General features: G+C 44.7%; 2 long non-coding RNA genes across 3 annotated transcripts; one reads left to right on the top strand and one right to left on the bottom strand.

The window, feature by feature from the left end:
• Positions 1-21582: 21582 nt before the first annotated feature.
• On the top strand, positions 21583-25531 carry LOC311605398. Its single transcript, XR_014781926.1, has 3 exons — positions 21583-21618; positions 22641-22748; positions 25443-25531. It is a non-coding gene; the product is annotated as an uncharacterized lncRNA (long non-coding RNA).
• A 9529-nt stretch (positions 25532-35060) lies between these two features.
• LOC311605397 lies at positions 35061-63624 on the bottom strand. 2 transcript variants are annotated; one of them, XR_014781924.1, is made up of 3 exons: positions 60578-63624; positions 36054-36413; positions 35061-35792 (listed from the first exon to the last, which is right to left on the bottom strand). It is a non-coding gene; the product is annotated as an uncharacterized lncRNA (long non-coding RNA). The 2 variants fall into 2 exon arrangements; XR_014781925.1 differs by lacking the exon at positions 60578-63624 and adding an exon at positions 48904-49166.
• Between the last annotated feature and the right edge of the window lie 8465 nt (positions 63625-72089).

Below are 72089 nucleotides of genomic sequence, written 5' to 3'. Positions count from 1 at the left end.
CAGGAACCTGACCATACAGCTGATGATGTTACCTAAGCAATGGCGATTGACTTGCTGGGTTCCCAGGTCCGCTAAGCATGTCCTTCAGCACAGAGGTGCTACCTCTGCCAGCCTTATATACCCCTCAAAGGACCAGCCCAATGCCGGCTTACCCATGTGAGCATGCCCACCACAAAAGTCAGTCCTGATTCACTTTTCATTCCACATTTGACTGCCAGAGGTGGGGGTGGGGGACAGGCAAGTCCATCCTTTAGACAGTAGAGACAGACATGTGGGTGGATAATTCTGCCCAAAGATAGCCTCTGGGAAGATGGTGGTATGGTACACTGTTTACCATAGAGTACCTTTTTTCCCCAGACCTTACCGAGACACACTACTTTGGCAAGAAACATCATTTGAGGGCCTACTATGTGCTAAAGTGCTAAACACTAGTGATGAAGAAAAGCTAACCATTTAACATACAGTCAGTCTGCTGTCCTCATCTAAAGGTTCTAAAGCAACAGATTCAACAAATACTGTGTCAAAAATAATTGAGATCTGGCTTAGTGAGTAAAGGCAATTGCTGCTAAGCCTGACAGCCTGAGTTTGAGTCTGGAAACCCACATGGTAGAAAAAAAGAGAAGCAGCTCCAAAAGTCTGTCCTCAGACATCTATACATGCACACACACACACACACACACACACACACACACCACAAAGAGAGAGAGAGAGAGAGAGAGAGAGAGAGAGAGAGGCATGGGAATTAAAAATTAGAAGACTAAGAATTGGGAAAAGTGCGCCCTTACCAAGCATGTTCACACGTTTTCTCTTCCAGGTATTCCCTAAGCAGTACAGCGTAATCATTATTTCCATGGCATTTACTTTGTGTCAGGTATTGCAAATGATCCAGAGCTTATTTACAGTGTACAGAAGGATGTGTATAATAGGTTCTGGGCAAACACTGCATCGTTTTAAATAAGTACCTGCAGATTTGGGTACCCACAGCAGAGAAGAGGGTCTCCTGGAGTCTGTGCCCTGTGGCTGCCCAGCCCTAGTCAGGGTTCTAAACAAAGTCCACAGTGCTCTACACCTCTGCTGACCTCAGAGGGTGACCCTGAAGAATACTGAGGAGGCCCCTAGCCCCTCCGCCCATCTATACAATCCTGTTTCAACTTGTCCCTGACGTAGCACTTGCCTGCTGCCCCTTGCTCCTTTCTTATTGGTGCGTGCTCGGCTACACAGCTTGCTCTGTTACTGACCAGCTCTAGTGCTCCTAAACTGCCTTCCTCTACAGCACCCAGCAAACCTCACGTTCCAGGAGCCCACACTCAGCATGCTCAGTCTCCTCTCCAGCCTGCAAGAAGAAACCACTGGGAAAAATGAACTCAGGCTGTCTTACTGTCAATGGCCATGCATGACAGCTTGAAAGATATTTCAAGAACTCAAGGAAAAGTCAAAAGATTGACAAGGAAATGGAGGAGAAAAAAAAAAAAGAATTGGTTTCCTAATCAGTGCTGCTCAGTCCTTTTTCGGAGCATAACAAGCAGAAAAGGAGAATCTTTGTGGGGCCTATTTGATGCTCATGGCCAGAGAGGACTGGCCCAGGGACTGGAACCAGCCTATAGTGGGTCTTTGTTGCAGTAGGCTAACCTCGCTGTGTCCTTCCCACCTTGCCATACACTGTACTAGAACAGGGCTTTCCAGGTGTCCTTGAGAATTCAACTCCTTATAATTACTCACATCTTTTCAACTTTTTTTTTCCTAGACAGGGTCTCTCTCTGTAGCCTTGACTGTCCTGGACTCGCTTTGTAGACCAGACTGGCCTCAAACTCACAGCAATCCGCCTGCCTCTGCCTCCCAAGTGCTGGGATTAAAGGCTTTCATAACTTGAAATTTCCTACATGCTTTATCCACTCACACATTTATGTTGATACCTCACAACCAGTCACAAATCAGCTGAAAAGTGACCATTTTTGAACATTGCACAGTGGTACTGTCAGCTAGCAGCTGGTTCTGCGATCATTTGAATTTTCTTTATTGCATTTTGGCCCTATGGCTTTATAAAAATAAGTGTGGCGATGGAAAATAGACGCACGGAAATGAAATTCTCATGAATGTAACAAAAGGAAGAAAAAAAATAGAAGTCGAGGGCCCAATGTGGTTAAACACTTACTGGCTCTAAGCCAGATAATAATAATAATAATAATAATAATAATAATAATAATAATAATAATAATAATAATAATGCTAAGGAACTTTAATGAAATGTTGTGAATAGGTCTGGAAAGGCCTAAAGGCAGAGGAAAGTTACAGATTTGGTCATCTTTCTCAGCCTGTGGGGATGGAGACCTTTCCTCTAGTATTGCTTTTCTCACAGACTTGTGTGAATGGAAATGCTCATGAAGTAGCTGCTTATAAAATTAGTAAACTTGGGGAGGACCTGAGTTCAGTTCCCAATCCCACCACAGGTGGCTCACAACCTCCACTGACACCTGCATGGATGTGGTGCACAGACACACTCACATGCGCACACATAACTAAAAATGAAATGCGTTGCCCACAGATCAGCGCAGGGGAAAACGGTCTTGTGCTAGCCTCCCACTCCTGTTTCCAGAGCTCCCTGTGAGGAAGGGAAGGTTTGCATTACGGATCCCAGCCCCCTCGTGTGTTGGAGGATTCATCTCCTACCTGTGGCATTACTGGGGAGAAGCAGAACCTGAGGGAAGTGTGATCAGCAGGAAGATGCTATGTCACTGCTGGTGCCTGTGACCAGGAGAGGACCACTGGGACCTTCCTTTTCTTTCTTTTCTTGTGCTTCCTTGCTATGAGGGGGAGTATCTTGCTCCATCCCCAACTCCCACACCTACCACCATGATGTGCTGCGTCACCATAAGCCCACACAATCAATGAGGCCAAAAGTTCACCAAAACCTCCAGAGAGCTCAAATCAACCTTTCCGTTTTGAAAAGCTGCTACTTCAGGTGTTTTGAATTTTTTCCCCCCTAATACTAGAACTCAGATTAGGGCAGTCCCCTGTTCCTCCTCGTTTCCTAAGCCACGCTGTCTCACTGCTCTAACTCTACAGAAGAGTCTTGGCCTAGCCCAGCGGGTCTCAGCAAGGGCAGGCCTCCGTCCTCCATACAATAAATCAAATGGCCCAAAATGTCAACGTCAGCAGTTCTGTTGAAGAAAACACTAGTCTTTACAGACTACCTGTAATTCAGGAACTCAACCACTATTTTAAAATTCACCAAATTCAGGCCAAATCTCTCTAATCCCCGTGAACTGTGCATTCCCTGCACCCCCGATTGACACGGGATGAGTGAATACATCCATGTGGTTGGAAGAGCTGAATAATTCAGAAAGAGGCTGAATAATCACTGTCATTTGCCGAGCGCTTCCAGCAATCTGGCCAAGCACAGTTTTCAGAGCTTCTGTGTATATTAGCACATTTTATCCTGATAAGAGCCCTAGGCCAGTCTGGTCCACCATCTCCTTAGTTTACGGACAAGCAGTCTCAGGGTAAGAGAGGTTAAGGGATGCCATCGCAGGTCACAGAAGTCATCCAGACTGGCACTGCACTCTAGAAAGTCTGAGCAAGGGGTAGAAGAAGGGACATTGTAGATTAATGAAAAGCTGACAGAGCAGATGAGGGTCCCAGACGAGATGCAAGAGAAGAGCTAGGGAGAAAGCCAGCTGGGGCAGATCCGGTGGGTCAAAATGACGGTCACCGCTCTTCCCTGCGGATGCTTAATGCTGACTCTGCCACAGAAACTGCAGTTCTGAGTACTGGGCCTACGAGATCAGGGCCCACTGCATGCGGTCCTGCTGTTTAATGCCTTTGCACTGTGGCTCCATCACGGCATATAAACCATAGCTCACACTCCCTATGTTCTGTGAGCCCGGGCCTCGCTTTGTGCAAAAGCTGTAGGCTTGAGAGGGGGACAGAAAACACGGGCTGCATTTAAATCTGCTGCAGCAATGTGCTGACCGGTGAGGCTTGTTTATTCGTCTTTATGTGGGGTGAAGTACCACTGTGCTTGTGTCAGCTGGTTTATGGAGGGGCCCTGGTTTCAAGATCAGGCTTCCGTTTGTCTTCCTTGCTGAGCTGACAGGAGGATGGTCTGGAGCGTACCTCATGCCCCAAGCATCTGTATTAGAGACTCAGCAGTGAAAAGCTGCAGTTCCAAATGGAGTTCCGACTGTGGAAAGCCCTTGTCTGTCAATAGATTAAGTTGCTATTTTTACCCAAAGAGGAAGCTAGCAGGAGGATAAATGAGTTAAGGACAGCAGAAACTGGCCTGCCAAGTTATTTTTGCACACTCACAAAAGGACATGGGGTGGGCTTTTGTTTTCTTGTTAATGGAGCTTGAAGAAGAGAAAAGAAAAATACTTGGAGAGCTATCTCATCTCAAATCTGGGTGGTCAGGGAAAAATTTATCCTTCTCAGTTGCCCCCACTTGATTATGACCCTGAGTTAGAAAGGACGGATGTCTGCCTCTGGTAAAAAGCCCAGGCCCTTTATATACCTTATTTAAAACCACAGCTTCAAGTTTACTCAGACGGAGCAAGTTTTTGGAGAAGGAACTACATTTATTGCTAACACCCAGGCTGGACCATAAGATGGTGACAACAGTAAGTAGTTGACACATACACTACCCTATTAATGCCCACACTTTTCTTAGCACTGATAAGATCTACTTGTTTAAAACCTTACCGAAGAGTAGCATTTATATAGAAACTGACACAAATATTTAAAGACATAATTCTATGAATTCCAGAAACTGGACACACTGAAGAAACCACTGCTGAGAAGAAACACTAGATGTGGGTGGCACAGCAGTGTGGTGTAAGCACTACAGAGTATTTCTTGGCTCTTAGCGGGTTTAACCTGGGGGACTACAGTCCCAGAAACTCACCCTCCACTACCACCACCTGAAGCCAGTGGCTTCTGAGCTCATTGTCTCGTGTCTGAGAAGAAAGGAATGTGGGCAAGGAATGGCAGGATGAGCGTGTATTTATTAAAAGAAAACGAGAAAGAGTTCCTAGGGTGGGGGGGGGCTGAATGGATGACTACAAAGGATGAAGATTGAATACAGCCATGGTACCGTGACAGGGTGTGGTATGTGTGGTGTGTGTGTGTGTGTGTGTGTGTGTGTGTGTGTGTGTGTGTGTGTGTTAGGATGCTAATGGACATTATAGCAGGAATTGGATGAGGATCGAAGATAACCTTTATTGGGAATGGTCACTTTTGAGCCCATGAAAGGCCAAGCCTTGGTTTAATCAGAGTAACTGGTTCATTCAGGAGAGGGGTCACGTATGCTTTTTGACTCTATCACAATCCACCATTGGCCCGGCCCTTACTGTCTGAGGCAGTGGTTCTCAGCCTTTCTACCTGCCACCCTTTAATACAGTTTCTCATGTTGCAGTGACCCTCAAGCGTAAAATTATTTTGTTGCTACTTCCTAACTGTAGTTTTGCTATTGTTATGCATCATAATGTAAAAAGCTGTGGTCTTAGGCAACACCTGTGAAAGGGTTGTTTGACTCCCAGAGGGATCCAGAGCCACAGGTTGAGAATCTAAGAGAGGCTAACACCTGTCTCACAGCCACACCTCCATCCCCTCAGGCCACGTTAGGTAAAACACGCCCCCCTGCCCCCCCACCCCCCACCCCCCCCACCCCCCACCCCCGCCTCAGCTCCTTACAGCACAGATTTGTTTCATTCAGCTTCATTTCATACACATGCTGGTGTACACTATATATACTCCTGTGTCGGGCTGCTGCTCGGTTTTGGCATGTGCGGTCCACCCATATTACCACGCATGGTTGTGTTTTGTATGTTGCAGATTTCTCATCCTCCCAGCTATAGAACTTCCTGGTGCATAAATATGCTGTCATTTGTTTCCCCAGTTTAATGTGAATGGGTTTTATGCTTCACTTAAGGTTAAGGTTTAAGGTTCAGGTCAAAGGTTAAGAACACAGAGAAGCAAGAGACTAAACATCACTTTCCCCAGTACATGACTCCTATGAAGAGTAGATCTGGGATTACAGCTCATGTTGGCCTGACTCAAAAGCCCAGGCATCAGGCACCGTACCGTCTTGTCTCAAAAAAGCAAGGTTTTCAGGAACTTCTCCCTGTTGGGTATAAGATCTTTTGTGTAACTAATTTGGGAGACTTGTGAGAAGGGGACATTTGAACACTGTGACATGGGCCCTCGATTTCCCATTCCTGTGAAATGGTTGCCTTCAGCCATTTCTCTTGGCCTGTGGGTCCATCTGGCACTTTTTCCACTCTCCGTTACTTTGATTGGCCCTTCTGATAGGCCTGCCAGGGTCTCCAGCACTGAGCATCAGAAGCTGGAGATGCACGCACCACCTGAGACCTGGAAGGACACTGAGCACAGGGCACAAATACCCTTAGAGCCTCAGCTGTGGAGACGGTGGGTGTGTCAATGGATTCACAGGTGACAGACTGGGGTGCACGTTCCCAGTTATTTATGCATGCACACACTCGTGTTGTCAGCTCTGCTGTCTTCCGTGCTCACATTTCTCCCATGATGTCATTACCAGATTCTTAGCACACCCATGCCCATGCCCAGTAAGTAGGTAAAGACTGAGGATTTGGAGGGGAAGAATAAGCCAAAGGTGGGGAATCTGAGGGCAGAGCGGCTGAGTCCAGTCTCCAGAGAACAAATCCCAGATGTGTAAACTTGTCAAAGGCAAGGGCCATCTCGGCTACATTTCCTTAAATGTTCCCTGCCAAGGTGAGAAAGCAAGGTCTGGGCATGGGAAGGCTGCTGTGTAAGCGGACGCACTTGAGTGGCTGCAGCCAGGGGAGAATAACAACATGTCCCCACACTTGCACCCTGAAGATGGATGGATGGATGGATGGATGGATGGATGGATGGATGGATGGATTTGCATCTGTGTATGTTATGCTGGATGTTGAGCAGTGGTAGGTATGAGAAAAAATATGTTCAATACAAAAAAAAATAGTCCCCAGTTTTCCCACCCCATTCTCTACTCTGCTTGGCATATCCTAGCTAAGTCATACAGGATTTCTCGCCCTTATTCCAGAGATTCCACAACTGGTGCTGATGCTGACACAGTGCTGTGAGTGTACTAAAAGCCACTGAGTAGTTTGCTTCGAATGGGTAAAGTGTGTAGTGTTTTGGTTTGAGTGTGAAGTGTCCTCTACAGCCTCATGTGTTAAAGTCGTTGGTCCCTGCTGGCGGCGCTGTTTCTGAATCTTTGCCACATGGGCTCTGTGGTGGGATGGGAGGGTTTATTGACTTGGCTCTGTTTCTAGCCTGAGTTCTTGGCCTCCTGAGACACTGAGAAATGAGCCGACAGTTTCACACCCCTGATGTCATAGATCCAGCTCCTTGGGTAGCCAAGACCTTCTTGTTAAAATAGAGTGTCCCCTCTCGAGCCATGAACCCAAATCCTTCCTCCTTTAAGTTGCTTCTTGTCTGGTGTTTGTCACAGTGACAAGAGAGAAAGGAAGCTAAATACAGACATACAGACAGCATTTTATTATCACCCAGGACGGGCATAAAGGAAACAAGAATGCTTCGTTGTTTCGTGCTTAGCACCAGGGCAGAGGTTCTCCTGGCTGTGACTTCTGTCCGGCTAGTCTGCTCATCTGCTGGTGTGCACCCCTAGCCACGTGCAGCCTGAGCTCCAGCACAGACCCTGTTTTATTCTCCCAGCTGCAGCACGTGTCCTGCCTCGGTGTTGCTGTGCATCTGTTCTTTCCCCTTCACCTGCCTGAAGCCCAGATCTGGTCCTATGAAGTTAAGTAGCACTAACATCCTCCCAGTCAACCTTTCCCTTGAACTTGAAAATCCCTACCCTGCCACTTCAGCAAGCTGTTGGCATTCTCTGGGAGGGTGCTGGCAACTTGAGGGTAGGAACCGTGAAGAATCTGATTTCTCTCCAGTCCGAGATTCCAGTGGTGGGAAATGAAGGGAAAAAATTCCTGACAGGGAATACTCTTTCAATTGCTAACATTGTCTAAGATTGCCTTCACTGGGTGACAGTACTGTCAGTGTGCAGGACATTCTGCTGGCCTGCCCTCGGGGACCTAGTAATTGCCATTATCATTTGCCCATCACCACCAGGTGCGACAGATGTGTGTGGGCCAACAAAAGGACAGCCAGCTACCCCAGCCTGCCCCCCCCATCTTTCTCTCTCTGTCCTAGGTGACCCTTTCTCTCCCCCCTCATCCCTCCCCTCCCATGCATCCCCCAGCCCCCCCACCCCCCGCCCACCTAGCTCACTGCCTCTGTCCCTTCTCCAGGTCCTCACACCTCTGCCTTCGTCCAGTAAACCTTCTTAAGCCAGATCTGTGGCAAGCATGAGTGGCATAGCTTGGCACGGGTCCGCCATGGTACCCCCTTGCCGCATCACTATACTTCATAGCAAATTTTTTTAAATGGCTTCATCGTTGCTTTTGCGCTTTCCCCAGCACACCTGTTTCTTGCTTTGCCCTGGGATAACTGCTGCCATGCTTCCCGCATTAGCTTGCCTTCAGTGCAGCGCCTTGCACGTGGTCCGTACTTTGTAAGTGAGCCAGAGTGGCCGGATCCCGGGGCCAGGCAAAAGTTGAGGAGGAAATCCTGCTCCAGGTGAAGGAAACAGCCAGAATGGAGAGCCATTTACTAGATCACGTTAGTGAGAGAGAGAAAAAAAAACTGTGGGCATGCGAAGGAGTCGAGAAGGAGTGGAAGCAGGCAGATTCCAGAAGAAGTTAGTTACGTAAGAGGGTTTGTGATGATGTCTTAGTGAGTCTAGCTGCTGGAACAACTGTCCTTGACTAGATGGATGTGGTGGTTTGGACAGAAATGTCCCCTATAGGTTCATGTATTTGAACACTTGGTCCCCAGATGATGCTGCTATTTGTGTGGCCTTACTGGAGGAAGTATGTCACTGGAGGTGGGGCTTAAGAATGGCAAGACCCAGGCGATCTCCATTTGCTCCCTCTGCTCCATGCTTGCAGGTCAGGATGTGAGCTCCTGGCTTGCTGCTTAGGCCCACCTGTTGCCATTCCTCCCTGCTGTGACTGTAATGGACTCCTTCCTATCACTTCTTCCTCTAAGCTGCTTTGGTGTATTTTCACCCAAGTCTAGGAGTATGCTGCTTGCTGCTCGCTGGATGTCATGAGGATGATGGGTTGTGAAATGACCACTGTGTTATTTTTATCTCTCCATGACAACAACCTGGGGGGTTCTGCATTGTCAAAGTATTAGAGAACAACAGAAATTGTAGTATATATCATATAATTTTTAATAATTAAAATTTGATTTAACCATTAAGTAATTTAATTATTAATTAATAAATAAGAAAATAATCAATTACCAATAATCATCAATTATATAATAATTGTAATTAATATTAATCAATAATGATGATTAATGATTAGTTAACAATAAAATAATAGTAAAATAATAAACAATAATGCATTCATTAATGAATGACAAAATACTACATTATTTAAATTTATATAGTATATATTCTTTTTTTCACTTCCCTTCCCTCCCCTCCCTTTTTGTAGGTGGGGGTTCTCAGCATGTTGTTCAGTCTGGCCTGGAACTTGGTATGTAGCCCAGGCTGGCTTCTAACCTCCCAAAGTGCTGGGATTAAAGATGTGAGCCACCACACCCTCTTTTGATCTCTATTATCAAAGAAGATATTCTTGGTTCCCAATACAGCGGGTAAAGTTGATCTTCTTCATGTGTCCTTGCAGACACCCTTCCCTGTGGAAGTCTCTGCCTGTGGGTCCTAGTTTCCTACAGAGAAGGTTGGCTCATACCCACCAATGCCTTTCTGGTTCTCCAGCTCTGGTCTATTTTGACCTCTCACCATGGGGATTTTGAGACCATCTGTTCCCACCCAGACCTACAGATTAAGAAGGCAAAACTTCCCTTGCTCACTTTTGAAATTTTCCATTTGCTTTTACATCTAAGTTGGGACAAAGCCACTCTCTTGCGTGCCTCAGTTTTCCTATGTATAAAATATAACTCATAAAATTCCCTTATTAGAGAAAATACATCTAAAGGGGATATTTATGTCTTAAAATGTGTGAGTCTCCTTAGGACAGAAATGGTATTCTCTCAATGCCACTTAGAGCAACCTCCTTGGAAAAGTGGCTGGTTCCCATTGAGGACAGTAAGCACAGAGGATGAGCTTAGAAAATCTAGTTAGTCCTGAATACAAGCTAACTTTGCAAGGATGGTTAGGGTGCATAGGCACACCGAGAAGACACAGGGACTGACCAGGTAGGCCGTGCTGTCCAGATGGGATAGTTTACATCAGTAGCTACCAAACAAGTGCAACATGCCTAGTGCTTTGTGCCCCCAAGTTAAATGATTCTTAGAAGAAAAAGAACCCCATTGTTTACTTCCAGAAGAACCTAGGAAACTGTCTCGTTATTTTGAAGACTGGCAAGTGAAGGAATCAAGCATTTACTGGCATTTACTGCATGGATTCTACCTCAGGGAAACTGAATAGTTGGGCAGGAAGGTTTGCCTTTATATGATCATTGTGCCTAATAAATAAACCCTGAGCAATGGCACTAGAGTAGAATGTGCTACAACCCCACATGAGTCAACAGTTCCAGGCCAAAGTTTCTCAGCCTTGCACTTACTGACACTAGGGGTTACACAACTCTTTGTTAGAGGGCATTTAGCAGATTTCTAGACCACTGTCCATGACATTCCTGCAACATCCCTTCATCCATGATGATGAAGACCATAAACACTGCCATGCTCCCTGGGAGGACAAAAATCACCCCAATCCAAACTATTGAGTATCAGTGACTAATGACATATATATATATTTTTAAGTCAACCAATCTCTATAGCAATATATACCATTGCAATCCTTGGAAGAAACAAAACTAAATTGCATCCAAACCTTCCAAGTCGATCTGAACAAAGCTTCTATATTGGTGGCCCTTCTCACCGTGTGACCAGTACTTGTCAAGGAACTGCTAAAGGAGGAAGGATTTGTTGTGGCATAGTCCATGATGGTTAAGGCACAGTAGAGGAGCAGCATGGCTGTGGTAGCAGGACCATAAGGCTGCTTTCTCAGATGCCCACACAATGTCAGGAAGCATGGATCTGGGAATGTGGACACTCATGGGGCGTCCTATTTTTTTCTTTTCTATCCTTTCCAAGCACCCAGCACATGGGGATAGAGCCACCCACATTCATGCTGCGTCTTTCTCCCTCAACATCCTTAAAATCACCCTTATACCCCAATCCAGAGGTGTGCCTCTTAGGCAATTCTGAATCCAGTGAAACATGTGTCTAATGCTGTGACCAGGTGCTCCGCTCACAGCAAGCTTGTCAATACTGGCAGACACCCTTGAGGCTTTTATTTGAACAGAATCCAGCTTATTCCTACCAAGATAGCCTCTCTCCAGGAAAGTCCTGGCCTGGGAAGGGGTTAGATTTGGGTGTTTCAGTCAGGTGAGTCAGAAAGGAAGGAATTCAACAAGACCTACACTGTCACAGAAGCAGTGTGCAGTTCACAGACCGTAGAGAGGAGAGAGCAACATGCTTCACACTGTCTGTGGACCAGAGGGAGACGTCAGCCGCGCACATATTCAACTAGCAAGGAGAGGAAAAGAAAGAGGGCAGAGGGAGAGAAGGAAAGGGGAGCACACACTAACGTGACTATTTACTTGGATCCGAATTTGTATCCAAGCAGAATTCCTAAGAAGAGTCCTAGTTGGTGGGTTCCAGCAGACATGTTCATGCAGGCCTCAGATAGCTACAAACCACAAACTTACTTAAAACATGAGATTGCAATTTTTTTTTCAACTGGGTAGTTCTCAAATATGAACTTTGTAGATAAATATGTTCCACACTCAAAAGGTTGGGCACATCAGGTAGAGAAAGCAGTAATGAGTTCCAGGAAGGCATATGGTACCTCTGATGCAGACACTGCAGCACACCTGCTGCCCACAGTGAGTCCATTGTATCCAGCTGTCCTGGAGGTTAAATCAGGCGAGTACCAAGCTGATCGCTTTGGGGAACCAAGAAAAGGACTGGGAACTGCCAAGGTGAGTGGCATTTCTAGAAAGAGTCTAACATGTGTTCAAAAGGATGCCAGGGTAATGACAAACTGTGTGGATCCACCACAGCATGATCTCCAAAATATAAAGCTTTATTTTATTTATTCTACATGATGTGCACATGTGTCAGTGTGCAGGTGTGTGCAGGTGCATGTGGAACCCATAAGAGGGGGTTGGCTGCTCAGGAGTTACATACAGGCCGTTGTGATGAGAGCAGAAAGCACTCTCAACCTCTGAATCATTCTCCAGCTCCCGTAATATAAAGTTTAAAATGCACATGCGCCCTCTGAGGAAGACCCGCCATTATTAGAAGGTTCATTTCATCTACTCCACTAGCCTTGGGCTGCCTTGAACACGGTGTCCGTGTGCATTCCATTTCCTGCTCTAGAACTGGGTCTGCAAATGGGTACTCAGAGTTAGTGGAGATGAAAAGTAGGGTCAGGCTCCATCCTGGTGTTAATTAGCTATTAATTATTGTGAGTAATGGATTTAACTGATTCATGATTTTCATAAATTTGTTGGCTCTTCAGTTAATGAAGAGCCTCACGCAGTCCCTTTGACCTCTATCATACTGTTGCTGGATTGGCTGGCCTCCTCTGCACATTGCAGAGCTTAGCTATGCAGGGGATGACAGCTGCACAGACTTGGAACTTGCTGTGCCTTGTACAGAAGGCAGAGAGAGTGGGAACCCAGGGGTACAGACAGGAAGCCAGTGAGCAAATGGCTTTCACCATGCAGGAAGGCACCCAGTATCTTGTACCAAGATAGTAGCTTTAAAGAGTTAACTTATGTCCCTCCTCTCCTCCTCTGCATCCCCCTCACCCCCCCATTCTTCCTTGCCAGCTCCTCTCCCTCTCTCTCTCTCTCTCTCTCTCTCTCTCTCTCTCTCTCTCTCTCTTTCTCTCTCTCTCTAAAAGCAGCCAGGCCATCTCATGTTTGTCACCTCAGGGCATGGATGTAGTAGGCTTAAAAGCCAACATCAGGCCTGGTATTTCTTGCTGACTTATCCTTGTTTTAAAGGGCTGTGCCCACAGGAAGAAATGTCAAGTAACAGATTTGCTTCCTAACCCACCTTTACCTTCTCCCTCCTACCTTCAGGGGCAGGCTGACAGGGCTTCAGCAGAGATGACCATGCCCCAAGGTGGCGCTGGCTACACCCAGGTGTCCGTCCCCCTTTGCCTTTACTCCCCTGTGCAGAGATCGATAGTAAAGCAGACGGAAAGAAAATTAAGGGGATAAAGGAAAGGAAGGGATCCACTCTCTCCAAACTAACACTGCTGATCAAGAATTCCAGCACAATTGACATTTGCTACAAAGGCCACTGACCTAATGACACTATTCCTTTTATTCAAAGAATATTAAAACAGCAATGACTCATGCTTAGGCCCTATGGCCTTTTCCCTTTCCAAGAACCTCACAAACAAGACAAAATTTTTGTTTACAGTAAAAACATCTTAGCTTCCTATGCAAGCTTTAGGAGCTGGGGTTTCACCTTATTAGTTGTCATCCTGTCCTCCACTAGGATGGACACCTCAGGGGCACCCTTAGCACCCTTTAAGAGAAGAGCTTCAAAAGCCACCAAAGCGTTAAAAACAACAAAACAAGACCCTCCTTGGAGAAGCCCACACCTCTCTTTGTTTTAGTACTCACACTGAAAAATCTATATTAAAATCTCTTCTAGTAAAATCTAACACTGCTTCATACTGGCACATCCTGGAAGTCCTTTTCTGTGGCAAGCCAAGGATCCAGAGTTACTTTAGTCAAGGTCCCTAAAGGCTACACAGGTGACAGAGTAGAGTCCTGACTTCTTACCCACAGCTGTTGCTGAGTCCCTGAGACTGGAAATTCCCAGCAGTCATCGTGCCCAGGCATCTCAGGAACCTAAGGACCAATGCCTGCCTCTGCAGACACAGGCACAGCTACATAGCACCAAGTACAGAATGGCAGACCTTTAATGACCTTACTGCATGGACCTGTTCCACCTCAGGAAAATAGAGCTTCAGAATTCGGCTAAATAAACATGCAGTCTTTCCAGAGTGGGGCTGTAGGGTCTTCAGAGATGAGACTTATATGGTCTCTACAGCCTCAACCACCTCCATTAAGAGGTAGCTGCACAGGGCCATTGATCTCTCTCTGTCCCCAACACAGCAGGCTCTCCTTTTTAGGGGAGCAGAGGAGAGAAGCCACGGATTCCCCACAGACACTGCAGGACACAGGTAGGTCCTTCTGGTGGGGTGTCTGGGCACTATCATATTGCTTATGCAAATGAAACAAGTGGCTCCCACCTTAGCTTTGTTCATCTTCTGTTGCCCTGATGAACTGCTGGAGACGAGGAACCTATGAGTAATAGAAATCTGTTTGGCCCTTAAGGCTCTGAAGCCGGAGAAGTCCAAGAGCAAGACACTGGCATCTGGTCAACATCTGGTAAGAGTCTGCTTAGGGTGTTGTAACATGACAAAGGATGACACAGTGAGACAGAGCAGAGCCATCGATGTCATTGTGAGAACCTCAAGTTCACGACTCATTGAATCCTAATTATCTACTAGAGGCTCTCCCTCCAAACACTGTTTACATATAAATGTGGGGCCTACATTTATTTTATTTGGTTTTTCAAGACAAGATTTCTCTGTGTTAGCCTTGACTGACCTGGAGTCACTCTGAGGATCAGGCTGGCCATGAACTCACAGCGGTTCACCTGCCTCTGCCTCCCGAGTGCTGGTATTAAAGGCACGTGCCAGTAAATTTCTAACAAAAATGGGCATATTTCCAGGCCATGGCAGGAGGCATCAGGTCTATTGTAACGTTTCTGCTATAAACAAAAGTCCGTGCCTGGTATACAAGATAGGAAGAAATGGATGCTGGGGGTGAGACCTTGTCCTATTACCTCACCCTTAAACAGAATCCAGTTCCTCTGGCCTCTCAAAAATGCATCCAAGCCTGGCTGCCTCTTCACCTGATCACCAAGCTCCGCTGGACTAAGCTACCATCAAGAATCTCTATTGGCTGTGAGCTGAGTGCACAAGTCCCATAGGGAGCTGCTAGGTAGCCAGCCCGACCTGACTGTAGCCATCTTGAGCCATTAAATCTGCCCCTGTGTAGCCCGGGCCAGTTTTCCTCACATGACTCCCCAGCTGTCAACACAAAAAGAGTGTCTGGTCTCCTCAGTGATGCTACGTGGGATAAGCTAGGGACTTGCTGACTTGGATAAAGCCCCTTTGTCCTGACAGCAGATAAGCCTTTCCTTCTGAGTCACAGGAACCAGCTGCTGTTGCTTGCATCCAGACCCACACACTTCTGTCGTAAGTCCCTGCTTCATTACATCCTGTCTGCTTCCCTTCGGTCTCTGGCTCCTTGGAGCTGCTTCTCATGGACTGGGGCCAGGGAAGACGTGGGTCATTTTTTATTAATTGTGCTGCTGGCAAAAGTCCCTGCTTTGCGAAGAGTTAAAAAGTCGTGGGGATATACAAGGCAGCCCCTGGCTCTCGGCTTCCCAGTGCTTACTGCCCCACAGGCTTCGGTGAGCGAGCATCCAATGTGCTTGTTTCCAGATGTGTCACGAGTCCCCTTTGCAGAAGCCAGACTCACAAGGACTCTGACATAAATTACGTCTTAATCACCATTATGAGATGAGTGGGAAGATCTGAGCAGCACTAACCAGAGGGTGGGGGATGGGGAGCAAGGAGGGATTTGGGAGATGGAAAGAAACAGAACCTCCCAGATGACACCACAATGCAACATCTAGCAGAAACAGCCAAGTTCATGGGGAGCTTAGCCTTACGGCACACACACACCTGCCTTCCCTGCCACTGCCTTTAAAATGGCCAAGGAAGCTCGCTTGTGTAATAGGAATCTTGGCAACATGGTATTTTTCCAACAGAAAACACTGTATCAGAGTACAGCTGCCCACTCCCAAGAAGCCCTGCTCCTGAGGCGTGATCAGTGACGGTTGCAGTGCTAAATCCTGTCATGTCCTCCTTTCACGTTAAACCCAACATGTCCCGTGTTGCTAAGAAGAAGATAGCGTCCTTAAACAAGGAGAAGCCTTGCCGAGTGTAAAGCCATCTTGGGCTTTCAGCAAATATCCTTCAAAAGTGTGACTCCTAGAGAAACCTGTAGTAACGCTGTTTGGGAAGTACCAGGTTATGGGAAGAATGCATGCGTTCCAGAATTCTGGCTTCTAGACTTTGATTTTAGACTAGCCAGAGCACTTCCTGCCCTTCTATTGGCTGCCTCAGGTAGGAAAGGAGGATTTAAATTAAAGGAGATTAAAAACCACTCTGTCCCCTATTCTACGTGTTCAAGTGCAGTAAAGCACGTGGGTCTTTCTTTCTGCATGAATTCTCTTAGGAAAAAAAAATATGAATCAAAGATGCTCGTGATAATGACGGTTGAGTGGTTACCATGAGCCCTTGCAAAGCACTTTAATCTGTTGGCTCGTCATCCTCCCAGCAATTCTATTATGGAGTTGATATTAACAGCGCAGATCCACTAATGAATTAACACGAGTCTGGAGAGATAAGTAGCCAACCACTGCAATTCTGCTCAGGTGCTCCAGACAAATCTTCAGTTTAACAAGCCCAGAGCTGAACGTCCGTCTCTCCTCCTCTGCCTCATCCAAATAAACTCTCCCAGTCTTCCACTGTTAAATTGCCAGCAATCCCACACTCCTTACTATCCAGGCTGAACACCTCTCTCTCTCTCTCTCTCTCTCTCTCTCTCTCTCTCTCTCTCTCTCTCTCTCTCTCTCTCTCACACACACACACACACACACACATACACACACACACACACACCCCACACACAACCCCCCATCTCCCACACACACACATACACACACACACACACACACACACATCCAAGTCACCATAAGGCATGTCATCTTTCCTGCCAAATACATCTGGAAGCAACAGCCTCTCCCTACCCACACTGTGGCCACTCTAATCTGCACCTCTGCTACCTACAGTCTGGAAGGTTGTAAGAACCTTCCCGTGGGCTGCCCTGCCCCAAGCCATCTGCCTCACGAGCACAGCATCGCCTCTGGCTAGATAGCAGGAAGGAGACTTTGCCAGCATAACGTATGTCACTCAGAACTTTTCAGTGGCCTCCTGTCTCACTGTGGCTGAAATCCAAAGTCCTTTACCTTAAGGTTCTCCAAGAAACCCTCCACTCTCACCTCCCTGGTCCTCCCACCAGCCTCACCCGCATGGCTCCACCCCCACCTCAGCCATAGTGGCCCCTCATCTTCTTCGAGCACACCACGTGCCTCCCTCTCTCCGCCTCGCCTGGCCTGCTCTTCCGTCACACACGCTGGCCTCCTTCCTCACTCCCTTCTGGGTTCTGTACCTTGTTCTTCTAACCAGGTGAGCAGCACCTGCCCTATGCACCTGTGTGCCCCTGGCTTGCTTTATCTTGGCTTATGCTCCTCTTCAGTGTGTATCTATGTCATCTGGCATATAATATAGGGTATATTTATTTTTATTCTCATTTACTCCTCCCAAAGTTAAGCTTTACAAGGACACACTGGCTTTTGTGTTCACTGCTGCATCCTCGGGGCTAGAAACAGTGTCTGGTGGCATTTTTTTAAAAAATGGTCTCTGTTATCTAAACCTAATTCTTTTCTGAAATTTGTGACTAGTGAGTTTTGGCATAGCAAGAGCCCATGATCTCTCACATTAAAGGGGGTGGGGAAGAAAATGCCTTTTTGTATGTCACCTGTGCTCTTTAATTACCTATAACACAATCCACTGTGGGTTTCTGAATGATACAAGGCATTTAAGCCACCAATTACCTAATTATTTGACTCTTAATGAACTCATCAGTGAGTATGTCTGTGACAGTATAGAGGAAGGCTGAAGGGACTAGGGTCTCCTTCTCTGCCGAGGTGAGTCACATACCATAACACAAGCAAACAATAAAGTGATCCGTTAAAGGCAGATAATGAATGCAATATAACTCTAAAAATAAACTTGTAAAAAGCCACTTACTTACTTGAGAGTTACCTGAGAGAGATGGAAACTGCTATTACTTTACAATTATGGTAGAGAGAAGCCGAGGCGTGCTGGAGGGATGGAGTGAATCCCAGTGCGCGCTTGTTTCCCAGGTGAGCAGTTTTATGCTCATCAGCAGATGCGTTTCAGTCCTTGGCTTTCAAGAGTCTTGGATAGATGGCTGTGCCTCACACTCAGAAGCCATAAATGAGGCAATGGAACTAAACAGCAAACATTCAAAATAGACATCTGCTTTAACCACATGATGACATAATTAATTATCCACACTGGGATAATTTTGACAGGGAGAGAAAAATAAACAAACACCATATAATTTTTAAAGGTGCATTTGTAGATTGACAAATTGTTTTCACTGATGGTAGGTCTATAAAATCACTGAAGCCATAAGTCATTGCCAAAGGTAAAATCGTTTCTCCAAATTCAAAGGGCAACGTCTAGATAGTTATGAAATAGCGTTAAGCAGAATATCATCCTTGGCTTCTAATCACTTATTGAATAGTTGTATGATCATCTCCATATCTGATAACGTGTTGTGGGTATGTTTTATAAAATATAGTTCAATATATGAGTAATTTTCATAAAACCACCTACAATCTTTTTCAGTGTTGTATTTCATAAGTTTGAAGTTACTGACCCTCAATGGACTCTTCTGCCCATATATATTTAATAAAGAGAACTGGAGCTTTCTTGGAATACTGGGAATAGGGCTTCCTCAAAACCCAGTTATTCCACTCCTTGGAATATACCCAGAAGATGCTGTACCACACAACAGGGACATATGCTCAACCATGTTCATAGCAGCCTTATTCATAATAGCCAGCACCTGGAAACAGCCTAAATATCCCTCAGTTGAAGAATGGATAAAGAAATTGTGGTACATTTACACTATGGAATACTACTCAGCTATAAAAATTGAGGAAATCCAGAAATTTAGGGACAAATGGATAGAATTAGAAACTAACTGAGTGAGTTAGACTCACATGGTATATACTCACTTATAATTGGGCACTAGCCCAAAAGGCATGCCTCATGAAAGTCTTCACTTACCAGGAGATTGGGATAGATGTGAGGACATCCTACTGGGACTCTATGTAAAACAAATATAGGAGATGGGGGAATAGAAGGACCCAGAGGATCTTAGAAACCTACAAGAAGAACATCGTAACAGGTGGATCAGGGCCCAGGGGGGTCTGCTCAAACTATTGCACTAACCAAGGACAATACAAGTAGTAAACACCTACTCTGATCTACCCAACAGACAAGACATTCTCTGCAGTTATGGGGAGAGCAAGGACTAACTCTGACATAAACTCTGGTGCCCCATATTTGACAACCTCCCCTTGGTGGCACTCAAAGAAAGAATAGGCAGGCTACCAAGATGAGACTTGGTAGTCTATGACCATATAGTGGGGGAGGAGATCCCCCTTGATCATGGACCTAGGGGAGGACATTAGGGTGAGGGTGGGAGGGAAGGAGGAACAGGAGGATACAAGTGATGGGAGAACAATTGAGTTGTAATCTGAATAAATTAATAAAACAAACAAACAAACAAACAAAACCTCTGAGCATAAATCAAGAAATTTTTAAGATAGATCAGTAGCAATATCAGAGGGATGGTTTCTAACAAGATGAGGAAATCTTTCCTAAAGACCTCAAATGCTACCTGAGATTCTTAGCTTAGAGCTTGGGAGAAGCTCATGGTCTGCTAAGGTAACAGATTCCAAAAGGCTTTTTAGCCATTAATCACAGGATGTTAGTGTTGACATAAGGTTGGGCAAGGAAGAGCTATTTAGTGGGCTAGTGCTAGCCCAAATTAAGGTGCAATTAGGCTATGGACTGGCAACATTCCAACCTTACCACAAAGTCACTGCAGCTCTAGTCAGCCAGTCAGTCTTTGCTGGTACAACTTCTTTCTGGGGATTTCTGCACACAATCTAGAGACAGTTTCTCTGGCAAATGATTTATAAAGCAGAGGTTGGTGTGTAAACTATCTGCTTATGATTGTTAAAACAGTTTTGCCAAATGTAGACGCATAGGCATTCTCCATTTTATTCCATCATGATTTTGAATTCATTTAATAACAGAAGTCAGCAATAGGTCAAGTTATTACAAAGCAATGTTCATCCCACATTTAAATGACATCATTTGTTCCACACTTCTTTTGGTCCCCTATGTAGAAGTTCTTTCTTCTTCTTCTTCTTCTTCTTCTTCTTCTTCTTCTTCTTCTTCTTCTTCTTCCTCCTCCTCCTCCTCCTCCTCCTCCTCCTCCTCCCTTTCCTCCTCCTCCTCCTCCTCCTCTTCTTCTTCCTTTTTTCAGATTAGCTTACAAAGAATCAAGTGTCACTGTGGCTATTCAGAAATATTTGTTTTGTGTTACTTCTCTCTACTTCCTCCCTCCCGAGGCCCAAGTTCTGTTTTCAACAATTATATTTCTCTGAAAGCTTAAAAAGATGAAGTTCTTTGGCTCACAATACACCTAATCCTTGCTTAAAGATTACCAGCTGATTTGAACGAAATGCAAACAATATTTAGAGAACTCATTTATTTGAAAAAAAGAGGGGGGCGGGGAGGAGGTTAAAAGGTCAGTGTACATTGTGGCATGGTGGGGTTGATTTACAGAGTAGCTTCCCAGGGCGGGCCCAGCATTTCTGAAGTCTAAGGGCAGGCAGAAAAGAGAAAAGGCTCATTCTGCCGTGTGTGGCATGTTTTCAGTTCGGCTTCATCTTGATCACAAATATTTTATAGTTTGATTTCTCTGTATAAATAGAAATCTTTATGTCTGTCAACTGTGGCTTCTATTTGGTTGGGAGACTCTCCCAGCTGATTTGGGTGCAATTACAAACTGTGACTACATTGTATCCAGTACCAAGTGCCTTCTGCTCCGTGGGCTGCTTAATTTAGAAATAACACTCCCTCCCACTTTGCTGTGCACCCTCAAAATCTATAGCTGCTGCATCCCTCCTGAGCTTGTCTTGAATTGTTTATCTTCTGTCTTTCTTTGAAAGAATGAACTTCTAAAAAACCTTTACTTTGAGCCCATAACTTGAATGGAAAACAAAAGTCAGATCATTGTTTCAACTAACTGGTTTTGTCATGAAGAAACTGGCCTAAACAAGTATTCTGTAACCATGTGTGTAGTTCTGTGAATGGCGCCATTTGACCATACTAGAAGCACTAGAAAAAAATGTAAGCAAAATAACATGGAAGGATAGTCTTTTTTTTTTTTTAGATGAGAAAGTTATACTTCCCAGCGGGGCATATAAACATATTTGACACATGTTAAAACTAAGTTTTAAATAACTTTTTAAAAGGGATTTTGTCTTCTGAGTTTACATATGGTCGGGATGTTACTACAACCCCCATTCGCACCAAATGACAACAAGTGTGTGGCCAAGACTCATATTCATCGCTTATATTTTTGAGAAATGGTTATTTGGTATTTAAGTTTTTATTAAATATGCATCCTTTATTTTTAGCTGAAAGGGTTTGTGTTTGTTCTAGGGGGAAAAAATCACAAAAGGGATGAGGATGAAGGGATGGTTCTTTTGGTAAGTCACTGGCCATGCATGCAGACTTGAGTTTGCATCTCCATCATATCTATAGGTAGTGGGTGTGGTGGCATGTCTATAAACCCAGAACTTTGAAAGATGAGAGGGTGGAATCCCTAGAGTCCAGTGAGGGATTCTGTCCAAATAAATAAATAAATAAAGTAGAGAATGAGAGATGAAGATACCCAGCGTTGACTTCTAGCCTCCATAAATATGCACACATGAACATGAACACACATACGCACACCCACTCACAAAGCTAAAACAAGGAGGGGGAACATCCATCATTTACATAAATAAATATAGCCACCTTTGTTGTGTGCACCTTGGTTCCAGCTTCCCCTCTCTACCAACCCTGGCGGCTGTTCAAGCCCTGCGTCATGCCCTGTAAATCTCTGTTGTAACACTTACTCCCTTTATTGGTTCTGTTCCTCTAGAGAACTCTGACCTTGGACAATGAAACAGACTATCCTCCAAGCCCTCCAGAAACAACCAATTGGGCAGACATCCTGTCTAAGCTCAGGAAGTCTGAAGGGACACATTGCTACAGCTTTAAGCTCCCCCACTCTATGATGCTTGTTATGGCAACTGTGGGACACCAGTGTGTGGCTCTCTCCTTAGGGGAGCCCTCACAAGTCCTCAAATCTGGTTCTGACTTACATTGTAGACAGCCATATCTCTCTGGCTTGGCAACTTGATTCGTGCAATTTTTTTTTTAATCCTTAGACTCTCCTGGAACTGACCTGACATAGAAGCAATTTTGACATCTTTGTTGGCAACACAAATAACTTTGGTACCCACAAAGTGAGGCTAAGAGGATACAGATAGTTACGGCTGTCCTGGGGACAGTTTAACTTTTGATACATCAGACCTTCTATGTGGGCTGTTGTACCCCTCTCCCAGATCCCACTTTTCCTTGAGAAATGAATGGATGAACAGCTTCATCAGATGTCCATGATTGTATAAAAATGCCTAGCAACGTGTGCTTTCTGATCATCCCCAAATTCCTTTCTCTGCTTTAGACACCCTGATTGTTCCTCCAAAGCATGCCTCACAGAGGCCAGAAACTGAGGGAGAACATTCTGGAGGCCTAAGAAGCATGAAGGGGAATGTGGCATGATGCCCAGCAGGTAACAGTTTAACACTGAACTTGAACCTTAGGCACCATTCCTAAGACACCTGGGACTTATTCCCTCCAGCCAGTTTTCTCTTTGTGTTGTTCAGCCACTGTCTAGTGCTCCCTTCTCTCCATTCCTTAATGATACACGAGCACATTCACTGGCCTTCTGAAATCTCATCATTTGTCCTTGGACATGCTATTTAACCTTTATGTGTAGCAGGTTCCTCACTTGGAAAATAAGTATGATAGTATTAAGCCATAAAGCAGAATGAAGTCTAAAAGAAAAGGAATGAAGCAGCAGCACTTCTTATACTCTCCATAGGCTCCAGAAACATTAAGCTAAAATGAGAGACATCACATGCAGAAGGTCGCATGCCAGACACGTTCATCTAGATGGAGAAATAGGAAGCAGCTTGGAGTGTACCAAAGGAGACAAGGACAGGAAGCAAGAGGGATTTCTTAGTGCGTCAATAGGTTAGATTATGTTCCCCCAGAAAAAGGTAAAAATTGTAGATCCAAACAGCTGAAAGTGGAACCTCTATAGGTAGCCAAAGATGGTCCTCCAATCCAGTGCAACTGGCATCCCTTTAAGAAGCAGGAATTTGGACACAGATGGACATAGGGATGGCAGTATGTTGGAACTATACTGAGTGTCATTGACTTGTCACTTCTAAGTGGCTAAATGGTTAAATGTAATACAGATTTTACCTCAATAAATGTGTGTGTGCTCACCTGCATGTTCATGCATGTGCATACAGGTATGCGTGCACACGCTCACACACACACACACACACACACACACACACACACACACACACACTAACATGTACCATAGTGAGGTGCTGAGAGCTTTCAGTGGTTCACCCCACAAGAACTTAGACACAGACCTTGGAGTGCACAAACCACGTGGTGAGTACTGTAATATTTTCTAGTCTTCCTGCAAACTTTCCACCTTTAGACATCAAATAAAGAACAGGCAACTGTTCCTCAAAGCTGTGTTCCTTTTATGTAGTAACTTATAGCTCTCTCCTGCTAATCTAAGCCATTGAAGATAACTATAGAACATTCCACATCAACTCATCCGTCCAGGAGTTTCCCATGGAGAAGATAAATTCTAGCCCCTTTCCCCACCCCACCCCTGGCCACCCTGTCACCAAGTATTCAAAACATCATAATGGGCCAAATTTGTAAAAACTTCAGTTATTCCCATCTCAGCCTGTAGAAAATCCACCTGCAAGACTGAGCCCACTTTACTACCAGCAACAGACAAGCCATTGTCTTTCTTCCAGTTGCCCAAGTGGAATTCCAATCCCTGACCTGAGGCACCAGGTTCCAACCACAGATCCACTGTCCTCCGTTGAGTTTATGCCATGTGCTGGGACACCCAGGTGGATGGGTGGGCAATGTATTCAAATAACTAGAGACCCAGAAAAACTAAAGAGGGTTTTTTTTTAAACCCACAGAAAAATTACCGACTCGCCTTAAAGGGGTCTTGCTTTCCCTGTTCCACCTCCTGGAAGGACACGATGGAGCATAGAAAGCTTTGCTCCCTAAGAGCCAGCCTTTGAGAGACTCAGCGTTTTGTGAAATAGGAAACTGATCACGGGAGGGAAGGGAACAGGGAAGAATTGTGCAAGGGAGCTAGAGCAATGGAAGGTAAAATTCAAGGAGACACGTTAGTCTGCAATAGTCCATTTGAATCAAGCATGCCATAGATTTGGGGCCACCGTTTTTGATACTATATGCCTCGAATTACGTCTTACAGAACCGCAGCTAATGTGGTACAGCGCATGTCGACATGGTGTGTCTTTGTGAAGGTCCTCTTCTCTGGTTATTAATATTTTATTGTTTGTATGCTGGGCACCACCGGAGAGCATGTGGGGGAAGTGAGCACCGGCTCTCAGCCAGGCAGGCATCTGGCCAGAAGCTCCAAGCGCTGGCTCCAGCCACCCCATCTCACACCAGATACGTATTCATGTCTGAGTTGTTTTCTTCTCCGCCCACATTCCCTCTGGAGTCTCCATGTTACTCCCTATCCATATAGGAACCAGTTAGCCCCACAGTCAAACACTACCTGAGGAGCAATAGAAAATACTGTTTTCCAAGCAATAGCGAAAGTTTGAGAACTATATGGAATATGAGATTCTCACCACATAAGCAGACTGCTGGGAAAAGAGTTCTCCTTACTTTCATCTGTCATCACTATGACAAAAATTGAGGCTGCATTTATAAAGAAATATATGCATGTACATATATGCATATAATATATATATATATATATATATATATATATATATATATATATATATATATATGGTCTAAGCTAAGCCATTCGAGAGAAATCAATGAGTCAAACTAACAATGATGGTAAAAAGTAACAATTAAATTAAGTGTAACCAGCACTCCCAGGGCACACAGGCAAAGCCTTGCACTGAATAGTTTCTCTAATGTATCTGTTTTAATCCTTCCAGCTGCCCAATAGGATAAATGTCATTATCCCCACTTTGCAGATGATGTAACTGAAGTCTCAGGGAACATCGCCAAGCTCATGGGCTGTTAAGCGGAGCCAACAGCTAGCCCACTGATTTAGGTTCATCTGATTCCAAACCCATGCTGCTGATTATAGAGTTGTCTGCCCAAAAGCAGGTTTTCCCATACCTACTAGTCATTTTCCCTCAATGAATTCATATTCTTTTTGTTACAGGAGGTGATTTTGTTACGGTGTCCATTGCTGTCTTCTGCTGTGACCAGTTCTGCTGTGCTGACATGAACAGAGGCCTCTTTGATAAAGGAGGTAGGTAAGTGTACTTCCTGGCTGGGATTTCAAAGAAAAGCCCAAGAGTTATAAACAAGTGAATATAGTTATTGCAAAGACAAATAATAAAAATGGAGAACCTCTGAATGTATTGGAAGGGAAATCTGGGTGCCCTGCAGTCAAGATGTAATTGCTAAAGAAAGGAAAACAGGCTTGAAAGGAGTGGAGAAACCCAGCCCACAACTCTGAAATCTAAAATGAAGGCAGAGACAAGAAAAGGATCCTCTTAGATAATTAAAACTAGGGTCTTCCAAGATATGAAGTTAGACACCTGAAAATTATATATTTTTAATTTCTAATTCTTATACTGGAGTGCCATAGGCTAGAGAGCCTCCCAGGTATTAATGAAAAGACTGCAGCAGGGGGCCCTAAAAATCACTGCAGCATGCTAGCGCTAACAATGTGAGCCCAGAAAACCCAGAGGAAAACTGGCCTAGTAAATTTCCTTGATTGGTTGATTTTTTTAAATTGTTCTCAAACTGACACTGCTTCCCTCCTCTGCCATGTCTGTATGTCTGTGCATGTCAGTCTGTCAACATGTCTGTGCTTGTCTGTGTGTCTCTGTGTATGGCAGGGTGGGGTATGGGGTGATTCTAAGAATATTTTCCGGACAGGAGTCTCTGTCTTTGAAAGGTACCTTATTATTCTTTGATCTGACATCACCCTAAAGTTGAGCTGAAGTCTAATGACTTCCCACACTTAGCAAGACTAGAGCAATTCCGGTACTTAAACCAAAATGGATGTGCAGCCGGAGACAGATGGGCCCACTTGTGCTTTGGGCAGCCTGGTACACCCACTTCTAAACCTGCAAAGAGCCAGGCTGTGAAAGAGCTAGGGTGGAAAAGGCCAGCACTGCCTAAATCCTGCTTCCTGCTTCTGTCTTCTCCTCAGGCAGAACACAGGCTTTCTTCCAAACCTCTCCCCATGTCTAAGCCTGCTCGGCCCCTGCCGGTGGGATATAAATTAATCTCAACTCTTTAGACAGCATTTTGGCTATGTGCATCAAAAATATCAATAATATCCTCTTCTGCAAACCACACAGAAATATAATATGCACAAAAGATTTATAGCTGAAAATGTTAATTACAGAATCATTTAAAACTGGAAGGAAAAACAGAGTGTCCAATTACGGGAGGATGTTTGGGTAAATAATAACCCATCCATTTATATAAGGATATTTTTGTCATTAAAATGATTATGATATGCTAAAAGTAAAAAGGAGCTAAGAATTCATTTACAGTAAAAATTCCACCACAGAAATACCACCCACAGGATGAAAAATGCCAAATATATTTATTTCTACATAGCTAAATTCTGTTTATATGTAGGACAATAAAGGAGACATTTCTTTCTTAGGTATATTTCCCTTTAGCATATCCAACTTTTATATGATGGATGCTAGTGTTCTTCAGGCACATAGAGTCATAGAAGTGTCAGGTGGGAAGACCCAGGTCACATCCCAGATAGTCCACAGCCACAACTGAGGGTCCTTCTCCAATGGCATGGAGGTCATTTTGTTGATGAAAAGAGTCACTATTAGGAAGGCACTGACAAGCAGTAAATGCTTGGTAAACGTTGCCCTTTATTATCAAACATTTATTAAGCATCTATCACATGCAAATATTTAATAACATTTAATACAGACAAAGGCTCCTCATTTTTAAAGAGGGAAAATAGATCTCTAAATAGATACTGACACTTCTAAGAGCTAAGCTCTGCAGCAAGGGGTGAACGCTGTGAGAGCGGGAACGGAAGCCCCCAGGCATGTCGACACACGAATTTTCACATGCACTGTCCACCGTCACTCATATGAGAATCCCTCCAACAGCTTAAGATCCAAATGTCATGTAATGTTTATATCTTTAGAGTGACTTGAGAGAAAGCAAATATCCACCCCAAACTGTCCCCAAAGTCAGAATGTGACAGAAGCCCATCCTCTCAAGGCTGTAGAGTATTTTGATGTCCGCACATGGCTGGAATCTACACCATCCACTTCATCCTCACAGGACACCTGTGGTGAGCTGGTCACAGTTACTCAGTGAGATGGAACAAAGCCAAGACATATGGCCAGATATGTTGAGAGGCAATTTAGAGTCACACCAGAGATGCTTGCTGAAAGGGCCTCCCATCAAAAGTCCTCACGTGATACAGCTTGGACTTTGGATTTTCCTGCAAAGACCCATGCGTGACGGTTTGGTCTGTGCCATGCCAGCCTATGATATAGTTATGAAATGGTGGAACTTTTAAGACATGGGACCTAGTGGAGCTAATTCAACCATTGGGAACATGTAGTTGAAGGAGATATTGGTACTGCAGCCCCTTCCTGTCTCTCCCTTTGGTTGCTAGTGGCAATAAGGTGTTGACTGTTGCCAGTTATGTGCTCCTGACTAGAGGCACTGCCTCACCATAGGCCCAAAGGCAGTAAGGCCAGGCAGCCACGCACTGGAACATTCAAGCCCGTATGCCAGAGCAAACCTTTCTCCCTCGAAATCTTAGTGTCTTGGGGATTTGTTCATGGTAATGGAAAACTATCTGACACATCATGCTTACATTTATTCTATAATCTTCACTACACCTGTCATGACACAGATACATTGTTAGAAAGCTTCTGTAGTGTCACTCCATCCAGTGATATAATCTTATGGGGACCACTGTCATATATGCAGGTCATTTCATGTGACATATGACTACATATGGGGGAGGGAAAGGTTATAGAAGGCAGAGGAAGGAGTAAGAGAAGAAGATTAAGAAGGAGATTTTGAGTCAGCCTAACAGGATGATCTACACAATAAACTTAGGATCAGAAACAATTTCTCTATAATCATCTGTATTTAATAAGTGAATTTCCCACTCGCAGTAGAGGCAAAAAGCTGTTGACACATGAATAATCACACAGACGACTGGGAAAGGACAAAAATGAAACCCAGAAAGAAGCCATTTGAGCAACCTGCTCTCAAGACCTCATACATTTAAACAAGAAGCAAGGAGTAGACACAGACCTTCTTGTTGACCTCAAGGCTCAGTGATCATGTACCTTTCCAAGCTTGCTAACTCTCCTTTACATCTGACAAGCATTGATTAATTTATTAGCCATCCACGAGTCAGGATTCTGATTCTTACTGGGAAACAGCAATGTGGTCTGAAGACAACAACCGTGAACTTGGAGTCAGTTGCCTGGCGTTGAACTTGACTCAGCTATTGGTTAGTTGTAGGACTTACTGAGGAGCTTGAACGTCTCTTAGCATTAGCTGCTCCCTTTAACAACATTGACACACTGATGGCTACCTCTTCAGATTGCTGAGAAATTAAATGCAACACATGATCTCTCTTGAAACACCCAGTAAAATGGTGAGGTTCATAAATATGATAGCCTTCTGAATAAAAGAATGGATTTTTTTTTTGAGATGTCAACTACATCACCTCGGACTAAGCAAGTGCCAAGCATACTGACTACTTGGCAATGATGCCAGTCACCTGGACCATTGCGGAAGTCACTGACTGAGGTGGCTAACTTGTACTGACAGCTTGACTGAACTTGTAATCAGTCACCTAGAAGAGACAACTCTGCACATGTTCAGAAAAAGATCTGGCTGGGAAAGAAAGACCCACCCTGGATGTGGATGGCACCAACCCAGGTATTTTACTGAGTAAAAAGGCACAAAGAGAGAAGTAAGTCTATTGAAAGCCAGTATCGATATATCTTTCTCTGATACCACCTTCGTTGATGTAAGTAGGCAGCCTCCTGCCACCATGCCTTCCCTGTCAGGATGGACCAACTCTCAGACCGTGTAAAATAAGCCCTTCTTCCCTTGAGTTGCAGCGTGCCAGGTTCTTTCTTGCTCACAACGGTGAGAACAACGGATAGACCAGTAGACGTATTTCCCAATGAAATTGGAACCACTATAAAAGGAAGATTTTTCTTTTTATGCATCTCACATGGCTTTCATCCAATTGGGTGGATTAATCTACAGTTTTGAACATCTAGGTTAATAATATACATCGTTGACATAAAAAAAATGGAGAACCGCTGTAGAATTAAACAAATCTCTCCTGGGCCCTACATCTTGGTGTAGAATCTGTGATGCTATGTATGGCTCTTGTCCACGCATTCTTCTGTTGCCAAAAAGGGCCTTCCTCATACAATGACAGCAAAGCAGACGCTTAGCAACTTCCCCAACCATAACTGGACGCAGTGATTGTCATGAGTGATGAAATATGATTAGCAAATTACAGCTCCGATGTTTTATTTTAAGGGCACATAAAGAAAATGAATGGATTGAGCTGTTTTGCATTTTTTCAGTTGAATCATTTAAAAACAAGTGGGTAATGGAGGAGGCAAGAATGACGGCTGGAAGAAAAGGCACAAATAGCGTGCCACTTCACGTCCTACCAGCATAATTCATCCTCGCTTCCCGTCCCAAACTGTTGTATGGTGCTGTTGCTGTACATGGTGAAACAGCTGCCATTTAATTCTGGCATCTTTATTTTAGTGCTGTATAAATTGGCCTGGAATTTTTATTTTATTTTATTTCATATAAAAATGCAAAGAGAAAAAAATTAAATGGGAGTCTCTTCATAGCTTCCCATGGTGTTGTCATTACTAGTGAGGTCACCCACAGCACTTGAGTAAAGGACACAACTCATGTTGTGTGGAGGGGGGGCGTGTTTCCTGTCTTAACGCCACATCTACTTTACAATAAATTGCATTATGGCAAAGCCCAGGGTTTGGGAAATCCTGTTAGGATCTTCACCACTTTCAAATACCTCAGACAGGAAACGGCATTGCTGCCTTTTGTGTCTGTCTTCAAATCCCAGACTTACAACCCTTTACACCTCTCCCACAGAGTTGGCAGCGAAGCAGAAATTCCGTAAGCCCCTTATTCCTCATTGATACCATTATAAAATTAGAGGCGCATTCCTTTGGAAATGAATTTGGCAACTGAAATGCGACTGCTGAAGCACAGTTAAGAATATAGTCTGTTTGTAATTTGAGGACTTGGAAGGCTAAGGCAGAGAGACTGCCGTGAGTTCAAGGCCAACCTGCACCACACAGTGAGTTTCAGGTCAGCCTGAGCTACAGCGAGAGGCCTCGGCTCCAAAAACAATGAGAGAGTCAGGACTGTCAGAGGAAGAGAAGGAAGGAGGTAAGGAGGTTGGGAGGGATGGAAGAAAGGATGAAGGGAGAAAAGAAGGGAGGGACAAGGGGAGGGAGAGAGGGAGGAAAGGGGGGAGCTGTAAGTACAGATTTCAAACAGTACAGTCAAAATGACTGTAAAGAAGAGAGACTTAGGCGTGACTTCAAGCTCTACTGTATACTAAACCCAAGATTTGGGGTAAGTCATTTATCTTTACAGAAGTAAAGTGGATTAAAAAGTATTACTTTATGGCACAAGTAGATTAAAGGGCATGGTAATATCTGGTACATAATATTATGATTATAACATGGGTTCAACAGTAGTATTACTCAAGTTGAATGCCTGGCTAAAATTGAATTATTAGGCAGGGTTTGAAAGCTGTAGCAAGAGGTCATGTAGCTGTATTGACTAAAACAGCTGCTTCTTCTTCTTCTTCTTCTTCTTCTTCTTCTTCTTCTTCTTCTTCTTCTTCTTCTTCTTCTTCTTCTTCATCTTCTTCTTCTTCTTCTTCTGAATGTTTTTAAATGTGAGTCTTACACTGATCAGACTTGTTAGTCATCTTTGCCTGGTGGCTCAGTGAACACATATCTTGCTGTGCAGATATGAGGACTGCATTTGGATTGCCAGAGCCCACATAAAATGGGGCACAGTAGTGCACATCTACGACTGCAGCCGGCCTGTGGGGAAATAAGAGGTGGAGACAGGAGAGCTTCTAGGGGTTCAGGAGCTCCTACCCTGAACCCACAAGTGTACCCACAAGTGAACAACAAGAAACCTTGTCTCTAACAAAGATAGAAGGCAAAGACTGATATCTAAGGTTGTCTTTTGACCTCCATGTGAGCACCATGATACATGAGCATCTGTACACAGACACACACACACACACACACACACACACACACACACACACACACAGAGATACACACACACACACACACACACTCATATGCAACATACACACCACACACGCACATATACACACACTCATAAGCAACATATACACCACACACGTACGTACACACACAGAGACATACACACATATCACATATGTATAAAGACATTAAAAGTTAAATTAAAACCCTTATTGGTGGTGGTGCATACCTATAATGTTAGCACTTGGGAGACAGAGGCAGGAAGATCAGAAATTCGAGGCCAGCCTGAGTTATCTGAGACCAATGTTTCAAAAAACACAACAGAATTCTTAGTGACTTTTCAAATTACACTTATAAAGCAAGACTGTATAATGTAAACACTTCAGAAAAACCATAATATAAATAACAAGTTATGTGTAACTACCAAACCCATTGTTTCTGAGTCCTGATTGAAACCATGTCCAGTTAGGTTGACCATCTCCCTGTTCTGTCTGAAATGGGATCACTGATGTCTGTCATGCTGGGGCTATTTTTTCAATAGCTCCCTTTCACTTTCAAATGGTTCCTGGACACAAAACAGATTATGTGGGCCTTTGACCTATAATATACCTCCAAAAGAGAGGTTACTTATCATCCATGGTGGGTTTAAGTATTATCTGTTTCTTTTCCCACAATTCATTCTAATTTTTCCTCTTATAAACTGAGTTTTTGTAGACCCAAGATTCCAACGTGTGTTAATTTTCTGATTTGAAATTAGGCAATGTAATTCTGTTTTCACTTCCTTTGCATTTCCAAGGAGGTGTGCTTGGAAATAAAACAGAAATATAGTGATGGTGAATAAAAACCTTTTACAAGTCCCAGGCAAAAGGTAATTTTCTGAGTTCTGCTCTGTGAATCTCAGCCACGAGAACACAGATGCTGAAGGAGATTCTGCTTAAACAACTGGAGTGTGCTTAAAACAAACAAACAAAAAAAAAAACCTTTGGAATTCAAGATCACTTACTTGGATAACACATAAATTGTTTGAAAAGGCATTTCTTTATGACAATAAAAATAAATACTTAAAATAAGACGTTAAAGCTACATGTTTAAGATATAGGACTGTAAGAGGGTTGTAAAAGAAAAATAAACAATATATACAGTCCAATTAGACTCTCTGCATGAGCTTAAAAGTTATCTCAGTTACTTCACATTTCTGTAATCCAAGTTACTCTTTAGATCATAAAAGCTATGAAGACATCAGGGGAAAACTCTTGTCGATTAGGCCTCTAATCCTCATCCAGCATTTGTCTCCCTTGCAACCCGGGCATGTCCCCAGTTCACCTTGCAGCAGGCAGGCTCAATCAGGTCCTAGCGTAGTGCCCAGAAGGCTGAGAAGGAAAGGGAAAACACTGGGTCCTTAAGACACTTTGCACCCACACTCTCATGCCACCTGTTCCCCACATAAGAGTCTAAACAACTGAAGCTGCCATGTTGTAATCACCAGAGGAAGTCTCAGAGCCTGGCAGAGCCTCAGTTTTGCTAACTCCGGACAGCCAAACCAGCACTAACAGCTGCCTCCCTTCAGACTGCTACGAAAAAAATAAACCCTTATTTGTTTAAGCTACTGTGAGCTCGATTTTCTGCTCCTTAGGGCCAAATGCATTTCAAACCAAGACAAGAGCTTAGCAGGGCCTGGTTTCTCCAAGACGTTAGCAGCTAAACAGGAGAAGCGAAAGCCAGAGGCGGAAGACCCTTCATCCCACTGAGTCATAGACGGAAGTAGAGGTACTCTGCAAAGTAGATTCCAGAACACACAGGAAGAAGCACATAGTACAGGAGCTAGGCGCCAGCTAAAGTTGATAATTAAGTAGAACATCTCTGAGATATGCCTACCTTATTTTTAAATGATGTTTTGTATCTTTCTGAGAGGTGATAAGGTTTCTGTACGGCAATAAAACAAGTAACAGCCCCTCCTGGACCACCAGCCTCCCTACTCAGGTCCCTGATGTTTGGTATTTGATACCAAATACCAGGATGTTTGAGTCCCACTGTGAACCCAAGATTGTGAGCTGTAAACACCTGTTTCTTGTTTGGTGTGGCTCAGCCCTAACACACACACCTTTAATCCAAGAGCTTTTTGTATATAGGATTTAATAAAGTCAACGCTAGGTCAAGAGGCAGAGCAACAAACCAGCTGACAAGGATTAAGTAGTAAGGAAGGGCTTTGAGGGGAGGGTATTTAAGACAGCATGGAGGAGGAGAAGGAGCTCTTTGGCTTTTTGGCTTTCAGCTCTTACCTCTTTCCTCCTGAGCTGTTAGGTGAGCTAGTAGGCATTTTTCTTCTGAGCCATCAGCTGAGCTAGCAAGCTTTCGGCTTTCTGATTTTGTCTTTTTCCTCTGGAACATGAGCTGAGTAAAAAGGTCAGCTGGGTGCTTTCTCTGCCTCTCTGAGCTACCAAGTTTTCACCTCAATATCTAGCGTCTGAGTCATCATGGGTAAAATCAAACGATTTGGGATTTTACTGTTTTAAAAGCAACAGGTCCCTCCTGGATTGTCAGCCTCCCTACTCTACCCCAAGTTGGGCCCCACTATTTTAAAGAAAACAATCATAGAACATCAGGCAAAGCTACAATTCAAACATGAATGTCAAACATATTCCGGATGTAATTTTGAAATGATCGACCCCATTCCAGAGTGATCTGTTCTCAAACACAGGTTCTGGTGTGGGTATACCTGCTTGCCAGTCCCAGTTGGGCCTCTACCAACCCTTTGTAACTGCTCCTGAGCCTCTGGGCTCATCTGTAGACTATGGAGAACAGAGAACCCCCAAATAGAATGATTGAAAATAGTAACTGAAGTGTGTATCATCTCCAGTTGTGAATGGCTTATGTTTAAAACAGAGCAGAGAACAGTAAGAGCCCAATAAATACTATACCTTATTATGGGTGTTTAAAAGCCAGCCCCACCTTACACATAAATATTCATATAGTGTGTAAGTAGCAGTGTTTGTGTTTAAAAATTTTTGTGTATAAGCATCTTATTTATTTATATTCTCAAGTAAAATAAAGAATGGTGTTTCAAATTCATCACCCCAAATATAAACACAAAGATGTCCTCAGGGAATAAATTGCCTTTACTATCTTTTGCATCTACCTAAATTTTTGGGGAGGAAGGGGAGCTGGAGAGATGGCTCAGTAACTAAGGGCACTGACTGCTCTTGCAGAGGGCCTGGGTTTGAGTCCCAGCACTCTTGGTGAGTCACAACCATCTGTAACTACAGTATAGGATCCAGTGCCCTCTCTTGGCCTCTGCGGGCACTATGCATGCACATGTTTGCCCATATATGCATTCAGACAAAACATTCATACATGCAAAAATAAATCTTTTTAATACATGATTACATTTTATTTATTGTGCAGCTGTGTGTGCCCATGCACAGACTTGAGCATACATATGTGTACCACAGCTCACAGGTGCCAATCAGAGAACAACTTTCAGGAGTGGCTCTCACCTTCTACCATGTTTTTCCTAGGGATGGATCTCAGACTACCAAGCCCAGTGGCATGGTCCTTTACCTGCTGAGCCATCTTGCTAGCCCCTGCCTCTCCTTACAAAAGCAACAACCAAATGTCTGTGTCTAGGCTCCTTGGTGTATGAAACCCTAAAAAGACTCTCCCCTCTCTTCTTTTATTTATACTTATATATATTTTTAGACCAAGTCTCATTCTGTGGTCTAGGCTGGCCTTGAACTAACAACTCTATGACTTAGCCTTTTATGTGCCGGGATTACAGGCCTAAGCCACCAAGCAGAGCCTGACTTGGTTTTATTCTTGTGGGAAGCTGAGAGAATATAGACACTTCCTCTGAAACCTCTTCAGACCCGCCATCTTGAGTATCAGTTGCTAATGTGCCCACACACACTTACCAGCAAACAAGTTTGGGGTCTTTGCTGGTTGGTCCTTTTCCTACTTGCAGAATGTATTGGCCCTTACTACATAGTTTATATCTTGACTGTCCCCAAAGGCTCAGTCCCCAGGGTGTGGCACTCTTGAGAAGTTGAGGAACCCTTCAGAAATAAAGTCCTCTGGGGAGTTCTGGTCCAGTGGATCCTCACAGGGAAATGTGGGATTCTGACCTCTTCCTGTTCCTCTTGCTTTGGTTCCTAGTCATGCGTGGAATGGACCTTGTAGACCCATGACTTTCTCTCCATCACCCCCGAAGTAGCAAAGGCCACCAAAAACCTGCAAAACTACAAACCAGCATAAATATGTATTTCTTTATTCGTACATAGACTATCTCAAATATTTTGTTCTAGCAATAAGAAGCTATTTAACAAATGGCCTCTGTTCTCAGTCTTCAGTTTTTATTGTTTCTGCTTAAATTTGTGAGCCCCTCTTTGGTACCTCTTCTTAGCTGTTCAATCTTCTAAATATTTTACACATTGTCACCCATCTAAAATTACTTGAATTAGCCAAGAAAGGTTGTCCTTTTTTTTAACATTTTCTCATACCTAAGGACCGATCTGTCTCCATTCATAACAGCTCTTTCCAAACAGCCAGCATCCTCCATCTCTTCTCTGCTCAGAGCGCTGTCTAGGATTCCGGGCTTCCCCAGGCCCGCTGCTCTGTGTGCCAAGCGCCTTGCCTTTAGAATCCAGAACGCCTCTGCAGCTGGATCGCTGTCTTCCAAATTGCCTTTCCCGTTGCAGATGTCACTGCTCCTCAGCCATGGTCAGTCAGAGTCAGGTCCCAGAGACCTGTCTCCTCTCTGCCATCCTTGTCATCATCACATTTCACTTGGCAGCACCATGATGCGTGGATCAGATGTTCCCTTTTACTCTTTCATCTTGGCAGCACATATGAATTAGTGTCTAGCGACATGGAGGCAAAAAAAAAAAAAAAAAAAACTAATGGAAATTTAACTGAAAACAAAAAAGCCAAACCCTACCATCCCAGCAGGAATTGAACCCAGTGGCCTTAACAGGAGGAGGATAGTCCATCCACTGGGCTTTCGGGTGGAGTGCAGTGGACAGGGCTGCAGATAGGCATCACATCAGTAAACAGGTGAGTCTTGTATTTTCCCAGTATTACTTTGGTCAACAAAATGAAGAAAGGAAGTGGATTCCAATTTAAATGTCAGAGCTATCTACTGTAAGGATTCCAAACAGGGGGCTTTAATGAAAATAGGATTTAATTTCCTGTAAATGTTTGAGTTCTTTAACCCTAATATATAGCAGTGATGAATATTTATACCAGTGAAATGTATCTTCCTCATACAAGAGTGTTTAGTCAGCCACAAACAAAGGAATTATGGGAGGATTTTTCTTTTATGGATTTTTCTAGAGGAAATAACATTATCTGAATAATTTTGTACCTTCTTTCATATTTTTCTCCAAAAGGATAAGGTATGCCAAAAAAAAAATGTGTCAAGCATACTCTTTTAAATAATATTTTTACTTATTCTTTTAAATTTTTGTGTATGTATATATAAAATGTATTTTAATTGATCTATGACTAACTCAAGTATACTGTTTAGATGGCTCCATGTGCTGGCAGCCTGCAGGTATTTAAACTATTGGGCTCTTATGGTGTGTTTTTATTTTAAAAATGAATTAAGCTTATCCAATATTTTATATTCAGATTAACCTAGTTTTCATCCAATCTCTGGTACTTAAGGGAAGTGGAGTTCCCTGAATAAAGTAGAATATCTCAGAACACAGTGAGGTTGAGATGAGGGTAAGCCTCCACTTCTAACCTCATTTTTGATGCCTTTTTTTTTTTTTAAGACAGGGTCTCATCATGTGGCCCTTGCTAGAGCATAACTTGTTATGTAAACCAAACTGGCTTTGAACTCACAGGGATGTAACATCCTCAGTGATGCTGGGACTAATAAAGCCCTGTGTGCCTTCTGTATTTAGAGCCTCTTGCTGTTTTCTTATGTCTTGTGACATGACTGTGTGCAGCACAATATGTAACCCTAACTATACTATCAAATCACTGGAAGCCCAGCATAATATTCACAGGAGGAAACAGTGCATTGCAAAAATCCCAGAAATATTAAAAAACAAGCAAATGATAGGGAAAGAGCAAGATCCCACTAAAAGTTAAAAGGTGTGGGTGAGTGGTGGGGGGCGGGGGATCCTGAAGATTTTATTTTCAAATACCAACAGAGCCAGGCATGGTGGCACATATAGTTAATACTAGCATTCACAAGGCAGAGGCAGATCTCTGTGATTTCAAGGCCATAGCAGTCTACATAGTGAGTTTCCAGGGCCAGTCAGAGCTACAAAGTCAGAGATCCTGCCTCAAAATAATAATAGGGCTGGAGAGATGGCTCAGTTGTTAAAAGTGCCTTCTGCTCTCCCAGAGGTCCTAAGTTTAATTCCCAGCAACCACATGGTGGTTCACAACCATCTATAATGTGATCTGATGCCCTCTTCTACAGATAAATCACTCATGTACAATAAATAAAATAAATAAATCTTTAAAATAATAATAAGATAACAATAACAAACACAAATTAAAATATCAACAGATTGTTTAAAGCCCTCAATTTTTTTTTTTTGCCCTTTAAAAATAAGATTTATTTTTATTCTATGTCTATGAAGGTATGTGTATGTAGGTAGATCTGTATACCACATGCATGCAGTACCCTTGGAAGCCAGAAGAGGGCAATGAGTCCCTGGATTTACAGACAATTATAAGTGGCCATGTGGGTGCTGGGAACTCAACCCTGGTCGCAAGAGCAGCAAATGCTTTTAACTACTAAACCATCTCTCCTATCCCCCAAAATTATTTTTTTAAAGGCCTTAATCCACAACCGTTAATAGACATCCTTACAATAAACGTCTCTCGTAGAGGACCACAATGATGGAGACATAGAAAGAAAAGCATATGGACCCCATAAGCAAATGCCCACAATAGCACTGTGCTTCGGGCCATGCAGACAGCTAGTCTGAGACTGAGAAAACTTTCCTGCGCTTAATGGTATTTATAAGCTTCTGTTAACTGAGAGAGTAAAAATGGCTTTGTGAGTTGCTAATCAATAAAAGATAGGCTTTTGATGCCTTAACTTCATCTCCCGTTAATTATGTTGAAAGCTATATAAAGAATGAACCACTGGCGATGGTAGAGGAGGGGTGTCTTGGGCTCGGTGTGGTGAGGCAGGCCTGCGCCCTTACTTGCCTTTGACCCTAATTCTTTCCCACCAGCTATCTGTGGTCAAATATCTGTAGTTTCCAGTGTAATTACATGCCACTCACACCATGGAATTTTCTCTAATTCTGCCTGTAGAAGGTGCATCCTCCTTTCCCATGTGCAAGGAACACTTTATCTGCATCCATGGTGTGGAGACTGTAGTGTTCTAGCATAAGCCTAACAAAACTGACACATGCAGAATCGCACGTGTGTGTCCCAGTGCTTCCTTGAGAGAGAAAGTCTTGAGGGTGTGTGTCATTCTCTAGGCACGTGTGTCCTTCCCAAAGCACTCAGCACTGAGCCTTGCCCTTTAGGAACAATCAATAAACATCAGCTGAATTACTTAATTAACGTTCCTGTCCACTCAATATAAAATGTCTGCTTGAAGACAAAGGCCAGGCAATGAGAAGGCTCACTGGATAATCAATATTTCAATTTTTATGCATCCAATCAATGTCAAATGTTACAGTGAATAAGGTGCTATAGTATTTATCTGCACACAACTGTGAAGTGACTGCTCTCTTCCCTCTCCACCAGAAACCAGTTGACTGTGGGAAAGTCATTGCCCATTTCTGGGATTAAGGCTGTCATCAGTAAAAATAAAAGATGGAGTTGTACCTGAGGAGTCTTCTGGCAGTACAAGCCAGTGTCTCACACATGGCGCCCTTGCTGCAAAGGTATTAGAAAAGGAAAGACACAGGCTAACAGAAAGCTTAGCAGGTGAGGCCATGCATCTGTTAATTAGCTTGATTTATCGATGCACAGTTAATGCATCTATCAAAGCACTGTATTGATATATATCATAGATGCACACGGTTTTGAGTTGTACAAACCCATATGGAACTCAAATGAACACATAGATAAGCAATGCCAAGAAGCTGCTATCTTACCTAGGATGAGAAAATGAGAGGAGGAGGTTTTGCTACCACTCTCTGAGTGACATCTAGCTCAAAGGAATACTTTAGCTTCCCCCTTCCTCTACAAGTATTTGTATTGGCCGAACCTAGCTATAAAACATTCTGTGATGTTGTCTGTGAGGTTGATGCCAAGCAGTAGACAAGAGCAGGTCTAACATCACTGTGGCTGCTATTTGACTTCAAGGCTATTCCTGGAATACCCAGGTGCCCCTGCAATATTCACTACAAGAAGGAATAAGTTACACTTGTCTTGTGTATCCTTGGGGAAAGATCACCTTGGGTCATAGGGACCTCATCTTTCTCAAAATATTTTACTGTACTTTCAGTTTTCTCTTGAAGGAGAGAAACTCTGGCATATCTGCATTCCCAGCACCACTAGCTTGTGCTCTGGAAACATTATCAAGGAAAATAAGACTCATTTGAGCACCAAGAGTGGGGATGTAATAACAGAGACAGTTACCATGGCAACCAGGCAGGTAGCTCACACAGAGTGGATACACTGAACAAACCAATTCCTGACTAAGGTGGGACATAGTGGAGTGGCTTGAGATTTTGTCATATTACTCAGAAAAATGCGCAACTCAAAGCTTATGAGTTGACCTAGGCATGGTGGTGCATACTCTTCAATCCCAGCACTGAGAGGCAGGGGCAGGCAAAGCTCTGAGTTCAAGGCCAGCCTGTTCTACAGAGCAAGTTCCAGGACAGCCAGGGTGATACAGAGAAAACTTGCCTCAGAAAAACCAAAACAACAGAAAAAGCTTATGAACTGAGTTGGGGATATAGATCTGGGGTTGAGTGCCGAGCATTCACTGGGCCCTGAATATGATTCCCTAGCATTGTGAAATAAATAAACAAAATTTTGAATTATTTCTAGAATTTTCCATGAGGGAGCTATGAATGATGGGGAAGAACTGGCTTTCTTTTTCTGTGCCTGAGCTCTCTCTCTCTCTCTCTCTCTCTGATAAAATGGGGGCATGGTGTCTGCATCCTTCTCTCACCACAGACACAAGAATAAGTCCAGTTAGTGGTGATATGTTACCCAGTGCTAACAGTTTTAGAACCCAAGACAGGTAGATCCTCAGAATAATTCCTTGTGGATCTGTTCATCTCGTCAATGGCCACACTTTACACTGTCAGGACACATACAGCCGTGTGAATTTCACTTTAAACAACAACAACAGAAATCCAAATGACACTCTTACTTAGTCTAATGTATCAGGAGAGAAAATTTTTCCCAATATTCATTTGAGTTTAAAATGTTTCATCCAAGCTGTTTCGGTTTCCTGATCTCAACAGGGTAATATCCAAAATACACAAGAACCACTGAGCAAGCCAGGAAAATCACGTGCCTGCTCCTACAGTCTGCAAAGCTGCCATTAGCAACAAGCTTTACAGCATGGGCCCTCTCCAGCTCGCTCCCCCACCCCCCATCCCCATGGCTACTTTCCACAGCACTGCCTTCTCTAACATGCCAGGTCAATGCTGAGAAGGAACTCAAACCACAAAGGACCAAAAAGCAAATATTTTTGCCCAGAGCTAATGTAACAAATTACACGCAAGATCTAAACTGCAAGAACCTTTTAAATGATGCAAGTCTACACAAACATACAGCGTCCCCTTTGCCAAGACTTAAAAATTAAATTAAATCTCAGTGGAAGACCCCCTCGGGGATTTACAGACTCAGGGTTCTGGTCTCAGCAGGGCCACAAGCCTCCCTACCCATTGGGTTTCTGTTGCCTGCCTCTGTCATGCATACATAAAAACTGAGCATAAACTGAGCATGTACAGCTCCGTGCAAGACAGGTTTCTGTGCACGATCAGAGACTTGTCTTTAACAGCTTCCAGCACGTGCTCAGTTGCAATCTGTTGTCTGGAATGTTTCGTTTTGACTGTCAACTTGACTGAATTAAAATCACTGAGGAGGTTCACCTCTGGCTATATCGGTGAGGATGTTTCCAGAAAGATTGAACTTTCTGGAAGTTAAAGATGGGAGAGGAGACCCATCTTAAGCTGAGCAGCACTATCCCATGAGTTGGAGTCCTAAGACAAAAAAAAGGGAAAAGGAGAAAGCCAGTCAAACCCCAACATTTATCTCTACTTTCTGATCCACCCAGATGGCTATGTGCATCTCCTTCCATGGCAGGCAGCACCTGCTACTGTGCTTTTCTGCCCTGATGGACTAGATCCACTCAAACCGTGAGCCAAAAGCAACCCTTCCCTGCCATGAGTTGGGGTCACAGTGACCAACCAGTAAAGTAGCTTCTGAATGGCTATCGGGTGGGCACGTAGACCTGAAGTCAGGTTCTGTTTCTGCCGGAAGCAAGACCGCAACTAAGTAGAGGAACTGGGGTGCTCTCTGCCTCCTTGGTCAGCAGGTTCATAAGTTCAAAAGGGGTGCATTACAGGTGCCCAACAGGAGCCTGATGCCTAACTGGGAACACAACAGCTATTAGAGCTGATGCTATCCTATGGAAAGCCAGATGCGGGAAATAGCTGGACGCAGCTGCTTTGAACGGAGTCACCACCTTGATGAGCATTTGTGGTTAGACACTGGAAACCAGCAGACATATTGGATTGCGGCTGCCTTTGCCCATGGCTATATTACCTAGCATTCAGCCCAATTCTTTATTTCCTGCTCCTTCAGTTGTGGCCGAATCCCCAAGCAGCAGAGTGGCTGAAACTGAAGAAGCTCATTTAGAGGAAATAAGTGCAGTAGGGAAACTAGCCATGGAACTTTGGAGCCAGTCAACCGCATCTGGCTTTGCTTTGCTCACACACTCACTTGGACACAGGTAGTAGTGGAGGCCACATTCTGAGAACTTGGAGAAATATATATGTTTATGTGTATGTGTGTATATATGTGTGTGTGTGTGTGTGTGTGTGTGTGTGTATGTGTGTGTGCGTGCGTGCATAATTTTTTAAGTCAGCATGTACCATTGGTTCTGCATCACTTTCTCTTCCAACTTCCCTTATGCTTTGACTTCCAGCAGAATATCGAATATATCTTTTTAGCCCTGCCCATCAGCAGGGAGATGTGTTACTGTCAATGATTGATTGCTCGCTTTCATAGATGGTACGGCTCCAACTGTCCCCTTGGAAAAATCTTGCTAGTAGATGGGCCTCCAGTGTCTGTCAAATGCAGCAGGCCGCTGGTCACCAAATCCACGTTCAAGTGCAGAAGGTCCAAGGCACTCAGGCATACTGGCCAGCCACCAGCAAGCACTCACACCAACATTTGGAAGCACCAACCAACCATTTGAAAAACTTTCCAAAGATTCTGAATGTTTCTGAACGGAGGAGGATAAAGAGGGAAACGAAGAGACAAAGGAGGAAGGAAGTCTGTTTAGCTCCCAGACACCAGCCATTACCAGAAAATCAATACTCAGTATGGTACCCTAACCCTGGGTCGTCCTATTCTTTTCTCTGCCTTCCTGATATTTTTTACAATAAACAAATGGCTTCTGATAACCAAAAAGAAGTGTCCTCATTTGTTTGCTGAGTTCTGAACATTGAGTGTTCTGACAATGGGTTCGGAGAGGAACAAATAAATACATATGTGTATATGTAATTGATTCCTGAGTCTCAGAACACAAGAAATGAGACTGCAGAGAATGACAAGTTCTCTAACTCCATTTGGTCCCTGAGTTCTGAAGGAAACGTTTGGATAGTGAAAGGCGAAGCAGCATGGGATGCCTAATGGGACTAAGACCCTCTCACTTATCTTTCTTCATGTGTGTTTGCCTGCTTGTCTGCATGCACACCACATACATGTATGGGTGACTGAAGAGGCCAGAAGAGGGAGTTAGAATCCTTGGAATGGATGATTGTGAGCCACCGCACATGGGTGCTGAAAACCAAACTTGGGTCCTCGGTATGAATAGTAAGTATTCTTATTTATTTATTTATTTATTTAAGATTTATTTATTTATTTATTATGTATACAATGTTCTGTCTGCATGTATGCCTGCATGCCAGAAGGAGGCACCAGATCTCATTATAGATGGTTGTGAGCAACCATATGGTTGCTGGGAATTGAACTCAGGACCTTTGGTAGAGCAGCCAGTGCTCTTAACCTCTGAGCCATCTCTCCAGCCCCAATAAGTACTCTTAGCAACTGAGCCCTCTTATATTTCATTTTTAATAAACAATTTCCTATATGTAAGCACCAAAATATAGACTGATAGGAAATTCTTCAAGTTCTGTAAGTGATGAAGTTTGAAGGCCTACATGTATAACAGAACTTTATGTTTGCTTTGATTGCTTATTTTTTTTTCTTTCCTTTTGTTTGTTTTGGTGGTTTGTTGGTTGGTTGGTTTTTTTGCATGGGGGGTTTAGCCAAGGCCAGGGTCTCACTCTGGCTAGGTAAGTGCTATACTATTAATTGTTTCCCCAGATCTTTATGGATTTTGAGAGAAGGTCTCCCTAAGTGGCCCGCAGTGGCCTTGAACTTGCTGTGTAGCTAAGATGGCTTTAAATATGTGGTCTCCCTGTCTTTGTTTCCTGAGTACAGGGATTGCAGGTACTCCCTCAGAGGCTACAGGGGTGGGAACCCTAGAAGTAGAGCTGCAGGCAGTTGTGAGCCATCCAGTGTAATTTGTAGGAATTGAATTTGAGACCTCTGCAAGAACAGTAAGTGCTCACAACCACTAAGCCAGCTCTCCGACCCCTGAGATCCATTTTTAATGTTAATTTGTGTCATCCTAAATATTCTATCAGTGAAGTAAAGGTCTAAGAGACGCAGGCAAAAACATGAGATGGATAATGAAGCTTGACTTTTTGGCCCACGAAGGCTTTGCTGTGCTTTGGGAGAATTAAGTTAGAGAGCACAAAGTACTGGCCAAACCCCCATGCCCTATGCCCTACGCCCTATGCTCTATGCCCTATGCCCTATGCCAAGAAGCTAAAATTTGTCAAGAAACTAAGGATTTGACCATTTCATATACAGTACCAAAGAAGAACTGTCCTAGCTGTCAAATGAACACAGTTCTGTTAACTATATCTCAAGAAAAGAGGTAACCAGAGACCCAGAATTGTTTTCAATATAAAAGTGTAAGGTGAGATTTTTTTCCCCTTTTTTATTACCTTCCATATATGTCTGAATCCCGCCAGCACTCACTTTATGTTCTCTGGGATATTTCCCAGATGTGAGTTAGGTTTGGAGGCTCAGCTCAGAAAGCCATCACACAGCTATGGAGTACCTCACATGCTCCCACAGCATTGCATTTATCCACTCTTGGGGCCTCCGGTCAGTGTCGCCAACATCTGTCCCGGCAGATGGCCACATTACTCAGCACACAGCAAGTCCAACTCAGTCTATGAAGAAGAAGAATGTCGTCCAGGCCAAAGACTATCTAGAAGTGGAAGAATTCAGCTGGCCTCAAAGGACAACTAAGCCCTGACCAATGGTCCTCTATCACCATGCGATAACTGTCCTTACTGTGCTCAAACATAGCACAATTGACACAAAAATACTAGCTTACTTCTGACTAACAGGGCTCAGCACTCCACACTCCCTGCCATGATTCTAAGGCCAGCCATACTTCCCCCTTCGTAGCCTTTCTCACCTCCTCCTCCATATTCTGAGCTCTTGAATCCCAAAATTCAACTAAAAAAGAAAAAATGTTCACCTTCACTGTCAGTTCAGTGAGATTTAGAATCAGCTAGGACACACACCTCTGGGTGTGAGTGAGGAAGCCTTGAGGAGAGAAGACCCAGAAGGCTAGAGTCCTAGAGTAAATAAAAAAGGAAAAGAGAAACAGGCTAAGGAGAGGGAGTAGTCTCTCTCTGCTTCCTGATAGTGGCCACTGTGGCACCACCTCACGTTGCTACCACCATGGCTCCCCCTCAACAATGGGCTGTACCCCTCAGACTCTGAGCCCAAATAAATCCTTTCTTCCTACATTGGTTTTGTTGTGTAATTTGTCACAGCACTGAGAAGAGGTATTAACACAGAAGACTCATGAAGTAGAAGCCAGGGCACCACAAGATGGCACCAAGCCAATGAGCACTTGGCTGTGACAGGTGCTTAGGACTCTGTTATTTGGTCTCATCCATCCTGAGTCCTGTGCTCAGTGGGACTGTTACAGAACCTCAACCTTGTCTTAAGATCCTCATGCTGGCCCAGTACCCATCTTCTTCACCCAGTGAACTGGAGAACCTTCTAGCATAAGCTTCCCTTTGTGGCCCCTTCACCTCCTCTCAGCTCCCCACCTTGTCGTCCCTATCCTAACCCATTCCTCTCAGCAGTCCGTCCTGAAGCCAGCCCTGGTGTTTCCTTCCTCCTCTGCAGCACTCCTTACTTGTAGCTCTTGTTTGATGTGCGAGGACTGCTGCCAAGTGTTTCTCATCGTCCCCCTGAAATCTTCTTTTAATATTTGAAACTGTACAAACAACAGCGTGGATCATCTCTTTTCATGCACACATCCTGTCTACTCACCCGCATTGGGAGTCTTCCAAGGCTCTGTCCTTTCCCATCTGCTCATCTCGCTTTCTAGTGACTCCCTTGGATGGATTTCTCCCACTTGCATAACACCATGGATGTTTTCATAGTCTTGTCCAAACCCCATCCAAGGGCCACTGGCCTAATGGTTCTTTCCCTTTCCCTTAATCACTCCAGATGCCCACTGTTTTCTCAAGGCCACCTCCAATTCCAAGGACGCTCTCTTCAAGGTGCATAGCTCAATAATTATCTAGTCATTTTCCGAGTCTCTTTAAAACAGGTGTGTGACATGTGTGTGTGTGTGTGCACGCTTGTGTGCATGTACAGGCATGCATATATGACAATGCATATATGTGAAAGTCAGAAGACAACTGGAAGAAGGTGCCCACTGTATGGGTCTCAGGGATAGAACTCAGGCCATCAGGCTTAACAGGAAATACCTTTACCATGGAGCCACCTCACTTGCCCTGAGTCTCTATGGCACTCATGTCTATGCAAATGATTTACTAGCTGCAAATATTCTAGTCTTGTTATCTGTGAGAGTTCACTTTTCTCGTTTTTCTAAATACAGTGCTCTTCTTCCTGAGGGCGCCAACAGAATCTTCATATGCATGGTCCTCTAGCATGGTGCAGGGTGCTCTGTAAGCTACCTGCAGTCTGTCCTTTAAGAGTTAAAGCATCAGGGCTGAAAAGACGGCTCAGAGGTTAAGTAAGGGTGCTTGAGGCTCATACAGAAGACTGCAGTTTGGTTCTCAGCACCAAAATCAGGCAGCTAACAGCTGTAACTCCGGCTCCAGGGGATCAAAAGCCGCCTCTGGCATCTACAAGCACCAACACAAAGGGCATACTCAGCAATAATGATGATGATGATGATGATGATGATGACGATGATGACCACGATAACAATAATAATAATAATAATAAATTTGATGATAATAATAAATCCTGAAAAAATTAAGAGGTAATATAATTCAGGATTTTGGTTTCAAATGTGTCATAGCAATGATCATAGTTCCTTAAACAGAAAGAAAGAAACAGAAACCTCCAAACCTAAATCCTTGGGGGGAGCAGGTTTTGTATATTTAAGGATCTCTTTTCACGGGTCACCAAATTTAAAGACAGTGCAGACAGGCCCCGACTTCACAGGGTTGCTTCAGTTCGTTATTTAAGAGCTGAAATAGCATCCTGAAAGAGGCTGTCTGGATCCTTATTCAGCCCTTGCTTTGCCAAGTGCAAAGTCACACGTGGCCAAGTAAAGCAGAACCGCGAAGAAAGCCGGTGTGACCAGCTTCCTTTCAAATCAGCAGTTCTAACTGCTGCCGGCATTTAACACGGCGCAGGTCACACCTGTGTTCCCTAGCCAAGAACACTGGCTAGCTCAGCACCTTCTGAAACCTCGGTGGCTGGCATCCAAGGCAAACATGAAAGAACAGGTGGACCACAGCCGAGAACTCAGCAGCTGCCACTGTAATCCAGGAAGCTCGCCCGCAATGCAACTGGGCAGGGAATAACTTGTAGTGAGCCGGGCTTAGGGCTGCTTCAACCTTCAATCTTGTGAGGATAATAATTCAGTAATTGTTGATGATAAATGCTCCTCCCTCGCCTCTTCTTGGATTTAAAAGTCTGGATTAGAGAGCTAGGCTTCATGTTAGAAATGAGGTAACCCAGTCTGCATCATTTCTTTGGTCTGTCACTGGTGTCCTGTGTGAAGTGACTAAATGTTTGCTCACATCTCCCTCAGGAAATCTAACACGACATTTTAACACGCTCATTTTCAGTACTCAAGTCCTCTCCCATGGGGCAACTCTAGATGTGTACATGTAGCAAGCATGCCCCCATTTCCCAAGCTGGAAAGTAGTGCAAGGTCAAGTTAGTCCTGTCCTCTTTGATGAGCCAGAAGAAGCTGACAGTGAAAGTTGAGAAGGGAGCTATAGCCGACTTTGAACATCGAAGTCTGTTAAGAACTGAGACCCTAAGCCGAGGGTGATGGCACCTTCAATCCCAGCACTCAAGGAGGCAGAGACAGGTGGCTCTCTGTAAGTTTGAAGTGAGCCTGGTGTACAAAGTGAGTCTAGGACAGCCAAGGCTACACTGAGTAACCCTGTCTCAGGAAGAAGAAAAAGAACAAAATGAAACAAAACAAAAAATTAGGAACATATATTCCAGATAACAAGCACCACAGAAAAAGGAAAGAAAGAAAGAAAGAAAGAAAGAAAGAAAGAAAGAAAGAAAGAAAGAAAGAAAGAAAGGCCAGGTAGGCAGGCAGGCAAGAGGGAGGGAGGGAGGGAGGGAGGGAGGGAGGGAGGGAAGGAGGCCATGTTCAGCCTGGACTCTTCCCTCTGCCTGCTTTCTCACTTATATCTTATAGCCAGGTCTTCGTTTTGAATGATTTTTTTTTTTTAATTCAATCAGCAAATCCTTTAAAATAGCCAAACTGTGTCTTCATGCAAGCCCAAGAGAGCAACAGAAACCATTCCTGGAGATGAACTTTTAGGACACAGGGTTGCTAGTCACCTGTATACTGGGTAAGCTATAGATGAGTCAAAAGTAGACACTGCCCATGACACTCTGGACCTCAAGTTCAGGTGCCACTCCCTCCAAGGCAGCCTGGGAACCAAGCTCCCCTCCTCCCTCCAGAGTTGGCCTCTCCTTCACACGGCAAGGCCTCTCCTGCCGAGAGCTCAGCTACGCGCTTATGTAAGGCTCTCCTGTATTTCTGGGCCAAGAACTGAGTCAGTCAGCTGCTTGCTTGGATAGGTCAGTTCAGGAAACCAAACCACACAGACCAGCAATGAGAAGCTGACGAACCTGCTGGGAGCTGGCTGTCCTCTGAGTGTGAAATCCACGCTTCTCGGCAGGTCAGCATGAGGGACCTTTGAATGAAGTCTCTCCATTACCACCTTGTTGGGGATCAAAACTGTTTGCTTGGCGCTTCCCACAACCTTTTCCCACACCAGTGCCCAATGCTTTCACAGTATCGAAAACCTCACTGTCCGAAGACTCCATTCCAAACAGCTGTTCCTGGGGGGCCAAGAGGGAACCTTCTGGAACAGCTGTTCTCAGCCTGGCTGAGTCAATGCCTCTGGAGATGGGCCCAGGGAATTGAGATTTTTTTTTTTTAAGTTCTTCAAGTGTTTGGGCTGTGCAGTTTAGAACTTGTCATTGTAGATTCTGAGTTCCCTCTAGGATGCTAAAGCCATCACAAGACTGGGCCTTGAAAGGATGTAGTGGACATGATGGTCGCTGCTGAAGCCCTCTCTTCTTCTTCTTCCATCTATGGCCGCAGTAAATAGGTCAGGACCACATCCCTAACCCTGGCCTCTCAACCTCAGTGTAACTGAGCTGGGTCCCACCTGACACACTTCTGTTATCACCACAGCCTAACTGCGGCTCTCCAAGAAAACCAACAAAGCCAGGAGTCTTGAGTGGCTATGGAAGACTCCAAGCCTTTCACAAAGGACCTTGCTGGGGGGGGGGGGGGAGGAGAGAGGGAGGGAGGGAGGGAGGGAGGGAGGGAGAATGTATATGGGGATGTGATGAAGAACTAGCGTCTCAGTTTCCCTATCTATCACACAGACATGGTGAAACCCGAAATCTAAACCCCGTTCATTCAGAGGAAGCAGTGTGGAGCTTCAGCCATTCCCATTTTCAACAATTCACTCACTCACCCCCCACCCTCACCCCCACCAGCACTTGCTCACCAGCCCCTCCCCCTCTTTTCCCCCCTTTTTATTCATTCTGAAAGCTTCTATTATCAATCACTGCATGAGGTAAATTTTCAAATCAGCAGTCAGGGTTTTTAAGCCGCATGACTCCTATTACAGGCAAAAGGAAGCAGGTGACCAACACCAACGCAATCTCAAAAATCCTGCACGCTGCAGCGGACGTCCTTCCTCCAGTTTGTCCCCTTGTTTTTCATGGCTCGTATCAAGGGTGGGTTTTTAACAAAGCTTTTCCTGAGGAAGGCTCTACCTTTCACAGAGGGCCCACGGGAACAAGGAAGAGAAAACAGGGAGCTAGCTAAGGGAAGGACAGTAAGCAGAAGAGGAGCACATGCTCAGGCGGCTTGGCTTTCTACAGCATCTCCCAGCTGGCTCCAGTCGGCAGCGAGGTGTCCTGGAGCTGCTTAGCTCTCTCTGTGCTGCTCTTGCTTTCCCTATCTTCAGTCATGGCTGCTTCCCGGAGGAATGGTGCCCTTGTGATGTCCTTGACTGTCCTCTCCAGCACCCCTCTTTCCACCCCCAGTGGACGTACCAACCTTGCCCTTCTCCCCTCTGGCCTCCTGCTTTTTCATGTCACACAGTGGTTGAATTTTTTTTTTTTAACTGTACCTTCATCCAAGACACTTAGTACAGCTGGGCCTCCCTGTCTTTGGGAGATCTGGACAAATCCCACACACCCAGTTTCAGGACTCAGTTGAGTTCCTTCCAGCCCACCCTCTAGGCTAGAATTGACGGCTTTCCCACCGTTCCTCACCTGACACCAGACAACGATAAACACTGGTGAAGAGACAGATGCCCACGCACAAGATCCTCGACTTGAGTTTCCAAGACAGTAGCATGGGACAGTGCAGGCTGGAAGAAGAGCCACCTGGACCCCTGGGAGGGGGCAGTGAAGAGAGCACTTGCTGTGACCCCTCCCCCAAGCTCTCCCATGTTTACGTTCATGATGAAAGTCCTCCACTTTGTACAAACATCGAGGTTCTAGGAAGATGTTCCTGGTTCTGACGTAGATATTCCCCACAAGATAAATAAATACAGGGAGAGTTGACGCAGGAAAATACAGAGTAGGACAAAATATGTCAATGGAACATAGGACAAGACAAAGAAAGCCCCAGAAACCAGTGAGGGTGACCCTTTCATTCAGCGTAGTAACACTACTACCTAAAACCACACAGTAACACAGTAAGACAGCTTTTTGCCTCCTGTCACGAAAGGCTTGTGTATTGAAAAGATCGGCCGGCAACCTTTCTGTTTATATCCAGCTGAAAATGTCTGCATCAGTTGATAGGCCAGATGCCATGGTCTGGAGAGCACTGGACTCAAACTGAGGACTTAAAAATACTGATAGGAACGGCTGAAACGCTATGGGCTGGCTTCAATATCATTCTAGTTCTGAACAATGAGAACCTCGAGGCTGGATACAGGCAGGATAAAGGCACGGTTAGCCATGCTTAGCCTTGCTTGGCAATGTGATCCAATTAATTAACACCTAAGGCATTGATGAGGCACACCTGTGGATGAGGTTGTACAGGCATTTCTCAAGATGAGTCGCTGATGAGAAAAGATGCATCCTGGATGTGGGCTAGGAATGAAAGAGGAAAGAGCAGAAAGCCCACTGAGCAGCAGCACGCAGCCCTCTCTGTTTTCTGGTCCACTGAGACGTGAGGAGTCCCGACTACAGAAGCCTACTACCGTGGAGCCCCCCACGACCATGCCTTCTTCATTGTGACGAGGTATAGGCCCCCAAACTATGAGCGAGAATAAATCTTTGCTCTCTGAACTTGCCTCTGTCAGGTATTTGGTCTTTATCAAAGAGAAAACTAATTAGTAAACAGCATGTACCAGGCTTTCCTGGCACCGTTACAGAAGGCTGCGCGTCACTTGTGGGAGGAAGAGAAAGTGTCACGTGAACAGGAAAGAGCCTGAGACCATGACCCAGGCTTGTCTTCCAAAGCATTTAAGAGTGGGGAGAGGGGGGTAGAGTGGGTGAATGGGTGGGGGGAAATAACTCACCAACATCAAAGGACAAGGGGAGCCCTTGGTGACCCACGATCACAGAGAAAACTTGCTTCAGGAACTCAGGCAGTCAGTCTGTGCAACACTGCCAAGTTCCTACCTACCTCCCCCGCCACCATCACATCAACAGACTGCTCTTCTTCTTCTCCTCCTCCTGCTCCTCCTCCTCCTTCCTCCTTTTTAATGGAAGGATCAAATAGTGTTCAAGGCTGGAACCCCAACAAAGCCTTCAGTGACACTGGTTTTAGAAAGAGAATGGTCCACGACTTCCTGTGCGTTTCCTCACCTAAAAGCTGTAGTTGTCTAGCTGCCTTAGCAGCCACACACAGGCCAACAGGAACCAATTCATGCAGCCTGTCTAGCCCTGTCACCTTGACACTTCAATTACCCCATAAATGCAGGTATGTTTTCCCAGCCAGGCAGAGAAACTTACAAACAAACAAACAAGAAATTTTGCACGTCAGCTTCTGCTTACCTTCCACTTTTGAAACCACAACTAGGGCCAAAGTAATCACAGTGAGCGTGAAAACCGAAAGAGTCACAGACCTGAATTCCAATCACTGCATACTGATTATCAGCTTGGCAGGAATTGTCACCTAGGAGACAAGCCTTTGGGCACACCTGTGAGGTGTCAGCCTCTTATCTTCGTTAGGTTAATTGAGGTGGGAAGTGGGCAGCACCATTCCCTAGGCTTGGGTCCTGGACTGCCAAAGCTAGCTGAGCCCTCAACGTTCATCATTCTCTGCTTTTTGGTTGTGGATGCAGCGTGACCTCACACTCCCACTGTCAGGACTTCCCACCATGATGCACCTGGCCCCTAGAACAGTCAGCCAGATAACGTTTTCTTCAGTTTGCTTTGCTTGAGGCATTTTATCATAGCCACAGGAGAAGTGACTAAGGTACCATTCTCTTATTTCCTAATGCTGTGACCTGGGCCAAGTTCCCTAGACTCAGAACTTCAGGTTCTTTCTCTTTTCTTCTTCTTCTTCTTCTTCTTCTTCTTCTTCTTCTTCTTCTTCTTCTTCTTCTTCTTCTTCTTCTTCTTCTTCTTCTTCTTCTTCTTCTGAGACAGGGTTTCTCTGTGTATCCTCGAATGTCCTGGACTCGCTTTGTGGACCAGGCTGGCCTCGAACTCACAGTGATCCACCTACCTCTGCCTCCCAAGTGCTGGGATTAAAGGTGTGAGCCACCACACTCAACTAGTTTCTTTTTCTGTAAAATAAAAGTTGCTAGGAGAAACAATATAAGAACTGAAATAAATAGATGCCATGATGAGTGTTGTCATGCCAATAACAATAGAAAATAAGGGATCAGCTGTCTTACCAAGTAACATGAAGAGTACATTTCTCCTCACCTGGATGCTTGCCATCTCTTGAATACGATTATTAGCAGACAATGTATCTTTAGTTTTATGCAAAAATGTTCTGTTCCGGTTACATTGCTAACAGCATCATCCTTCCAGTATCAACGGAAAAGTACACCTGTTTTTTGTGCATCTGAAAAAATGACTACAACAGATCAGCCTGATGGTAATAGAAGAAAAGGTGCTATGGGCAATGCCCAAACCTATGCCAGTGTTTTGTTTTCTTGCTTTGACCATTGTAAAGATGGCAAAGGAGCCAGTGGCCAACTGTCTCTGGACTCTACTCTGCTTTAGACACATTTCTACTAAGGCAGCCAGAGTTCCTTTTCTGCACTGTATGTTCACTAAAATGTGATAGAAGGATGTAAGATATAGGATGAGAGCTGCATCCTAACCCTCTTTGCACACCTACGACTGCATAGTAGGTCCAAACAAACGCATGAATGGTCCATGCGACAGGCAAAGATGGCTCAGTGGGAAAGGTACTTCAGGCCCTGCTTGAGGACCTGAGCAATTTCCCAGAGACAGTTTTCCTACAATGGAATGGGAGAAAACCTAAGAGAATGGATCTGGAAACAGGCCATGTATTCCTTCAGTTAAAAGTGCATGTCCTTCAAATATGTGGCAGTAGAGGTCCTCACCCTGGTGACCCACATCCTTCAGGTGCATATCAGCACTAGCTCAGCCGTAGCAACAAAGCAGGAAACAGCAAAGCAACAAAACACTACCACAAGAAGGCCCTGAATATTCATAGTGCAAGGTGCTTCTGGCATTACAATCCAGGCCTAAACCCATACCTTTCTTTCTTTCTTCTTTCTTTCTTTCCTTCGTAGCTCCCACTCCTTGCTTTCACTGTATAAGCCTTCTAATCTAATCATGGCCGTCCCTCCCCTTCCTTTTTTTGTTGTTGTTGTGGTGGTTGTGATTGTGGTTGTAATTTGTTTTTGTTTTTGTTTTTTTAGTTTCACTACCTGTTCTGTAAATATTCCCAGACAGTCTTGAGGCCCCAAAGGAAATATTGAGGTGAAACATTGGACAGGTATGAGGCCTGCCAATACTTAAAAATAGATAAATTTCTTGCCTTCCACCTTCCCAGAAATTAAGGAGAGAAATACATCATTATCTTCATAAAAAATAACTTTTTTTTTCTCACAGGGTTCTCAATGCATCGAACACGAATTGCCTCCATTTCCCTCCATCTTGCCTCAATGGTTCTGAATCCCCAGCATGGATATGTATCTATGAGGACCTAATATTGCCACTGGTTCAGTCCAAACCTCAGGCTTCTTAATGTCACTAAAGGACTAGTCAAGAGGAAATCTACATAAAGACGAGTTCAGAATGGTGTGGCTGTCCTGATAAACACTAGGACAGTTCCTTGGAAAGTAAATAGTGTTACCATAAACCTCCTATGTACCCAGAAGAGTTAAAATCAGGGACTGGAAGACATGCTTGCACGCCTGTGTTCACAGCAGCTCTCCCTACAACAGCCAAGAGGCAGAAACAACCCAAGGGGCCACCAGAGCATGAACGAGTAAACTAAACGCAGATGTACAAATAGAAGAATATTATTCTGCCTTTAAAAAGTCATGCTTTTTTTAAAAAGGTTTGGGTTTTTTGTTTGTTTGTTTGTTGTTTTTGTTGTTGCTTTTGGGGATTTTTTTCTTTTTCTTTTTTCTTTTTTGCTTTTGCTTTATTTGAAGGATGTTTATTATTGGTTTCGTTGTTACTAGTGGTGGTAGGTTTGGGGGGGGGCGGATTCTGGGGAGTTGACACCATCTTGACCATATCTCAGGCTAGTCTAGAACCCACTATGAAGTCAAAGCTATCCTAGAGCTTGCAGTCCTCCTGCCTCAGCACCGCAAGGGCGAAGATTAGAAATGTTCACCACTACAGCCAGCAAAGGATAATAAATCCTTACAGAGCCTACAATATAGATCAATGTTGAGAACATAATGCTAAAGGAAAAAAGGAAGGAAGGAAGGAAGGAAGGATTGATTTATCAAGCTGTACACTTTAGATTTGGACTCGGTTAGACTCTAGATTCAGCCCAGCTTTGTTAGTGCTGGCTTGATTCATACAGCCATCTCCTCCAAAGATACTAGGCCTCTCAGAGCCTGACAGAATACAAGACAGTATGAGGGGTGTGGTTTTTGCCTACTGATGTCATTGTAACTTGGAAATCTGAGGATAGAGAGAGGAAGGCAGAGTATAAAACACTGAGACAGTTTCACAACGTTCTTTTGCATCAGGGAAACAAAGGCTGCTGGTTGGTTGTGCAGCCACTGCCCACAGACAGGAAACTCAGCCAGTGCTGATGACTCACCCATGCCGTGGAATAGTGAGCATTCTCATTCTTATAGGACATGCATACATATGTGCACACATGCACATAGACACAGCACCCTCACAGCCCGACTTCAGCTTCGCGATAAGAATGGCTGACATGACTGCATGCATCTTAGTTTCTTTTCCCAATGCTGTGATAAAATACCTGGACAGATGCGTTTAATTTAGTTCAGAGTTCAAAGTACAATCCATCACTGCAGAGAAGTCACAGTGACAGGAGCTTGGAGTAGCTGGTAGCATCAAATCCACAATCAGGAACAGAAAGGGATGAACTGATGCTGGTGCTCAGCTTGCCTTCTCCATGCGTAAGGAATGGTCCGCCCGCAGTGGGTGTTTTCCTACCTCATTGCAATCAAGATGATCCTACAAAGGCATACCCAGATGCCCATCTCTCAAATGACTCTAGACCCTGTCAAATTGACAGTTAAGGCTAATTGTCACAGGGTGCAAGTTAGTATTTATTGTGAGAAAGTCTCTAAGCCAGGGGCCCGTCTACTGTTGGCAAGCTCTTGTGGACTTTGTATTCTGTCTGTGATAAGGGCCCATTCCTCGGGACAGGAAGAAGACAGAAATACTAGTCTTGAAAAATGTGATGATGGACAGTTGCCAGAAGATTCCCAAGTGCTGACCCCGAAGCGCAAAGACCAGAAGACAACATCTCCAAGGAGCAAGATGGAGACCCCAAAGCACCAGGCTACAGGCAGTCACTCTGAGGCATTAGAACTCAGACTCTGAGTTGTGATGTACTCTAGTACCCTGCAATAGGGGAGTAGGGGTGCTGCTGTCTGCGTCAGCTGTTTCCACATGAGCCAAGAAGAGTCACGTCTGGCAGGCTTGGGCGGCGGTAACCAGAATACATGCCGGAAGCTGCTTCCCCTCCGCTATTAACAGGAACTGAGGGGGAGGCGGGGGATGGAAGGATCCAGGGGCAGGATCTGGTGCCAGGGAGATGACTAAGGTCTGACGCAAGCACCATGAGCGTGTGGGACACATAAGTCTGGAGGCAGACATGCTCTAGGCATGACGCAGGGAAGCCACGCAGCCTGACTGAGCCAGGAAAGGCCACCCGGACGAACTACCCACTGGCTTCGGCATGGAGGGTAGGGCCAGGCTACTCCTTAACTTCTCTTTCTACTGTTCTCTTCATTGACAAATGAAGTGGGATCCCAAGAGCAAATCATGGCTAGGAGGAGGAGGAGGAGGAGGAGGAGGAGGAGGAGGAGGAGGCCTCCCTCTCCCAGCAGACTTACAGGCCTTCTGCATGCAGCCTGTGTTGTCAGGCCAACATGGCGAGGGTGGGCTAATAGACTCAAATTATGGCTTCCTATAATGGGGAAAGTTAAATAGACAAGCTTTCCCACCCTGAGGAGAATGGAGCGGAGGTCAGTGCTAGTGGCTTTGAACATGAATGGGACCTTCCCCCTCTGTCCCCTTTCACATGTGGCCCAGCAACAGTAACAGACAGATGCGACACAAAAAGAGACACACCTGATTAACCCTGAATACAACAGCTGTCGCCTCCCCACCAGGGCCACTGCTCCTCACACCCTTGTTCTGCCTGCCTTGGGTTCTTTTTTTTTTTTTTTTCCCCTTTTCTTTTCTTTCAGATAGCAAAAGGAAATTAAACCTACCATTAAGACTCAAGTTAGTGGGAGGGGAGAGTGTCAGCAACCAGGCCTTTGTTTCTCGGCTCCCAGGAATGTAATAGGTACCTTCTATCTGGCTTTGCGGCTGAAGAAGAGTATGATGTGGCCTACTGTTAATTGCTCCCTCAACTCAAGACCTGGAGATAGGGCAGCAGTGGGTGGAATAAGATAGAGGTGACTCAGCCAGGGAAGAAAAGGAGGAAGGAAATGGCATACGTAAAGGTCTGTCCCTCCTCTCTATCCCGACCTCCTTCTCAGTTGCTTTTCTCTGTCCGCTGGATCTCCTTGCTGCCAAAAAAGGAACATCCACCTTTAAGACAAACTGATGATCCTGAATTTATCAAGGAGGTGGGACTCAATGGAACATCACCCTTATATGGAAATGCGCTTACTTTAACTGAGCCTGAGCTGGCAGGACAAAAAAAAAAAAAAAAAATCCACTAAGGTAGACTTTGGCCTCTCCGATGTAGGCAATCTGAGGTCACCTTTACTTTCAAGGCCTTAACAGGCAGAGAGAGAGAAGGGACTCTAAGTACTGAATTGCCAAGAGTCTCTAGTGGCATGGTGTAATCAGGTGAGTTTCCAGAAAACTGGTAATTAAAACCCTGGGTGTTAATCTAATTACTTTTTTAAAAAAATTTTGTTTGTTTAGTTTTGGTTTGGTTTGGGGGCGATTGGGCTCCTAACTTAAGCATCCAACTCCAGAAACCTGCATTGCTCTTTGTTTGGTTGGGTTTTTTTCTTTTTCTTTTTCTTTTTCTTTTTTCTTTCTTTCTTTCTTTTTTTTTTTTGTTGTTGTTTGTTCGTTTTTTAAAAATGTCTATTAATACAAATCAAACCTTTTGTTGCTTTTCAGCCATACTGACTTCAGTCCTGACTAGATCTCCCATTTCAGTCTTTTTTTAATATATTTTATTAATTTATTCATATTACATCACAATTGTTATCCCATCCCTTGTATCCTCCCATTCCTCCCTCCCTCCCATTTTCCCCTCACTCTCCTCCCCTATGACTGTGACTGAGGGGGACCTCCTCCCCCTCTATATGCTCATAGGGTATCAAGTCTCTTCTTGGTAGCCTGCTATCCCTCCTCTGAGTGCCACCAAGTCTCCTCATCCAGGGAACGTGGTCAAATATGGGGCACCAGAGTTTGTGTGAAAGTCAGACCCCACTCTCCACTCAATTGTGGAGAATGTCCTGTCCTTTAGCTAGATCTGTGTAGGGGTTCAAAGTTTACTGCCCTTATTGTCCTTGGCTAGTGCCATAGTTTGAGCAGGACCCTGGTCCCAGATCCACCCATCATAATGTTCTTCTTGTTGGTTCCTAGGACCCTCTGGATCCTTCTATTTCCCCATTCTCTCATGCTTCTCTCACCTAGAGTCCCAATAGGATGTCCTCCTCTCTGTCCCACTTTCCTGGTAAGTGAAGACTTTCATGGGACCTACTCTTGGGCTAGTGTCCAGATATGAGTATATACCATTTGACTCTTTCTGCTTCTGGGTTAACTCACTCATTGCATTGCCCTTTCTTTAAATGTCTGTCTGTTGTCCAAAAATCCCTTCTGTAGTTTCAAAGACAGGGTGGTAAAAGTAATCAGAAAGCACCATGCAGGCACAGAGCTTCTGACAGGAAACAGCAGGCAGTAACTGAGTGGCAGAGTCCCAGGCATCCAAAAGAAGACCCTTGCTTCCTCTCATAAGTAGGATATGAATGAAATAATTCTAGGCACCGTTGCAAGCTCACAGTATCTCATGAAGGCCCAGACCATTGAAACACTTTTGTCTTCCATCAAAAACTCACAGAGGAGGGAGGGCTAACAAGATGCCTCAGTCAGTGTTTCAGCTTGCAAGTTCAAACCCCAGAATTCACAGTTTTTTTTTAAAAGCCAGGCATAGTGACACCCTTGTCATCCCAGCATTGGCGAAGGGGAGACAGGAAGATCCCTGGGTCTTAATGGCCAATCTTGGCAAGTGCCAGGCCAGTGAGAGACCCTGTCTCCAAAAAGTGGGATGTGTGGGGGCGGGGTTACAACACCCCTGAGGTTGTCGGTTGACTTCCACCAGCCTGTATATGCCCACATGTTCACAGGCACCTGCACATAAGTATATACACAGACATAGCAAACAACAACAAACCCCTTGGAGATCTCATTCAATGGAGTGAGAGAAAGTCACTAAAATGCTAGATTCAGAAGGAAGGCTCCTGAGGGGGGGGTCATCTTTCGACTCTTCCTTCCAGTTGCCGAATAGCCAACTCTACTCTCAGGGCCAACCAGGGGTCCAATCTCACCACCTTGTGAAAAGACACTGTTTACCCTACCGGCAACACCATCTCCACATCTTTCCTCCAACGCCTCCAAGTATCTCCTTGGCTCCCTAAAGCCCATGCCTCCAGCAGAGCAAGCCTGTCTGTTTTCAGTGCTTAACTTCTCACACATGGCAAACACTACCATCATCTGGCTGGCGAGAAAGCTGTTTTCCATTTCTGGCAACAAATACTTCTGGTTTATCGTGACAGGAGGGAAGGGGCTGAAAATACATTTGGGTTGGATTGCGCTGATAACATTTTTCATCTTTGTAGCTGAAAAAAAAACTTTAAAAATTATCCTCTGGTGTTACAGGAAATGGCAATAGAGTTGACACCGCTGTTGGCATGCCAGCTAAACTGCATTCATAAAAGGAAGTAGGTTAGTGTCATCTCTTCTGTACCAAATACGACATAGTACGGTAGGAGCTAGGATGGCACCAAGAGTTAAAACATGTCAATGCCCTGGTGCGCATGCTCACTGGGGGTGGAGGTGGGGGATGGGGTGCGCATGCTCACTGGTGTCAGGGGCAAGGGTAAGCATGACGATGGTGCTGCCGTCTGTGCTTCCTGCCTCACCTACTCTAAGCTGCTGGCCTTTACCGCATGCTCTAGGCAAGCAATCATAACGAATCTTTCCACCTTTACCTTGTTCCCTGGGTGTTTCCCTCAGAACAACAAGAAAAGAAGCTAAATACAGGAAGCATGGCATCCTTCCAAAGGTCGTTTTGTGTATCCGACCTGCCTCCCTCCGCATTCGTTCGTTAGGATTGCAATAGCAAATAGCACAAACTAGATGGTTTAATGAAAAAAAAAATGCATTTCCTCACAGTTTTGGAAGCTAGTCCAAAATCAAGGGATTGGCAAATGATCCTGGGATGTCTTTGTTTGGTTGTTAGATGGCAGTCTTTTCTCAGAGCCTTCACGTTATCTTCTTTTGACACAGGTCTACGCCCCGATCTCTTCCTATAAGGATACTATACTGGCTTAGGGATCACCCATGTGCCATCATTTTAACCACGGTCACATTCCGAGGCACCAGAAGTCAGTGCTCTAACAGAATTTTTAAAGATGTAACTTACCCCTACTACCCCTGGGGGCCTCGGTACGCAACTGAATATGCTCAGCTCTATTTCCCCTCTAACAGACTGAGGAAAGGAACAGGATGCTCATCTGGTGTCCGGCTTGCTGCGATTTCATTCAGAGCAAGGCCAGCGGAAGTGGGGAGGACTGTGACGTCACTGAGAAGCAGTCTCTTTGAAGGAGAGCCGGCTCCTGGGATCCCAGTGGGTGTCTGAACCACGATATCCTTCTCCAGGAAAATGAAAAAGACAGACAGCAAGACTGCTGCTGCGGAATGGTGAAGACGTGTTGCCACTGCATTCCTTCACCCCACTGGACCTCCGTTAAGGTCCTTCTCAAAAGGGTTCTCCCCCACACATCTGGAAACAGCAGCGAGGGAACGGAATGAATCGCCCACTAAGCAGAACGCTCTTCCTGTGACACTTTCACCTGAGCAAAAACATGACTTCTTACATGAGTAAAATGAAAGAAAAGTGATAGCAGATGACTAACCAGCGTGACAGGAAGATGTGCGAGTGGGCATTCAGGACATCAGGAGCTTGCGAAGTAAGCAAGGCCAGTGCTGCAATGAAAGTGGGTGAGCAAGCGCCCTCCCAAATGGGGCACAGGAAGAACTATGAATAAGAGACTCCCCCCCAAAAAAGACATGAGTGTATAATTTGCTTAGCAGTTCCAGCAACGTGTGGCAGTGGGTTGACGATGATGGCTCTAAATACCCTGTGACACATATTTAGAAAGGAGCCAGGCGGCTTTATTCTAGATGACAATTTCCTACGAATTACCCTTCATGCTGACTGATTGTGACACTATGAGTCACCAGGGTTCTCTCTTGGAGACCTGTTTACTCAGGGGCCATGTATTGGCAGTGATTGAGAAGTGAGGGAGTCCAGAAGCCCGTGTGGGGGATGAGGGTCTGTCTGATGACGTGCATCACAGTTTCTACTACACACCCCTACGCAACGGCTGCATTGAAGTCTTGACCCTTGATTCCTACCACTATGACTCAATTAGAAAGGATGCCACTGCCCATGTAGTCAGTTAAGACGAGGACCTACTTGAATAGGGATGAACCAAAATCCAACATGACTGGGAAATGCACAAAGAGACATGGACACCAGTAAGAACACCGTGGGCCAATGGAGGTAGTCATGGGAATAATGTATCTACAGGCCAAACATCAGCACTGTGTTAGGTACTTCAACTGACAAAAGGGGCTCGAGGGGGAAAGGTTTTACTTTGGCTTCTAGCTTCAGAAGATACAGCTTGGAGAAGGCACGGATGGGAGCAGAAGTGTGGGAGGCAGCTGGTCGACATGGCCTCTCCAGTCATGGGTCAGAGAGAGGTGAATGATGGTCTTCAGTTTGCTTCTTCCTTTTTCACCTTTTATTCAGTCTGAGACGCCCCTCCCACAGCCCTCCAGGGAGGGTCTTCCCTGATCAGCTAATACTCTTTGGAAATGCCCTCATAGACAACAGTCAAAGGTGTGCCTCACTGATGCCCTAGACACTGCAATCAAGTTGTCAGTAAAAAAAAAAAGATTGACCATCACAATCAGAAAACACCCAAATCTAGAAAAAAGGCAAAGGATTCTTTCCCTTTGCTTCAAGAGTTCAAGCCTTTGCAAGCAGGAGAGACTAGATGTCTTACTCCAGTCTGTGGTGCAAAGGCCGGCATCATATTGCAGCTCATAGCTACCAACAAGCTTTGAACCACATGTTCCCCCATTCCACAGCTTCTAAATTTGATAATCATTATAATAGTCCCCTCTCCTCAACATTTGGCACAAAGACTCCACAAGCCAAAAAGATACAGAAGACTCCAGGCTCCCGCTCTCTGGAGCCTTAGCACTGATGGCCACAACGTCGGCAGGGCTCCAGACCTTCATCCTTGATGAGACTTTAGCTAACATGATTTTAGACCAAAGACTTGTTAACTAGAATTTCATTTTCACCATGGCTTTAGATCCCAAGGTGATGATGATAAAGAAGAAACAAAAACAGAGCTGGAGAAATGGCTCGGTGGATAAGAACATTGACTGCTCTTCTAGAGAACTTGGATTTTATTCCCAGGATGCATATGGCGGCTTACAACCATCATTAACTTCAGGATCAGGGGATCCAATGCCCTCTTCTCACCTCTGGGAGCATCAGGCATGCATGTGATACACAGACATATATGCAGTAAAACACCATAGTGAAAACAATTTTTAAAAATTATGAAGAAGAGAAGACATACTTCTCCATCTCCCTTGTGCTATTCTTAGGGTCTTGTTATAAAAAGTGAAATGCAAAGTGTTTCTTGAATAAGCAGTTTTTCAAGGAGAGTGAGAAAGAACATCAATTAGGAATGCTTCACCAACGCTTGTCCATTAAAGCTATCAGACAATTAAGTTACCAGTTGGGATTTGTTTTATATTTCTTTATATTGTTTTTCCTTTTTCAAACAGGTTCTCACCATGCAGCCTGGGATGTTCTGAAACTTATTGTGTATCCTAGATTAGCTTGGAACTCACGGCAATTCTCTTGCCTCAGACTCCCAAGTACGAGGATGGCAGGCCTAAGCCAGAATTACAGCTCAGTATTTGCTGATGCTACAAAAGCAGATACACAAATGGATTATGAATGGGCTGTATATAAAACAGAACTATGACCACTTCAGGAAGCCAACCCATTACTGGATTTAACCAGCCCAGGAAGCCAATCCGCCACCATAAGTCAGGCCTGTAAGACATCAGACCACTGTCTTCAGCAACAATCCAGAAAGCCAAATCATAACTCCACAACTGGCTCAAAATAGCTAACCCTGAGCACCAAGTGACAGCTTGTTTTTAATCGTTGTCTCAGGCTCCAGTTTAGAACCAATCAGAGAAAGCCAAATATGCACTCTAGCCAATCACAATGGATGCCACACTTCCAGCCCACCCCTTTCAGCTCCCCCATGCTGACAGTCTCCACAGAGCATGCACCTGAAGCCTTTCCACTCCTCCTGCCTTTGCTTTGCCACCAGCCATAAATATGATCGCTGCCTCCCTTGTAGTCAGTGCTGAATAAAAAGCCTTTAACCCTGCTTTTTCCATCCATCTTCATTTATTTCCATATCACCACAAGTGTACTCTTTGTATGACTCATGGAGGGCATAAGGAAAGGAATATAAAGCATGCTCTTACCCTTAACCAGCTTTAAATCTTGGGGATTTTAGAAGGTGGGGAACCACCATCACAATGACTGAGCGATTGATAAAACAAGCAAGAGCTAATAATAGGAAATTCTGAACAATGGACATAGAATTTTGGATGGGGCAGATTGCTTTAATCTGAAGGATCAGCTGTTCTCTGGATTTCAGAACACAAAACAAATTTCTTGCAATCACTGCTGGGCTCCCTCTCTAACACAGCTATGCAAACTTGGAGTTTGTGGAAACAGAAAGGAACCTTGGCAAGAGACCTATTGTTCCATGATTATTCTACTGTCAGCTGAAGAGAAGGCAACTTATTGGGAATGCCCCTCCTCTTCTTTCTTAAGCCCCATAGAAGTCAGGACCTTCCTGTATCAGCAAACTGTAGACAGGACACTATCCTAGATCAGCATACGTCCTAGATCAGCTTAACTTAACTTAAGTGCTCCCACTTAACTGCTTGTCCCCCAGTGTCTTAGTTGTTCACTGAAGTGAGTCTTAACCCATGACATCTGTGATGGATCATCTTCATTGTCAGTTTGACGAGGTTTAGATTCACGTAGGAAACATACTACTACTAGGCATGTACATGCAGATGTTCCCAAAAAGCTTAATGGAAGAGGGACAGGATGACTCAATCTGAATGGGAGTGGCACTATCCCATGGAATTGGAATACAGACTGAACACACACATACACACACACACATAGAGAGAGAGACAGACAGACAGACAGACAGACAGACAGACAGACAGACAGAGACAGAGACAGAGACAGAGTAGTTCTGGGATTCATGACAACTTTCAGGTCTGAGGGGAGTAAATATACCCATGGAGAAAACTCTTCTAAGCTAAGGCTGTGGCTGGTGATGTAGGCTCAGTCACCAGGAGCCCTGGATTCTTGTCCTAGCTCTGATGTTAAACAGTTTTATTCTGAGTCAAGGTCACTTGTCTTCTAGTCCCCTCCCTGCCCCAGCCATGCAATAGGAAGCAACATGATAAAAGTCTGCACCACAGATGCAGAAAGGTGATTCCATATGAGGGGACAAGAGGAATGTTTCTCTTTTTTAAAAAGGGGAGGGGGAGAAGAACATAGAATAGCCTTTTGTCACCATGTAGAAAATTTCAGCACCATAATGGATCCCATGAAAGTGAAGAAGGGACACAGAGATTCCTTTACTGTAGCTTAAGGCTTGGTTTTACTTCATTTGGAAAGTGCACGCCTGGCAGCTTAATCCACACCTGAGGTCAGGTACACCGATAACTCAGAAACCTGGGATGGAGTCCTTCCTGCCTTCAGGAAAGCTCTTCCCAAGTCATCCCCTCTAAACAGGAGACCCAAGCACCCCTACTGCAGGAGATTGGCATTAATTGAAAAGACCTCTGTTCTCTTCAGCAACTTCTTGAAGACTAAGATGTACTGGTGAACCAGTCGTTGGCCATGACTGTAATTCCTGTGTACCAGATTGGCTTTAGACCTACTTTTAAAAATTGATATAGGGGATGGAGGTGCGAAAAGATAGCTTAGCAGGTAGCAGGCCTGACAACATGAGTTTCATCCCTAAGACCCACACCGTAGAAGGAGAGAACTGAGTCCAGCAAGTTGTCCTTTGACCTCTGCATGTGCACCATGGCATGGACACATATATACAGCAACACACACACACACACACACACACACACACACACACACACACACACACACACACGCACGCACACAAACACTAAATAAATATAATAAAATTTAAAGGTTGGAGAGGAGAAGAAAGAGTACAAAAGAGAGTAGATGTTACAAATCCAGTGCCAAGAAGAAAAAAACAGAATCTCGTCAACTCTTGCTGCCATTTCCCCAGGTGTTTAAGTCGGGAGAGCTGAATACCACCTCATAGACTCAGCTCTCTCATGGAGACGCAGAAAGACAGCAGGAAGTAGCTGCGATCCGGAGGGTGCGGCAGGCTCTGTTTCACACTTCACTCTCTGCTCGTCATTCTCTCCACTATCTTGCCCCATCTCGTGCTTCCTCATTCGTCACATTCTAGAAGCCATGTGGTGTGACAGGTGCTTCGCACATAAAGAGAAATGGGGAGAGCTGGGGAGATGGCTCAAAGGCTAAGAGCTCTTTTACTGCCCTTGGAGAGGGCTCGGATTGGTTCTCAGTACACACATCGAGGACACTTGCACACACACTGTGCACACACAGGTGCACATACATACTCAGAAACAAAATATAGTTTTAAAATGAGAGAGACAAAAAGAAGGCCTCCCTCCTTTGAGGAGAGCCCCGGGATGGGAGGAGATTCGAGGGCTGTGTTTCTTTGACGGCACCACAGGACATAAACAAATAACACCAAGCAGTTCCGAAGAGGGACCTTTAAGAAATGAGGTGAGAGACCGCAGGATGTGCACTCAGCTGGATTTCCCAAGAAGCAGTGTCAAGACGGTGTGTGTAAGAGGCTTCCTGGAGACGGCTCACTTTTTAGGGAGTGAAGAACTGGAGTTGCCATAGGCCAGTCCGTTGTCCTATTAGGAGATCTCTGATGCTGAGAGCTCTTTCAAAGCTGTCATTGAAACAATAGAATCTGGCTGTGGTGCCCTTCATGGACCACAAAGAACAAAGCCAAAGTTGTCCTTAGGCAAGAATGCTCTCTAGAACCTGGGACAATTCTATTTTATATTTCACCCAGAAACCCTTGGGGCATGGGGGGCAGGGGGTAGCTTCATCCTGTCCTGAGCTACTGGAGTATTCAAGGAAGGGTTTACCTATGAGTCAGCACCATGTAATACCCAGACGCTGTGGGGCATGAGTACTGCCGGCTGGAGACATGGCAGCACACCAGAGTCAACTCCAGACTCACTACAGGGTGTTTCCGAAAGAGAAGAACTGAGCTGTCTGTGGGAGTGTTGATGCTTTTCTCTCTGGTGTTTCTTTATCAGTAGAGACAGGTAGCTAGACAGGGAGGAAGTTTTGAGGGGTTTGTTCTGCTTCCAAAACTGAAGAAGAGTTTTACCACAGGTGTATATTCACGTGCATTGTTTTTCTGGTCTATATCATAAGCCTCTTTGTGTTAATACAAGTTTTCAAACATGGGCTTAAAGTGATAGCGGGATTCCTGTCCTGAGATATGAAGACCTTTCCTTCTGATTTTGGACAGCCAGGGTCCTTTCCAAGGCTTGGTCTACCGTTGTTGTGTGTTATACCTTTTACACAAATGCCTAGCAAGGGGCCAATCTAAGCAGAGAGCAGAGAGAACAAGAACGGCTGAGGACCGCAGTGGACGTACAGGCTCCAGAGTAAGCCATGGGCTCTTGCAAAGAGAGTGAGGCAAGAGGAAGGTCACAAAAGCTGAGACATGAGAAGTGTCATACCAGACATTCTGAAGCAATAATCTGGCCACATGATTCCTGAGTGGCCTCAGTCCCAAGGCTGAACTGGGCAGATGTCCTTGCAAGGATGCTTTCTTAATGCAATGCTGTGATGCTCTCCAGGATAACCTAGGGTCCTGGAGTCCTCCCTGACAGTTACGATCATATGCATAAGAACTTTTCATTTACAAACTCCCAGCTTTTCCTGTTTTGATGTGTTTGTTTGGTGACAACAGTCTGGCCTCTGACTCACTATGTACCGCTGATCCTCCTGCCTCTAGCTTTCCAGGTGTGTGTCACCACATCCAGTCTGTGTGCTGCTGGGATCAAATCCAAGGCTCCTTCTCTCTCTCCTCCCTGGATTATATGTGAAGCTTCACCATCCAGCTTGCTTTTCCTTAAGGTTTACATAAGTGACTCCAGCTTGATTCTGACATTGACTCTCCTTCCACAGTTTTTATTTAATACTACTGATGTTGAAGGATTAAGAAATAAAACTGGGTATGTAGTAATTTTTGTTTGGTTGATTTGGTTTGGTTTGGTTTTTCAAGACAAGGTTTCTCTGTGTCCTGGACTCAATTTGTAGATAGGCCAAGCTGGCCTTGAACTCACAGCGATCTGCCTGCCTCTGCCTTGCTGAGTGCTAGGATTACAGGAGGGCACCACTGTGCCCCAGATGTGGTATGTAGTATTTTTAATGTTTAAAATTACATTTATGTATAGGGGGAAGGGTACACATGTACCATGCACATATGTACATGTCAGAAGACACTTTGCAGGAATCAGTTCTCTTCTTCCCCATGTGGGCCCCAGGACTGAACTCTGGTCATCAGGATTGGAAGCAAACACTTTTAGCCTATGAGCCATCTGGCTGGCATGAATTGTATTTTCTTTATTCTTGTCTCTCTCATCTTATTGTTTGCAGGGGAGAACAAGAAGCAGAGCCAAATAACTGATGGATGTTCTGGTTACTGGAGACAGCTTCTGAGGTGACATAGACCCAATGACATGGGCCCAATGTTCCCTTTGTCACACCTACAGCATTCCTAAGCTCCTTTCAACTGCCGCCTCAGCCCATCTGAAACAGTCTGTCCTCATCAACTGGCATATTTAAATTTCATCTTTTCCTTCCAGTTGGAAAAGATCAAAAGTCGAAGCCTCGTACAGGACAACCTTTGAAGTACTTCTGCATTCTCCGATGGCGCCTCTTCAAGTTCTTCTTATGAGCTAGCTGTGTTGTCAGCAGGTGCTTTCAGCAGACTGCTCCCTGCCTGCCAGCAGAAAGCAGGAAAGACATTTAAGCCTCTACAGGCAAAACAGAAATTGGCCCAAATGCTCTCAAATTTATCTTTATTTGTGACACTGCCTGTAAATTACTTTCTCATGGGATATGGTTTGAATTATAAACAATAATCTATTCCTTCCTCCGCTGGTCGCCATCCCTTCCCCGGGGTTGTGGCATACTCCTTTTTGATGTTCGTATCCTAATTTTAATCCGAGTGCTCTGTTCTTCCACTCATCCCTGGAGCCTGCATCAGACGTAATTCTCAGGCAACAGGAAGTTGGGTTCCGGTAATGCGACCAGTTCCGTTCTGACGACCAACCCTCCAAGCAGCCTTCCTGACATGTGTTTGTAATCACATGAAGTTATCTCCTGACAGCCTGAACTGCCTTCCATCTGAAGTGGTCCTTGGGATGGTGCTCATTAGGTAAGCCTGCTCCTGGGGCTTGTTGGTGGTTTTCAGCTGGCATCCCAAGTAGGCAAGAACAGCCTCATGAAAGAAGGGGAGATGGGAATCAAGAAGTCTAGATCCTTGGCATAGATCTGCCACGGATCATCTGTGTGATGGAGAAGGATTGGCCTTCCGGCTCCCACTTCTCAGTGATATCCTGAGCATAAAACAAAATAATATTCCTTAAAATAGAAGGATGTGCCCGGTTAAACAGATGAAGGTATAATTTTATCACAATAATCTTGTTTGTGTGAACGAGGCAAAAAACAATCTAATCCACAAATAAAAATGTAATCATTCAAAAATATTTATTAAGCCTACAGCAGGCACTCAGTGATGAAAGAAAAATTGAACACAGTCCATGCAGTCAGAAGTTGAGAGATTAGTTGAAAAGTAGGCGGAGAAACAAAAGATAAGTATTTGCACGATCTATGTATGTGTAGTGTGATATGGGAACACGGAGGGTACAGCCAGCCCTGCTGGCTCAGGGCAGCAAGAACATAGGCAATAGATAACATAGGCAATAGAATCTTAAAGAGTGAAAAAATACAGTGCCCAGGAACATAGGTACACAAAGAAGCATCCCTCATAAAACCTCCAAGAAAAAGATTGCACCAAGTTCAGTAAAAAGAGAGCCTGTCAGCCAGCCTGAGTGCACTGCGTATATCAGGAAGCATCGAGGCCAGGAGCAAGGCCTGAGTCGGAGCCCGGGTGGCTACATTTGCCCCGTGGGCAAGACGGAGCCAGTGAGACACATGGATATATTAGTCATGGTCCTTGCAAGAAACATATGGCGTTCTGAAATCGGCATTCTAAAGACGCGCTTATGAGGGCTATGTTCAAAGGTGTGGGCGCTGTGGAGAGGAATTGCCAAGTGGTCCCTTGGTCATCCTCAGTCTTGGAAGAGTAAGGACAGACACAGCCTGTGAAGTGTGGAGGAGGGTGGCCTGTGGCCATCACACGGGAGCTGTCAGGCTTTCCCACAAGATGCTGTGGTCTCCGGGGAGCTTCAGGGAAGGAATCAAGGGCTAAATGACCGTTCTCCCCTGATGCTTCCATCTCTCCCACCTCACCAGTGCCCCCTCATTGACCAAACCTAGCCAGAAGCCAGACGGCAAAGGAGATTCTGGAATTTTTTTTTTCAAAATAGAGAATAAATAGCCTTGGAGGAGTGAGGATCAGCAGATTAGAATTTCATGATGCTTGCAAGACGGCAACGTGATCAAAGGGGGGCACAGAGAAAGCACCGGAAATGATCTAATCATGGTGAGAAGTGACCCTGGACTTCAGAGAGCAGGAGAGGCAGATAGCCGCAAGGAGAAGGGGTGGGCTTCTAAGAAGACAAAAATCTAAAGAACTCAGAGTACTCAGCTCACTCTGGCTCTGTGTCTCTGTGTGTGTGTGATTCTCTCTCGGTGTCTGTATGTCTGGGTGTCTGGGTGTCTGTGTGCTGGATGTGCCTGTGTGTCTGTGTGTATAGTGCATAGGTCCTCAGGCAATAAACAAAACAAAGACACAAAATGACTGTAGAGTGCAGCCTGGCACTTTTTGGCGTCTGCAATCCATTCTTCTGGCCACCAATTAATTTCAACGATGATGCCAACCCTTAGACTTGGAAACCAAGAAGTTACCAAAACCGGTTTTATTCATGTCAAATATATGAAAATATATCACCTGAGAAGCACCCTGGTCATCCTAGTGGGGTTCCCCAAAATGCTATGTCCAGATCTGAGAGCCTGTGGATATGTTATCAATTTGGGGGATGGGAGAGGGTCTTTGAAGCTGTTATTAAGTGCAAGATCTCTGGATGAGATCTTTCTCATTCAAGAAGAACCTATTATTAGGGTCCTTTGTTCAGGATTATTCAGGGACACCCAATATATCCAACGACCAATATCATATGAGAGCCATTAAAGAGTCCACGTGGAGACACATGGAGAGGGTTGTGTGGAGACAAAGCAAAGATGAAATAAACGGTCGCAGGTGATGGAATGCCTGGAGCCACCAGCAGCTGGCAGGGACAGGAAGGATCGTCCCCTAAATCTTCAGGGGAAGAGAACTGTGCTGACACCTTGATTTTAGGTTTCCAACCTCAAGAACTGTGAGGTAATACATTCCTGCTGAAGCCACACTGTGGTAATTTGTCATGGAGGTCCTGGGAAAACAGTATAGAAACAGACCATAGAAAACCATATTCTAACGGCTAAATATCTCAGCTATAAAAGACATGAGGCCAAAACTCAAATTCATCATCTTTTCCCGTGTGTCAACCCAGTGTGATATGCTGACTTTAAAAAAAAATCTTTTAAAAGAGCATGTTATAAATTTATTAAATCCACGTGGCTTTATATCCCAGATGTGAAAAACACTGTATCATGTTCATGGCACAACCAGAAGGGCCTATCTACACTGAAAACCACCCTGACTTCTCCCAACTCCCGCTGTCAGCACTCAGAGTGGCCTTGCCAAACCACGAGGCGAAGGCCTTCACGCGGTCAGCACAGCCTTTGTTTGGCTGCCGCCTTCACACACAAATATCTGCCACTGGGGGGGGGGGACACAAGGACTCGACTTGTTTGTGTCACATGTTTCAAAGTGCTGTGGTCGGCCCAAATGGAATAAAATCATATGAAAAGTAGTCACGGGCAGCTTGAAATATGCTTCAAAGTGATTTCCAGATCTGTCAATTCCAATTTTCATTTTGTTAGCTATGCTTCATCCCCTTGTGGGGGAAAACTCTGGCGTGGAGAGACCGGTCATTTGAATGTAGATTGGCCCCAGTAACACTGAGGTTGAGTCTCCTGTGTGTTGGTATTACAAGAGATTGGAGACTCTAAGCAGAACTAACACCAAAGACTGGGTAAGTCCTCTTGGGAATGGATGACTACTCAGGAAGGTAAACATGAGCCTGGGGGACTGGTAAGATGTCTCAGTGGGTAAAAGCATTTTATGGTGAATCCAAGCCATCTTCAATTCAATAGCTAGGATCTATGCTATACTAGGAAAGGACCAGCTCCCACAGTTGTCTCTGACTTCTGCATGCACATCTTAGTGTGTGTGTGTGTGTGTGTGTGTGTGTGCGCGCGCGCGCACGCGTGACCTGGACACACACTTATGCCCCAAATAAATAAATGTAAAAAAAGATTGAAAAGAGTGTGGCTTTCTTCCTCTCCCTTCCATCTCACCACCCCATGCTCCCTTCCACATCACAACCTCCAAAAGGAAAAATTCACCATCTACTGA

The sequence above is a fragment of the Acomys minous genome (assembly GCF_964271855.1).
Source record: "Acomys minous genome assembly, chromosome: 9".
In the NCBI taxonomy this organism is placed as follows: Eukaryota; Metazoa; Chordata; class Mammalia; order Rodentia; family Muridae; genus Acomys; species Acomys minous.
This window is presented reverse-complemented; position numbering and strand designations above follow the sequence as displayed.